Genomic DNA, 72,089 nt, shown 5'->3' with positions numbered 1-72,089 from the left:
ATAAACTCATTATACCTTAATCAAAAAGTTTCAGTTAAAGTGAGAGGAGAAAGTACAAACTGGATCAGACTAGGGAAAGGAGTAAGACAAGGATGCTGTTTATCACCTACTCTTTTCAACCTGTACTTGGAAAATATGATTGACCAATGCTCATTAGATGACAAAGGAGTAGAAATTGGAGGAAGAAGAGTAGGGTGCTTGAGATTTGCTGATGACATGGTCCTTCTAGCCACAGGGGAAAAATAATTACAGGATTTGGTAAAACAAAAGTATTGGCAATAGGAGGAAATAAGGAAATAAAAATTGTGCTGAATGGAGAAACACTAGAACAGGTGCAAAATTTTAAGTATCTTGGAAGCAGGATAGACACCGACTGGAAGTGCACCACAGAAATTAAAACAAGGATAGGAATGGCAAAAGAGGCGTTTTATAAGAAAAGGAGAATCTTCTGCAGTGGTCTGGACAGAGAACTCAGAAAGAGACTCATAAAATGTCTTGTATGGAGTGTTCTTCTATATGGCTATATGGAGTACGAGGAAAAAAGACAGAAAGGCTGGAGGCTTTCGAGATCTGGACATGGCGGAAGATGGAAAGAATAAGTTGGATGGACAGAGTAAGAAATGAGTGGGAGAGAAAAGACAGTTACTAGATGTAATAAAGAGAAGAAAAAGAAATTGGATTGGGCATATATTAAGAAAGAATGACGGACTGATAAAAACGGTTTTAGAAGGTTATGTAGAAGGGAAAAGGAAGCGAGGAAGGAAGAGATTCCAGATACTGGATGACATGATGGATGGTACAACATACAGCAGCCTTAAGAAGGAAGAAATGGATCGCAGAAAATGGAGAGGCAAAATACCTGCTAATATAGCAGATAACTGATGATGATGATACATTCAAGTAACTTGCAGACAGCAATGGATAAACTGATCGGAAAATAGCTGTCCATCTGAAGAGGCAGTTTACCTGATTTCAAAATTGGAATAATGACCCTTCCTCGTCAATGGTAAGAGAATTCCCTCTTGCTCCAGAGATGGTTGAAAATGGCAAGTATATGACTTGGTGAAAAATGGCAAGTATATGACTTGGCTAGCCAGCAATGAATGTTGAAGCATTTGGTTGTGCACTTGGTCCCATCTAGTAGCGCAAGGGCTCCAGCAAATTACCATTCACTAAAATGTGACCCAGGTGATGGGAAATGAAAGATAAAGGGAGTCATTCCAGACAGTGTTTCAGAAGACAGAGCATGGGTGGATAGTGGACTACTGTGTGTCTGGACGAAATACAGAGTTAAACGCTCAGTGATAAAGCCTGGGCTGGTGAGGATAACACATTCAGGGAAACTCCCAGGAGAACTGCATGAGGACAGCAGCCAAAAATGGGCCTGATTCTGGTCCATACTTGCTATGAGGGAGAATGCATCCCTATGACAGTGACATATCGTTCCCAACATATCCATTTCTGGCATCTGATTATATAACAGGCCCAGTCATGAAGCCATTTAAAGTCCACGAGGTCATTGCGAAATGGATGTCATTTGTAGCACTGGAGGGCATGATGGCGCTCTTTGATAATCACAGCAATTTCAAGGGCCCACCAGAGGTCAGTTTTCTGTCAGGGAGATCCCAAGGAAGAGGGAATCGTTGAAGCAGTTGCCAAAAGGATGGTGTCGGTCAAACTCTGTTCAGACTAATGGCAGCCAAGAAAAAAGCACCCCAATCTGCATTAGTAAATGCCCACCTGGAATGGCATCCAGGTGAGTGATGCTGAAGAAAAGATAAGACAATCGCAAAATGATCGCTGTCGCACAAATCATCTTGAGCTCTCCATTGAATGTAAGGGACGAATCCACAGATACAGATGGAAAGATCAATTGCCAAGAAAGTGTCGTGTGCCACACTGAAGTGTGGAGGGCGAGAGGGGGTGTGGTTGGGAAGAGGCCAAGTTGCAGTAATGTCAAGATCCGAAAGAAAACGAGTGGTCTTGAGGCCAACAGAGCGTGGGTCCTGCATCTGGGTCAGAGGATCGGGCTTCTTGTCCTGGAGACACTGGAGACCAGGGCTCCCGGAGAGAGGCCCATTCCCAGAAAGTGCCAGAGAAGAGGATGAAGGTAAGGAGGAAGAAGGAGGAGGAAAGGACGCAACAGAAGCAAAGGTACATGTTAAATATACTGGGTGGAGACAGTAAAATTTCCTCACAGGAGGATACACAGTTGAGAGTTCTTAAGTCCTGAAGCTCCTTTTCCTTTTATAGATTGGGCAAATGGTGATCGAGGATAATGTGGTCCACAATAGTTCACGCACTTAGGTGGTCGGGTGCAAGGATTCCCCTCATGGAGATAACGGCCGCTGTCGCCGCAAACAGGACTCACCTCACATTGCAAAGACACATGGCAGAAATGTAGACACCGGAAACAGCGCATGGGAGGTGGGATATGAGGCTTCACGCCACAACTGTAAACCATAAATTCAACTTTTTCCAGAAGGATATCATCCTCAGGAGCTAGGAAGAAATGACCAGTATAAATGCAATTATCGTTAGGACTCACCCGACAAAACGAACTCCATGCCATGCCAGATTAGTATTGAGTTCCTCATTAAACTGAAGGAGGCCCCTGTAGAAAGTAATGCCCTGAGTCATATTTAAGCACAGATGAGGAGTGATGTTCACCAGGATGTCTCCTAAGCGATTACAAGCAGAAAGGGAAGTCGACTGACTGGAAAAGAGGTTTTTATATGTAGGGAACCATATTGCACATTACTATGAGAGTCAACATCACCAAAATTATCTTCGAAGTTTTCTACAAAAAAGAATGGTTTGCTAGCAGTGAAAGTCTCCCCGTCTGTCCTGGAACAAACCAATTAACAGGAAAAGGGTTTCAACAAAGCCAGGAGAACAGGACCTCCTCCCAGGGAGTGAAGGCTGAGGAAGCAAAAGTTGGAGCAAAGAAAGAACTATTTGTACATGAAGAAATGGCCACAGAAGAGCACACAGAAGTGTGGAGCTTAGCACGCTTCATATGCAAAGCATCCACACTGGTATCATCCTTCTTATTAGGGGATCATCCCTTGTGCACCACCTAGCCACAGCAAGGGCCTTTTGGCACAGTGGTCGTCGATGGAGTTCTGATGCCTCAAAAAGATGAGCGACCATTCCCAGGCATACATGAGGGAGTGATAACTGAGGTACCAGAAGCGCAATCCATGTTGTCAGTGCCTCAGCCAGCTGGGTATATAACAGCCCCATCTCATTGACTGGCTACTGTGCTGGTAACCGACATAGTGGGTGGGGTGTGGCGGTGGCGTAGGCTATGGCGGGAAAGGAAGGAGGGAAGGAGGGGGGAGAGAGGAACACACTCCAGAGAGGCTAGGGAGAGAACTCACGCAAAAAAAAAGGGGAATGGAAATGCTAGATAAGACTATCATCATAAAGAGAAACACCAAGGGAGAAGGGGAGGCAGAAGCTAGGACGGGAAGGAGTGGATATGGTGAAGGGAACGTAGCCCATTTGCCCAGGAAAGAAGAAAGGCTGCAATAGCTCTGACACCTGTTGTGCGCACCACACACATATGCACAAATGAGCCAAATGAGCTGTGGGCCTCCTGCAGAGGGGGGGGGGGGGGGACGCACCACTGTCGGTAGATGTGATGTACATGTTCAGACAAATTACTATAATGTCAGAAATTGGCATTGATTGATATATTTGTTTGATGTCCTCCTGAGAGATATTGTGCCAAATTCTGTCAAATTGCCGCGTTAGATTGTTGAAGTCCCAAATTGGTTAGAGGATCGTTCCCTTAAAGCTCCAACTGCTCGCAAATGGGGAGAGATCAGGCGAGTTTTCTGGCCAAGGTAGAGTTTGGCAAGTACGAAGACAAGCAGCAGAAACTCTCGCCGTGTGCGGGCGGGCATTATGTTGCTGAAACGCAGGTCCATAATGGCTTGCATTAATGGCAACCAAACAGGACATGGAATGTCATCCACATACCGCTGTTCTGTAGGGGTGCCGTGGATGACAACAAAAGGGGTCCTGCTAAGAACAGGAATTGCATCCAAGACTATCATTCACGGCTGTCAGGCCATATGGCAGGCAACAGTCAGGTTGGTATTCCTCCTTTGTCCGAGGCGTTTCCAGACACATTTTCTGCCTGGCATCTCATTGACTGGAGTAGGAATGTCTTCAATGATGAGTACCACTTCGTACAGAGCCCGATACCCAGCGAAGACGTGTCTGAAGACGCCCGAGGAGGCGCTAGTATACCAACACGACTGTCGCCCACCATATGGCCCAACAACCAGAAGTTATGGTTTCATAACAGGACTCTTTGGTCGTCATCTGCGCCACCTTATAGTGCAGCAGTGCATCGACAATATTTTATGCCCCGTTTTGTTGCCTTTCACGGCAAGCCTTCCTGGATTTATGTTTCAGCAAGACAATGCCCGCTAGCACGTGGAGAGAGATTCTACTGCTTGTCTTTAGTGCTTGCTAAACCCTGCCATGCCAGCAAGGTCGCCCATTCCCTCAACAACAGAGAACGTTAGGAGTTTTATGGGCAGAGCCTTGTAACCAGCTTGGGATTCTGATGAACTAACGCAGCAGTTGGACAGAATCTGGAACGATATCCTTCAGGATATCTTCAGTCGATGCCAAGACGAATAACTGCTTCTCTGAAGACAGAGATGGACCAACACGTTGCTGAGTTTCGCAATTTGTGACGCTCTTTCACTTGAATAAATCGTACATTTTTTTTCTGAAATTGCAATCATTTGGGTGTTGTGTGATGTCCTTAGGTTAGTTAGGTTTAAGTAGTTCTAAGTTCTAGGGGACTGATGACCATAGATGTTAAGTCCCATAGTGCTCAGAGCCATTTGAGCCATTTTTTTGCAATCATTTGCTTGTCTGTATGTGTATATCACATGTACCGACTTCCGTCCCTTTCGGATAATTCCTCCGCAGTGTGTACTTTTTTTTCTTTTTAGACTGTATATAGGTGGCAGTGAATACAGATAAAGATCATGCACGAAAGTATTCAATCCGAAGCCATGTAACAGCAAATTCTGCAGTCTTCGAAACTATATTAAAAAATTTCATCCAATTCAGTGAAATAATGGGACAGGTATATGGCACGAACAGATATTGCGTAAGAAGCTACCAGTTTAGATCCTACACAAATTTGTGGCGGCGATGAGTACTGATGGCGAACTATTCTTAGGTACACTCTTTGACATAAAACTCGACCGGCGGCCGGCCGCTTCAGAGGCTAAGTCCGCGCCGATCGCGACATGGGACAAAAAAACTGGCCAACTCGCTAATTCTCTAAGTCCGGTTATCTGCCCAATCTGGCAACACTGTAGACTGCGGCACTTCCTGGAGGAAAACTTGTCCCATGATAGAGAAACTCTAGGCTGATTACGCCTGTGGTCTAGCGGTAGCGTGCGTTGTTTCTGTTCATAATGTCAGTGGATCGAGAGCAGCTGGCATAAAATATTTTTATAGCCTCTTCTGTCTGAATGCTGAAGACGTGAATGTAATGGTAGCGCAGATTCAATCTATTTCGCTTTGTGACACACCGATATCAAAATTTTATCCAGTAACGATTTTGCGGCAGATTTCCTGCAGACTGTCCTCCTCTGGACGCCGTATGCGGCAAAGCTCCGGGATCCATTTGCTGGCTACTGGCAGCGGCCGTGGCGACAGCAGCGGCGCTGCACTCCCCCGATCTTTATCGAAAGCGCCTGCTACCGCTCATCGCTTTTGATGATTTAAAACGCTTTATTATTAAATGTTGCTCCACAGAAAATTTCTACAATTTCCATTCACGCCCAAAAGCAACGGAGACAGACGCCCTGATTAGTAGGCGGGTATTATATTACATTAATCGGCAAGAGCTGAGTATGGCCCGAAATTAATTTTATAGACTGGGACGAAATTAAATCTCCTCACTACGTTCGATGAATTTATAAATGCTTCATACCTCTGTTCTTTTCCTTTCAAACTCAATTATTTGTGCAACTTTTGGTCAATGTTTGGATGTTTTCGTCAAGCCAGAGTGAGCGTCTGTGGTGTAAAGTGTATTACAGTTCTTGTTTCATTCCTTATGGTAAGTCTATGCGATAAACTGTGTGAATACCTTGCAGTGCATGCTCTGTAGCAGTGCAGGAACACTGCACATTTGGAGTTCCATGTATGGGTTCATGAAGTATTTATTGTTGACCGGAAGTGATAGTTAAGGTCATCAGATTTAAACCAGAAAAATTTGTCGTTTTGAAGGTTTCAGAGAACGGAAAGGAATTGCTAACGCCGGTGTTAGAAAACGTCTACAGTTAAATGCTATTGCAAAAATTTAGAAGAAGGGAACTATATTAATGAACATGTGCACTTCATAAACAACCTTCTGACATGTTAGACCTATATGACGAACAAAGCTCAAATTTATATCGTTGACAGTCGGTTTGAATCTTTTCAGGGCCTATTTTACAGTGAAGCACCTTGGAATTTGCAAAGCAGAAATCCATGATATTAACTTAATCTACTAAGTCGAAATCGGACGAAGATTGATGTTTAAAGGCATTCTTCAGATTTCGCATAAGAAATTTTTACTAGCAGTTTGCAACTCCATTAATTAAAATGGAAAATAAAAAGTTGTAGTCAGCGGCTTCTACCGTGATTCGAACTGCTATGTCTTATAGTACAAGCACTGCAACGCACAAGGGAACCTCTGAGCTAACGACACACTGGCGGCCAGAGGCGGACTATAGTCACTGCGATGTTGCCTGAGCCTCAAAACGCAACCTTAAACACACGAACAGAGGAGGTGGAGATTACTATTTTAACTTCCCGTCGACAACGATGTCATTAGAGACGGAGCACAAGCTCGGATTAGGGAAGGATGGGGAAGGAAATCGGCCGTGCCCTTCCTAAGGAACCATCCCGGCATTTGCCTGAAGCGATTTAGGGAAATCATTGAAAACCCAAATCAGGATGGCCGGGCGCGGGATTGCACCATCGTCCTCCCGAATGCACACACAAACAGGTGTTACTTATGTGAAGAACGCCGTTCTTGGAGTCCAGAAATTAAATATACTTTCTAATTGTGTCATCTTGCAGTGGATTATATCGTACGAGTCTTCGATGTGGAAAACGAATGTCAAGTGAATTTAGCGAGGTAACGCCGACCTACACCCGGAAGTAAATGCACTATCAGAGTGTTGACAGATACTTGCTACGACGCTGCCATTTCTCGGCTCTCTGACGAGGCAGCTCTTCAGCGAAATGCTTGCCGTGATTCTCCGATACGGTTCTTCAGAGTGGACACGCGCGCGCACGTTTGGTTTTTATGCCGCGTTCTCCCCTGATGGTTTCTGACGTCGCCTTGTGGGCTATGTATACATATGAGACATTCAATTATCATTAATCCAGAATGATACAAGTTTCAGCTTCCGGCGTGGAAGAAGGCTGTTGACGCCGACATTATATCATTTCAACGTAGGGAAAGCAAAACGGATCATTCAATGTTCCTCATTCAACTTAAAGCATGTGAGATAATTTTCCGTAACGTTCATAATCATCTAAAAATACAAACGAAGTAAAAATACACCGAAAGCTTATTCGAATTGAATATAATGTAAGATACCAAACGCTTTGCACCTCGATGTCGAGTTTGTCCACTTGCAATCTTTTGCAGCATACACACAGAATGTCATGATTACCACGAGAATGAAGAAATATGTTGGTAAGGATGGAAGCAAGAAGAGACACAGTCAACAAATATTCTATTCCTCATGGCATTCATTTCATTTGACACGTAAGAAGAGATAAAGCGGGAATTTACTTTCGTTAACACGAAAGATATGCCGCACATATTGATAACGAGGAAGTCTGCGTCTTCATACGTTTCCTCCTTGAAATCTGTATGCTCTATTATATACTAAGTAGCCTGATCATTGTTTCAGTAATGTTACCCTCTTGTTTGACCCCGTAACGATGAACAGATTCCAAATGCATGTCTCTGCGTGAAAGTAGCTGTTCGAACCCTTCCTGTGTTGTTTTTTGTGTTTTATTGCTTGGAATTCCTGAAGCAGACCACTGTGCCTTACCCCCTCGTGGGTTAGGTCTCAAAACTAAACTGCTTTGTATCCAATGGCATAATTTATTCAGACAGCATCAGCATAAGACTATCAAACAAAGCCTTCCATTTACAGTTGCAGCACTCTAACCAGCACTGACCAAAGTGTAATCCACGGTCATGGTCCTAAATTAGCAGCTGTCTGCTACTGTGGCAAAGTCAGTACTACACTTTCGATTCCGCAGCACCATTTTATCTGGTAACACTGTGTAGTTGCAGAGTTGTGCTAACAGGTCTGTCCTCACACTGTCAACTTTATGTATCTCACTTCTCCTGTAGCGTAGATCACGAGGAGCCGAAGTAAATGAGTGTATTCTGCATGACGTAACATTCAGAATTCCCTTCTTTCATAGCCACTCTTCATGCGCATCGATACCAAATAGGAATGCGAAAACTCTTGCGAGTGAGAGAATGACAATAACAATCGTAACAAGAACAAGCAAATAATGAATGATGTTTATTACAACGCAGAACGAGAATGGCTTTAAATATAAAAATCTGTATCTATATCCACACCTATTGATCTTTGAGTTGGCACAATGCAAATATATTCTTAGCATTTAGTTACTGAATTTAGTTCTGGATGTTTGCTGAGAAAAGGAAAAGTCGGTACTTCTCGCTAGTGTAATACACTCCTGGAAATTGAAATAAGAACACCGTGAATTCATTGTCCCAGGAAGGGGAAACTTTATTGACACATTCCTGGGGTCAGATACATCACATGATCACACTGACAGAACCACAGGCACATAGACACAGGCAACAGAGCATGCACAATGTCGGCACTAGTACAGTGTACATCCACCTTTCGCAGCAATGCAGGCTGCTATTCTCCCATGGAGACGATCGTAGAGATGCTGGATGTAGTCCTGTGGAACGGCTTGCCATGCCATTTCCACCTGGCGCCTCAGTTGGACCAGCGTTCGTGCTGGACGTGCAGACCGCGTGAGACGACGCTTCATCCAGTCCCAAACATGCTCAATGGGGGACAGATCCGGAGATCTTGCTGACCAGGGTAGTTGACTTACACCTTCTAGAGCACGTTGGGTGGCACGGGATACATGCGGACGTGCATTGTCCTGTTGGAACAGCAAGTTCCCTTGCCGGTCTAGGAATGGTAGAACGATGGGTTCGATGACGGTTTGGATGTACCGTGCACTATTCAGTGTCCCCTCGACGATCACCAGTGGTGTACGGCCAGTGTAGGAGATCGCTCCCCACACCATGATGCCGGGTGTTGGCCCTGTGTGCCTCGGTCGTATGCAGTCCTGATTGTGGCGCTCACCTGCACGGCGCCAAACACGCATACGACCATCATTGGCACCAAGGCAGAAGCGACTCTCATCGCTGAAGACGACACGTCTCCATTCGTCCCTCCATTCACGCCTGTCGCGACACCACTGGAGGCGGGCTGCACGATGTTGGGGCGTGAGCGGAAGACGGCCTAACGGTGTGCGGGACCGTAGCCCAGCTTCATGGAGACGGTTGCGAATGGTCCTCGCCGATACCCCAGGAGCAACAGTGTCCCTAATTTGCTGGGAAGTGGCGGTGCGGTCCGTGCGTCGCTGCGGTCCGGTCCCAGGTCGACGGGCACGTGCACCTTCCGCCGACCACTGGCGACAACATCGATGTACTGTGGAGACCTCACGCCCCACGTGTTGAGCAATTCGGCGGTACGTCCACCGGGCCTCCCGCATGCCCACTATACGCCCTCGCTCAAAGTCCGTCAACTGCACATACGGTTCACGTCCACGCTGTCGCGGCATGCTACCAGTGTTAAAGACTGCGATGGAGCTCCGTATGCCACGGCAAACTGGCTGACACTGACGGCGGCGGTGCACAAATGCTGCGCAGCTAGCGCCATTCGACGGCCAACACCGCGGTTCCTGGTGTGTCCGCTGTTCCGTGCGTATGATCATTGCTTGTACAGCCCTCTCGCAGTGTCCGGAGCAAGTATGGTGGGTCTGACACACCGGTGTCAATGTGTTTTTTTTCCATTTCCAGGAGTGTATAATGTGAACCAGCAACTACCCTTTCCTTAGAACACGACTCAAGCAGGTCCTCAAGTAGGTACCAAGGCACTGCTGCATTCTGTTCCCTGACATTGCTCTGATGACGGTTAATGCAGATAGTTCCGATTATGAAATACAAAACGTATTGCAGGTTAGTTCCTAGGATAGTAACATTAAATTTGCGTTGTAGACGGCACATGAACGTGACGACTATCCATATTACTCATCAATATAAAAAGACAATATTTTGGGAATTTAGCAGGATTACTCAAAATGAATTCTGAAATTGGGTGACTGACCGCACAGGTGCTAAACGTCGTCAAGAGTATCGCATTAGGAATATGAAGATCGTCTTCGACAGCTCGCAACTTTCACATTGCTATCTCCACCCTACTCCAGACAGCCCTCGGTGGAGTTGCACTACGTTGCCGATGTTATGGAAGGCCTTCAAACCGACAACAGACCACATATTGAAAAATACAAGCGAATTCTCTTGCAGCGTAAGCTTATTGTAACTAATCTAAAAATTATTGGAGAGGAACATTGTCCTATTCAAAAAAAGTAAAATGTTACACACTGTTGACGTCAAACGGACATTATCTATGTCCTGTCTTGTGTCCTACTCATCTATAATATCAAGAGTACTATGAAAATGATTACATATAATGGATGATAAGGTAATGCATTGATACCAGATGGTGGGGGCCGGCCGGCGTGGCCGTGCGGTTCTAGGCGCTTCAGTCTGGAACTGCGTGACCGCTACGGTCGCAGGTTCGAATCCTGCCTCGGGCATGGATGTGTGTGATGCCCTTAGGTTAGTTAGGTTTAAGTAGTTCTAAGTTCTAGGGGACTGATGACCTTAGAAGTTAAGTCCCATAGTGCTCAGAGCCATTTGAACCATTTGAACTATTTAACACAAAATGACATTAAAAATTAAAGTTATTCACGAGCAGCTAGTTGAGAATATGTATGAACATTAAATGACACGACGAACCGTCTTGTTCTGCATATGGATTCAAACCCAGCTCATGCAGACTAAGCAAAGATTTCGTGACTGACGGAAACTAACAGTCATTCCTGATTAGGCATACAGAGAGTGAAATACCTCGATTTTAGACAGTATCAGTTAGCAAATATCAACTTTAAATTGCATAACGCAAACATTTTTAACAGACGCGAATTCCTACCCAGCATCTATTGTCCCTGTTAACGAACTACGAGAGATGTTAAATATTGCTTCTTCACAAGTAACTTACTTGAAATGCCGTGAGGTAAAGCTGTGTGTTGGACACGGATTCGAACCCGGAACCTCATCGGATTGCTATCGAAGCACAGTCAAATGTGACATATCGGAATTTCGCGGCAGTAGCTAGATGTTTTAACTGAAATGACGAGACGAAACATTAATTTTTTCCTTCCCAGGACTCCAACCCGGCACCTATCGGTGTTATATTCTAGAGAAAACGAACGTTAAATATGGGTTTGTGGCACCAGCAGTGACATGTGAGCATGTTTGAACTGAAATAATATGACGAAGAGTTCAGCGCTCACTGGGAATAGAGCCCCACACATATCGTTGTTGACTACACACAAAGAGACGTCAGCTACCGAATTTTTCTCCACCAGCTGCTCAGAATAGCATCTTGAACTTACAATCATCTCACAAATAGTTCTGTGTCTCACTGGGAGTTAAAAACGTCAGATATCGTTAGTGTTGACAACGAATGAAAATACATTAAAAATAAAAATTATTATCCACCAGCAGATAGGTGTTCTCATGATAGAGCTTGATAATACATAATTAAATCTTTAGTGCCGGGCCAGTATTCGATCCCATTCACGCGTAATACGTGAAGGTGTTGAGGAATCTGCAGTTTTGAACAAACAACAAATTGTAGCCGAGCTGTATTGCCACGAAGGGATCAAATTCCGCGTTAAGGGCGGTCTGAGTTGCATTCCCAGTTTAGAACCAATTTTATCGACATACAGAAGCTCAAATAAGAGATGGAATAAGTGTCCTGTGACCATACATAGCGTTTGTGTCGTCACTTGAAATAAATAACTAGTATAAGAAAGGTTACTGGTGATACAGTTTCTACATGTCGCCACTCCAGACTTTATTGTGGCTCAACCTACCGTCTACTTGGTAAAGAAGGAATATCATCTTTAATGTGAATTTTCAGACCACGCAGCCATTATATCTCCTTCACTTGGTGTAGCCAGGACAGAATGGAATCTGTCTCTCCCTATCTAAAATCATTGACGGAAGTGGGAATCGAACCAAGACCACGAAATCCTCTTCTCTGCGAGTCATTTTTCTATCGTAACGCAGTTGCGCCACACTGGATGAGAATTCTGACACACAGGCTCCCTGTAGTAATTTGCAGCATGTTCAGTAAATTCATTTACTTGGTTGACCGAATCACCATGAACTAGCTGCCTCGGCTACCAGTGCATACATTCGACTATTTTGTAATCACAGAAATAAAATCACGTAACTGTCACCTACACACAACTGCCAACAGTGTATGATGCAGAAGTTTAAATAGGAAGTGTTCCTTTCCACTTGAGCTATTCTATTGCGCTATCTGTTACTAGAAAACGTCGTTCAGTCCAAAAGAAAAGCTGTAACTGTTTGTCTCTCAGAAGTCAAGACCTGGCCATATGCATAATCTCACAGTGCTGTGGAATCCGAAAGTTCTGGAGGAACAGTTGCCGAGCTCTGGAGCTGTTGTAGCTACGTGTCAGCTTGTAGCATAGATAAGATGTCGCGAGTTCGAATACATTCAGTGCTACATTTTTTAAAACGCAATTCTGCTCTCTGCTGAAGGTATCAATCTAATGGAACTTTGAACATAATTCCCTTCACTTCTCAACCCAAAGTAGTCGCATGTGGAAAAAGGGCTAACTACTGTGACATTTTGTTCTATTCAGGTTTAATAGACAGCAGGCAGCAGATGCATCTCGAAGATGTGCAGGGAGAGCGCATCGTGCCATAATATGTCAGAAAAGTATTTTCTACATTAGCCGTCGTGTGGTAGTGATATTTTATTCTTCTTCAAACTTTGTTTGACAGCTTTAACTCAGAACAAGTTTTCTACATGCATGTAATCAATAAACTGCATGTGCATTGTCAGACTGTCATAGGTAACATCAGAGAATTCGCATATATCGTTGATGATTAATTTCTGTCTCATGTTTACTATTGTTTTAACAACACTAAAGGAAACCTTACGAAAATTGTGCACTGTATTATAAGAAATGAAATAAAACCAACCATGATAACCTTACGACGAAAGTATCTGTACACAAGCATGCCTCTATCGACACGAATTAGTAAAATACTACTCACTTAGATTTTGATAGGGTCTGTGTTTAATTGGTATGCTGTGTCATACTCAAGAGGTATGCAAATGTGGCATTTCATAAATATAGTTACGTATTCCTAGAAACCCAAAATTCGCTTGTCAGCAGCGGAAAGAGGCCTTACCTGTTGTGCAGCATTGTAAGTTTTTCAACATTGCACTATGAGCTGAAAGCATTTTCTTGCGATTTCCTTATTGATGTTTGATCTGACTGCTTGTAGCTCTTTCACAGAAGGGATAAAAACATTACAGTCAGTGAGACTGGAACTGCGAACCGTAACAGACGCTTTTTCATAGGTCAGCACGTTACCACAGGGCTGGCGAGGAGGTATGGGTCTTAGTTTCCTATTACGAGGGCAATAGGAACTAGAACTCGTAAACCGCTATTTAAAAGTCGAGATTAGTTGAGGTTTCCACCTGCAACGACTTTCCTGGGCTGAAAACCGTAAATTTTCAATCTTTTGTTACCCTTCAAGCGATAGTAACTCAGATTATTCAATGGAAATGACAGGTAAAATCAAGTGAACTTTGAGGCTTAATTCCGTGCACACCAGGAAGTAACTCGTCGATCGCAGAGTTGCCAAACATACGTTGCCTTGTTGCCAAATCTCAGTTACAGTACCAGCAGGAAGAAGACGAACCGATGTGATCCTACAGCGGTCTGGGAAGTGACCATAGCTGGTGTCTCCAAGTCGCGGCTGCTACGGCCTGGAATACGTAATGCGTCTGATTAGCTTTCTGTAACTAGGTTTAGGGACTGGAGCGTAGTTACTAATAATACTCAGAACTGACTGCAAACTGAGCATCATAAATCAGTAACTCTCATTGTTGTTTTTATATTTCTTTCGCAAGTGTACTCAAAACTAAGAAAGTCATTCACAGGCGTTTTCGTGCCTCGCCGATAGTCGAGCACAACATACAAATAAAAAAAAAGAATGTGTGTGTGTGTGCGTGTGTGTGTGTGTGTGTGTGTGTGTGTGTGTGTGTGTGTGTGAGAGAGAGAGAGAGAGAGAGAGAGAGAGAGAGAGAGAGAGAGAGAGAGAGAGAGAGTGAGAGAGTGAGAGAGTGAGAGAAATAAAAAGCAATGAGAGAGAGTGTAAAAAATTGTTGTAAAGAAATTGAATCATGGTATTTAAAGAAATCTTTCATTAAAATGACACGTTCCACATCATTACGAAATGTTGTATTCATGATCTATGGAACAAGAGTTAATCTAATGTAATCTAATCTAATCACATCATATTGATGATTAGCCATGAAGAGTCATGAATTACCGAAATTTTGGCCAATACCAGTAACCAAATCTAAACTTGAAAATAAAAGACGACAATTTTTGTAATATACCGTGTCTCCTATCAAGACCCTTTCGTCCCTGTTATCTAACCACGAAAGATGTCTGATATACCTCCATTCTGAAGTAACAAAGTGTGCATGCATTTAAACATGAAGTGCATGATGTGAAGTTCTGTAACGGAGAGACGAACCCAACACGTAATCCGATTGTTAACTAAGAAAAATCAAATGTTACGTATCGGTTTTTCTTACGAGCCGCTAGGTGTCTGAATCTAAAATAAGGATACAAACTTTTGTGCCTAAGCGACAATCGAACTGCACACCTACCGTGCATCCACGAATATAGCTAAGTATCAGTTGCTTACTCATGAACAGTAAGATGTGTGCGTGTTTGACCAGAAATAACGACACCTGTTGCGATTGTTGGAAACACATGAACAGACATTGAAATTGCGCGTTAATTTTCACTAGCAGGTGGGTGTGCACTTGATAAAGCTAGAAATGAAATTATGAATATTTTTGTACTAGATCAGGTTTCAGACCCACATACTTACCTTTGGAGGAGACCTAGAGAAGATTGCAGTCTTGGGAAAAGGAACGAAATGACTGAACTATACTGTTCCGAGAGATTCAGATCCTCGAAAGAGGAGATACGAATTCGAATCACAGTCCAGCACCAAATTTTTAAACGTCTCTAGTTCAATCAAGTACAAGTAAAATAAGAGCCCTGTCCCTTTAAATAGCTATCGGTTCATCAAATAAAATAAAATTTTCTAATGTATGTAAGCTTACTGGCGACTGTATTTCTGTTTACCATGACTTCCGCTGTGTCATTTCCCAACGTAAATCGGCTCTGCCCAGTTGGTAATGAAGGAACGTGATGTTTAATGCGGATTCTGGATTATAACGTCTTTCTCTTGAGGTTACCAGAGGTAAAATAAATCTGTTTGTGCCTCTTAAAAGTAAATGCCTGAACCCAAGCATTGCACCTGTGATAGCTCGTTCCACCATACCATTGTGGCCACATTACCCAGCCCCAAGACTGCTGTAACGGATGATGTGCTTAGCTTACAAAATTAGTCACGGTGGAAAAAATGCGAGTCATTAAATGGTCAAGTAGAAGCAAGCTTCTGACGCAGAGATTATGCTATTCTCATGTCAGCAGGATGTAAAGACTCTTCTAGGCATCATAGGCTGGATGTGAAGCCATTTTGATTTTTCACAAATTCAGCAAATTTCTTAGTTCGAGAAAATCCACTGTGAAGTGTGAAGTTGCCGGATAATTCGATTATTACTGTTATTATTAATATTTTATTCATACCGCTGGTGTAACACAAGTGATTGAACATCATTTAATGCCTTTTGGTCACTATAGAAGTAGTTTCCCAAGAACAGGTTCTTTCCCTGTCTACGGAATCCTTTTCATGTTAATATCAAACACCAGCAATTACTCGTAGATTACATTAAAACTAAAGTAATTGACGAAGACGTTACTTGGTAACAAAAACGCACTGCCTTTCTTCATTTACTTTCGCCTAGAAATGGCTATCGAGTACTGACAAACCAAAAGGCAAGAGATCTTACTGCCTTCCGATATACGTTGCTGTTAGTTCTTCCTTATGATTTGGTCGACGTGACCTGTTTCAAGTTGTGTATGACAGAGAATGTTTTAGATAGTCAATTGTTTTCCTTTGCAATAAACAGGAAGATTTACATTCTAAGCTATGCAAGTTCAAACTTTTCGCAATATTAGTTCAAATTTAATATTTGCTTCTATAATGTAGGATAGTATTTCACAGTCGCAAAACTCGCATCCGAAACGTTGACCTTACACTTAGTCGCTGACCATAAATTCTAGCTCAGAGTGACACCAGTTTAAATAACCTAATGTAGCGAAGACTGTTTGCCAGTGCTCTTTCTCACCGGAAGATACGCAATTCACTCATTTGGCTCCATAAGTACACTGTAACAGTAATTTCTGTGTGAAATTTGTCAGTAAGCTTTTGCCTTCCAACCGGCAAAATACGGCAGAGTACGGCCGGTAAACAATTCACAAACCACGATTTAGTGCCGATAAGACGATTTCTTTAAACATTGTCGAAGCTGAGGGAATTTAGTTTCTGCTTAAATCGTCTTAAGCAGCAACGTTCACAGATATCTCAAATAGGAAAAAGCTGAATATCCAGGTACGAAGGTTGTAAAACAAACTTCCCACAGTTTGTGTCAGGTTGATCTTTTCGTCTGATGACACTGCTTAGGTATTTTGTCTAAGAGGTATCACAAGTAGTATCCCTGTAGCTGTGGGAATCATTGGTTGAAAACGAGTTTAACACCAATGGGTACAGTGCTGCTAAATTTTCAAAATTATTATCAACCTAAATCTGAGTTCATCCACAAACTGAGGCGTATTTATAATATTGAAGCTAGACTGTGTATCCTTGTGTTCCTTGAGTGGGCATTGGAAGGCGTTTACACACACGTATACAGTACTGTGAATACTTCGAACGCTATGGTTAACGTTGCTCTCATAAACTACTTTTGTTTTTTTAATTCTTCTGGGTCTTCAGCGTGCAATATGTGTTGTAGATACAGTCTCAGACCAAAAAATTGACCGCCGAGTCGTTCACGTAAGGTGGACAATACAGTCGTGCTCCTCTCAGAATTCTATGTCTGGCAATATGCTCGATCTAGCAACATGTAGACTGCGGCACTTCCCAGAGGAAGTCTTGACTCCAGTCTTAGTACATTACTCTTGACTAAGACCGTAGTCTTGAGGTAAAACGCGAGACCAGCTAATATGATATTGTAGATTCGCTTGAATTACACTCATAGCTTCAGCACCGAGAAGAAAGGGGCGATAAAAATTTTGTCGATATGTGCTTTCGGGCGCCAGACGTCATATTAGCTGGTCTCGCGTTTTACCTCAAGACTACGGTCGTGTTCCAGCAGCGGTATGAATAAAATGATATTAATAATAACAGTAATAATCGAATTATCCGGCAACTTCACACTTCACAGTGGATTTTCTCGAACTAAGAAATTTGCTGAATTTGTGAAAAATCAAAATGGCTTCACATCCAGCCTATGATGCCTAGAAGAGTCTTTACATCCTGCTGACATGAGAATAGCATAATCTCTGCGTCAGAAGCTTGCTTCTACTTGACCGTTTAATAGACTCGCATTTTTTCCACCGTGACTAATTTTGTAAGCTAAGCACATCATCCATTACAGCACACTCTTGGGGCTGGGTAATGTGGCCACAATGGTATGGTGGAACGAGCTATCACAGGTGCAATGCGTGGGTTCAGGCATTTACTTTTAAGAGGCACAAACAGATTTATTTTACCTCTGGTAACCTCAAGAGAAAGACGTTATAATCCAGAATCCGCATTAAACATCACGTTCCTTCATTACCAACTGGGCAGAGCCGGTTTACGTTGGGAAATGACACAGCGGAAGTCATGGTAAACAGAAATACAGTCGCCAGTAAGCTTACTTACATTAGAAAATTTTATTTTATTTGATGAACCGATAGCCATTTCAAGGGACATGGCTCTTATTTTACTTGTACTTGATTGAACTAGAGACGTTTAAAAATTTGGTGCTGGACTGTGATTCGAATTCGTATCTCCTCTTTCGAGGATCTGAATCTCTCGGAACAGTATAGTTCAGTCATTTCGTTCCTTTTCCCAAGACTGCAATCTTCTCTAGGTCTCCTCCAAAGGTAAGTATGTGGGTCTGAAACCTGATCTAGTACAAAAATATTCATAATTTCATTTCTAGCTTTATCAAGTGCACACCCACCTGCTAGTGAAAATTAACGCGCAATTTCAATGTCTGTTCATGTGTTTCCAACAATCGCAACAGGTGTCGTTATTTCTGGTCAAACACGCACACATCTTACTGTTCATGAGTAAGCAACTGATACTTAGCTATATTCGTGGATGCACGGTAGGTGTGCAGTTCGATTGTCGCTTAGGCACAAAAGTTTGTATCCTTATTTTAGATTCAGACACCTAGCGGCTCGTAAGAAAAACCGATACGTAACATTTGATTTTTCTTAGTTAACAATCGGATTACGTGTTGGGTTCGTCTCTCCGTTACAGAACTTCACATCATGCACTTCATGTTTAAATGCATGCACACTTTGTTACTTCAGAATGGAGGTATATCAGACATCTTTCGTGGTTAGATAACAGGGACGAAAGGGTCTTGATAGGAGACACGGTATATTACAAAAATTGTCGTCTTTTATTTTCAAGTTTAGATTTGGTTACTGGTATTGGCCAAAATTTCGGTAATTCATGACTCTTCATGGCTAATCATCAATATGATGTGATTAGATTAGATTACATTAGATTAACTCTTGTTCCATAGATCATGAATACAACATTTCGTAATGATGTGGAACGTGTCATTTTAATGAAAGATTTCTTTAAATACCATGATTCAATTTCTTTACAACAATTTTTTACACTCTCTCTCATTGCTTTTTATTTCTCTCACTCTCTCACTCTCTCACTCTCTCTCTCTCTCTCTCTCTCTCTCTCTCTCTCTCTCTCTCTCTCTCTCACACACACACACACACACGCACACACACACACATTCTTTTTTTTTATTTGTATGTTGTGCTCGACTATCGGCGAGGCACGAAAACGCCTGTGAATGACTTTCTTAGTTTTGAGTACACTTGCGAAAGAAATATAAAAACAACAATGAGAGTTACTGATTTATGATGCTCAGTTTGCAGTCAGTTCTGAGTATTATTAGTAACTACGCTCCAGTCCCTAAACCTAGTTACAGAAAGCTAATCAGACGCATTACGTATTCCAGGCCGTAGCAGCCGCGACTTGGAGACACCAGCTATGGTCACTTCCCAGACCGCTGTAGGATCACATCGGTTCGTCTTCTTCCTGCTGGTACTGTAACTGAGATTTGGCAACAAGGCAACGTATGTTTGGCAACTCTGCGATCGACGAGTTACTTCCTGGTGTGCACGGAATTAAGCCTCAAAGTTCACTTGATTTTACCTGTCATTTCCATTGAATAATCTGAGTTACTATCGCTTGAAGGGTAACAAAAGATTGAAAATTTACGGTTTTCAGCCCAGGAAAGTCGTTGCAGGTGGAAACCTCAACTAATCTCGACTTTTAAATAGCGGTTTACGAGTTCTAGTTCCTATTGCCCTCGTAATAGGAAACTAAGACCCATACCTCCTCGCCAGCCCTGTGGTAACGTGCTGACCTATGAAAAAGCGTCTGTTACGGTTCGCAGTTCCAGTCTCACTGACTGTAATGTTTTTATCCCTTCTGTGAAAGAGCTACAAGCAGTCAGATCAAACATCAATAAGGAAATCGCAAGAAAATGCTTTCAGCTCATAGTGCAATGTTGAAAAACTTACAATGCTGCACAACAGGTAAGGCCTCTTTCCGCTGCTGACAAGCGAATTTTGGGTTTCTAGGAATACGTAACTATATTTATGAAATGCCACATTTGCATACCTCTTGAGTATGACACAGCATACCAATTAAACACAGACCCTATCAAAATCTAAGTGAGTAGTATTTTACTAATTCGTGTCGATAGAGGCATGCTTGTGTACAGATACTTTCGTCGTAAGGTTATCATGGTTGGTTTTATTTCATTTCTTATAATACAGTGCACAATTTTCGTAAGGTTTCCTTTAGTGTTGTTAAAACAATAGTAAACATGAGACAGAAATTAATCATCAACGATATATGCGAATTCTCTGATGTTACCTATGACAGTCTGACAATGCACATGCAGTTTATTGATTACATGCATGTAGAAAACTTGTTCTGAGTTAAAGCTGTCAAACAAAGTTTGAAGAAGAATAAAATATCACTACCACACGACGGCTAATGTAGAAAATACTTTTCTGACATATTATGGCACGATGCGCTCTCCCTGCACATCTTCGAGATGCATCTGCTGCCTGCTGTCTATTAAACCTGAATAGAACAAAATGTCACAGTAGTTAGCCCTTTTTCCACATGCGACTACTTTGGGTTGAGAAGTGAAGGGAATTATGTTCAAAGTTCCATTAGATTGATACCTTCAGCAGAGAGCAGAATTGCGTTTTAAAAAATGTAGCACTGAATGTATTCGAACTCGCGACATCTTATCTATGCTACAAGCTGACACGTAGCTACAACAGCTCCAGAGCTCGGCAACTGTTCCTCCAGAACTTTCGGATTCCACAGCACTGTGAGATTATGCATATGGCCAGGTCTTGACTTCTGAGAGACAAACAGTTACAGCTTTTCTTTTGGACTGAACGACGTTTTCTAGTAACAGATAGCGCAATAGAATAGCTCAAGTGGAAAGGAACACTTCCTATTTAAACTTCTGCATCATACACTGTTGGCAGTTGTGTGTAGGTGACAGTTACGTGATTTTATTTCTGTGATTACAAAATAGTCGAATGTATGCACTGGTAGCCGAGGCAGCTAGTTCATGGTGATTCGGTCAACCAAGTAAATGAATTTACTGAACATGCTGCAAATTACTACAGGGAGCCTGTGTGTCAGAATTCTCATCCAGTGTGGCGCAACTGCGTTACGATAGAAAAATGACTCGCAGAGAAGAGGATTTCGTGGTCTTGGTTCGATTCCCACTTCCGTCAATGATTTTAGATAGGGAGAGACAGATTCCATTCTGTCCTGGCTACACCAAGTGAAGGAGATATAATGGCTGCGTGGTCTGAAAATTCACATTAAAGATGATATTCCTTCTTTACCAAGTAGACGGTAGGTTGAGCCACAATAAAGTCTGGAGTGGCGACATGTAGAAACTGTATCACCAGTAACCTTTCTTATACTAGTTATTTATTTCAAGTGACGACACAAACGCTATGTATGGTCACAGGACACTTATTCCATCTCTTATTTGAGCTTCTGTATGTCGATAAAATTGGTTCTAAACTGGGAATGCAACTCAGACCGCCCTTAACGCGGAATTTGATCCCTTCGTGGCAATACAGCTCGGCTACAATTTGTTGTTTGTTCAAAACTGCAGATTCCTCAACACCTTCACGTATTACGCGTGAATGGGATCGAATACTGGCCCGGCACTAAAGATTTAATTATGTATTATCAAGCTCTATCATGAGAACACCTATCTGCTGGTGGATAATAATTTTTATTTTTAATGTATTTTCATTCGTTGTCAACACTAACGATATCTGACGTTTTTAACTCCCAGTGAGACACAGAACTATTTGTGAGATGACTGTAAGTTCAAGATGCTATTCTGAGCAGCTGGTGGAGAAAAATTCGGTAGCTGACGTCTCTTTGTGTGTAGTCAACAACGATATGTGTGGGGCTCTATTCCCAGTGAGCGCTGAACTCTTCGTCATATTATTTCAGTTCAAACATGCTCACATGTCACTGCTGGTGCCACAAACCCATATTTAACGTTCGTTTTCTCTAGAATATAACACCGATAGGTGCCGGGTTGGAGTCCTGGGAAGGAAAAAATTAATGTTTCGTCTCGTCATTTCAGTTAAAACATCTAGCTACTGCCGCGAAATTCCGATATGTCACATTTGACTGTGCTTCGATAGCAATCCGATGAGGTTCCGGGTTCGAATCCGTGTCCAACACACAGCTTTACCTCACGGCATTTCAAGTAAGTTACTTGTGAAGAAGCAATATTTAACATCTCTCGTAGTTCGTTAACAGGGACAATAGATGCTGGGTAGGAATTCGCGTCTGTTAAAAATGTTTGCGTTATGCAATTTAAAGTTGATATTTGCTAACTGATACTGTCTAAAATCGAGGTATTTCACTCTCTGTATGCCTAATCAGGAATGACTGTTAGTTTCCGTAAGTCACGAAATCTTTGCTTAGTCTGCATGAGCTGGGTTTGAATCCATATGCAGAACAAGACGGTTCGTCGTGTCATTTAATGTTCATACATATTCTCAACTAGCTGCTCGTGAATAACTTTAATTTTTAATGTCATTTTGTGTTAAATAGTTCAAATGGTTCAAATGGCTCTGAGCACTATGGGACTTAACTTCTAAGGTCATCAGTCCCCTAGAACTTAGAACTACTTAAACCTAACTAACCTAAGGGCATCACACACATCCATGCCCGAGGCAGGATTCGAACCTGCGACCGTAGCGGTCACGCAGTTCCAGACTGAAGCGCCTAGAACCGCACGGCCACGCCGGCCGGCCCCCACCATCTGGTATCAATGCATTACCTTATCATCCATTATATGTAATCATTTTCATAGTACTCTTGATATTATAGATGAGTAGGACACAAGACAGGACATAGATAATGTCCGTTTGACGTCAACAGTGTGTAACATTTTACTTTTTTTGAATAGGACAATGTTCCTCTCCAATAATTTTTAGATTAGTTACAATAAGCTTACGCTGCAAGAGAATTCGCTTGTATTTTTCAATATGTGGTCTGTTGTCGGTTTGAAGGCCTTCCATAACATCGGCAACGTAGTGCAACTCCACCGAGGGCTGTCTGGAGTAGGGTGGAGATAGCAATGTGAAAGTTGCGAGCTGTCGAAGACGATCTTCATATTCCTAATGCGATACTCTTGACGACGTTTAGCACCTGTGCGGTCAGTCACCCAATTTCAGAATTCATTTTGAGTAATCCTGCTAAATTCCCAAAATATTGTCTTTTTATATTGATGAGTAATATGGATAGTCGTCACGTTCATGTGCCGTCTACAACGCAAATTTAATGTTACTATCCTAGGAACTAACCTGCAATACGTTTTGTATTTCATAATCGGAACTATCTGCATTAACCGTCATCAGAGCAATGTCAGGGAACAGAATGCAGCAGTGCCTTGGTACCTACTTGAGGACCTGCTTGAGTCGTGTTCTAAGGAAAGGGTAGTTGCTGGTTCACATTATACACTCCTGGAAATGGAAAAAAAACACATTGACACCGGTGTGTCAGACCCACCATACTTGCTCCGGACACTGCGAGAGGGCTGTACAAGCAATGATCATACGCACGGAACAGCGGACACACCAGGAACCGCGGTGTTGGCCGTCGAATGGCGCTAGCTGCGCAGCATTTGTGCACCGCCGCCGTCAGTGTCAGCCAGTTTGCCGTGGCATACGGAGCTCCATCGCAGTCTTTAACACTGGTAGCATGCCGCGACAGCGTGGACGTGAACCGTATGTGCAGTTGACGGACTTTGAGCGAGGGCGTATAGTGGGCATGCGGGAGGCCCGGTGGACGTACCGCCGAATTGCTCAACACGTGGGGCGTGAGGTCTCCACAGTACATCGATGTTGTCGCCAGTGGTCGGCGGAAGGTGCACGTGCCCGTCGACCTGGGACCGGACCGCAGCGACGCACGGACCGCACCGCCACTTCCCAGCAAATTAGGGACACTGTTGCTCCTGGGGTATCGGCGAGGACCATTCGCAACCGTCTCCATGAAGCTGGGCTACGGTCCCGCACACCGTTAGGCCGTCTTCCGCTCACGCCCCAACATCGTGCAGCCCGCCTCCAGTGGTGTCGCGACAGGCGTGAATGGAGGGACGAATGGAGACGTGTCGTCTTCAGCGATGAGAGTCGCTTCTGCCTTGGTGCCAATGATGGTCGTATGCGTGTTTGGCGCCGTGCAGGTGAGCGCCACAATCAGGACTGCATACGACCGAGGCACACAGGGCCAACACCCGGCATCATGGTGTGGGGAGCGATCTCCTACACTGGCCGCACACCACTGGTGATCGTCGAGGGGACACTGAATAGTGCACGGTACATCCAAACCGTCATCGAACACATCGTTCTACCATTCCTAGACCGGCAAGGGAACTTGCTGTTCCAACAGGACAATGCACGTCCGCATGTATCCCGTGCCACCCAACGTGCTCTAGAAGGTGTAAGTCAACTACCCTGGTCAGCAAGATCTCCGGATCTGTCCCCCATTGAGCATGTTTGGGACTGGATGAAGCGTCGTCTCACGCGGTCTGCACGTCCAGCACGAACGCTGGTCCAACTGAGGCGCCAGGTGGAAATGGCATGGCAAGCCGTTCCACAGGACTACATCCAGCATCTCTACGATCGTCTCCATGGGAGAATAGCAGCCTGCATTGCTGCGAAAGGTGGATATACACTGTACTAGTGCCGACATTGTGCATGCTCTGTTGCCTGTGTCTATGTGCCTGTGGTTCTGCCAGTGTGATCATGTGATGTATCTGACCCCAGGAATGTGTCAATAAAGTTTCCCCTCCCTGGGACAATGAATTCACGGTGTTCTTATTTCAATTTCCAGGAGTGTATTACACTAGCGAGAAGTACCGACTTTTCCTTTTCTCAGCAAACATCCAGAACTAAATTCAGTAACTAAATGCTAAGAATATATTTGCATTGTGCCAACTCAAAGATCAATAGGTGTGGATATAGATACAGATTTTTATATTTAAAGCCATTCTCGTTCTGCGTTGTAATAAACATCATTCATTATTTGCTTGTTCTTGTTACGATTGTTATTGTCATTCTCTCACTCGCAAGAGTTTTCGCATTCCTATTTGGTATCGATGCGCATGAAGAGTGGCTATGAAAGAAGGGAATTCTGAATGTTACGTCATGCAGAATACACTCATTTACTTCGGCTCCTCGTGATCTACGCTACAGGAGAAGTGAGATACATAAAGTTGACAGTGTGAGGACAGACCTGTTAGCACAACTCTGCAACTACACAGTGTTACCAGATAAAATGGTGCTGCGGAATCGAAAGTGTAGTACTGACTTTGCCACAGTAGCAGACAGCTGCTAATTTAGGACCATGACCGTGGATTACACTTTGGTCAGTGCTGGTTAGAGTGCTGCAACTGTAAATGGAAGGCTTTGTTTGATAGTCTTATGCTGATGCTGTCTGAATAAATTATGCCATTGGATACAAAGCAGTTTAGTTTTGAGACCTAACCCACGAGGGGGTAAGGCACAGTGGTCTGCTTCAGGAATTCCAAGCAATAAAACACAAAAAACAACACAGGAAGGGTTCGAACAGCTACTTTCACGCAGAGACATGCATTTGGAATCTGTTCATCGTTACGGGGTCAAACAAGAGGGTAACATTACTGAAACAATGATCAGGCTACTTAGTATATAATAGAGCATACAGATTTCAAGGAGGAAACGTATGAAGACGCAGACTTCCTCGTTATCAATATGTGCGGCATATCTTTCGTGTTAACGAAAGTAAATTCCCGCTTTATCTCTTCTTACGTGTCAAATGAAATGAATGCCATGAGGAATAGAATATTTGTTGACTGTGTCTCTTCTTGCTTCCATCCTTACCAACATATTTCTTCATTCTCGTGGTAATCATGACATTCTGTGTGTATGCTGCAAAAGATTGCAAGTGGACAAACTCGACATCGAGGTGCAAAGCGTTTGGTATCTTACATTATATTCAATTCGAATAAGCTTTCGGTGTATTTTTACTTCGTTTGTATTTTTAGCTGATTATGAACGTTACGGAAAATTATCTCACATGCTTTATGTTGAATGAGGAACATTGAATGATCCGTTTTGCTTTCCCTACGTTGAAATGATATAATGTCGGCGTCAACAGCCTTCTTCCACGCCGGAAGCTGAAACTTGTATCATTCTGGATTAATGATAATTGAATGTCTCATATGTATACATAGCCCACAAGGCGACGTCAGAATCCATCAGGGGAGAACGCGGCATAAAAACCAAACGTGCGCGCGCGTGTCCACTCAACCGTATCGGAGAATCACGGCAAGCATTTCGCTGAAGAGCTGCCTCGTCAGAGAGCCGAGAAATGGCAGCGTCGTAGCAAGTATCTGTCAACACTCTGATAGTGCATTTACTTCCGGGTGTAGGTCGGCGTTACCTCGCTAAATTCACTTGACATTCGTTTTCCACATCGAAGACTCGTACGATATAATCCACTGCAAGATGACACAATTAGAAAGTATATTTAATTTCTGGACTCCAAGAACGGCGTTCTTCACATAAGTAACACCTGTTTGTGTGTGCATTCGGGAGGACGACGGTGCAATCCCGCGCCCGGCCATCCTGATTTAGATTTTCAATGATTTCCCTAAATCGCTTCAGGCAAATGCCGGGATGGTTCCTTAGGAAGGGCACGGCCGATTTCCTTCCCCATCCTTCCCTAATCCGAGCTTGTGCTCCGTCTCTAATGACATCGTTGTCGACGGGACGTTAAAACAGTAATCTCCACCTCCTCTGTTTGTGTGTTTAAGGTTGCGTTTTGAGGCTCAGGCAACATCGCAGTGACTATAGTCCGCCTCTGGCCGCCAGTGTGTCGTTAGCTCAGAGGTTGCAGTGCTTGTACTATAAGACATAGCAGTTCGAATCACAGTAGAAGCCGCTGACTACAGCTTTTTATTTTCCATTTTAATTAATGGAGTTGCAAACTGCTAGTAAAAATTTCTTATGCGAAATCTGAAGAATGCCTTTAAACATCAATCTTCGTCCGAATTCGACTTAGTAGATTAAGTTAATATCATGGATTTCTGCTTTGCAAATTCCAAGGTGCTTCACTGTAAAATAGGCCCTGAAAAGATTCAAACCGACTGTCAACGATATAAATTTGAGCTTTGTTCGTCATATAGGTCTAACATGTCAGAAGGCTGTTTATGAAGTGCACATGTTCATTAATATAGTTCCCTTCTTCTAAATTTTTGCAATAGCATTTAACTGTAGACGTTTTCTAACACCGGCGTTAGCAATTCCTTTCCGTTCTCTGAAACCTTCAAAACGACAAATTTTTCTGGTTTAAATCTGATGACCTTTACTATCACTTCCGATCAACAATAAATACTTCATGAACCCATACATGGAACTCCAAATGTGCAGTGTTCCTGCACTGCTACAGAGCATGCACTGCAAGGTATTCACACAGTTTATCGCATAGACTTACCATAAGGAATGAAACAAGAACTGTAATACACTTTACACCACAGACGCTCACTCTGGCTTGACGAAAACATCCAAACATTGACCAAAAGTTGCACAAATAATTGAGTTTGAAAGGAAAAGAAACGAGGTATGAAGCATTTATAAATTCATCGAATGTAGTGAGGTGATTTAATTTCGTCCCAGTCTATAAAATTAATTTCGGGCCATACTCAGCTCTTGCCGATTAATGTAATATAATACCCGCCTACTAATCAGGGCGTCTGTCTCCGTTGCTTTTGGGCGTGAATGGAAATTGTAGAAATTTTCTGTGGAGCAACATTTAATAATAAAGCGTTTTAAATCATCAAAAGCGATGAGCGGTAGCAGGCGCTTTCGATAAAGATCGGGGGAGTGCAGCGCCGCTGCTGTCGCCACGGCCGCTGCCAGTGGCCAGCAAATGGATCCCGGAGCTTCGCCGCATACGGCGTCCAGAGGAGGACAGTCTGCAGGAAATCTGCCGCAAAATCGTTACTGGATAAAATTTTGATATCGGTGTGTCACAAAGCGAAATAGATTGAATCTGCGCTACCATTACATTCACGTCTTCAGCATTCAGACAGAAGAGGCTATAAAATATTTTATGCCAGCTGCTCTCGATCCACTGACATTATGAACAGAAACAACGCACGCTACCGCTAGACCACAGGCGTAATCAGCCTAGAGTTTCTCTATCATGGGACAAGTTTTCCTCCAGGAAGTGCCGCAGTCTACAGTGTTGCCAGATTGGGCAGATAACCGGACTTAGAGAATTAGCGAGTTGGCCAGTTTTTTTGTCCCATGTCGCGATCGGCGCGGACTTAGCCTCTGAAGCGGCCGGCCGCCGGTCGAGTTTTATGTCAAAGAGTGTACATAAGATGGAGTCATCCGCGAACACAGTGTACCAGAAAACGGACATAGAACACTATACAGTCTTAAGACAGCCACAGACATTAAAAATTCAATCGAGAAAAAAGATTTAGATTTGGACAGGAAGGTTTATCTAACTTAGGAACCAACTGAAGAATATGTGATACTGAAACCCGATGAACTCAGCAGTCGAATGCAAGTGCAGGGCAGAATAGCGAAAAAAACACATTCAGGTGATACAGACGCTATTAGTGAGAGACTCATACGACTGATCAGCGAAAATGATAGGGGTATTGTTCCCAAAATTAGCCGTTTATACTGAAGTGGACTCTCACTGCCTACAAGGACACACTGCCGCAGTGAGATTAGTTTTAGCCAGTCAAACATGCCAGTGAACCATAGAGAACACACAGTTAAGTCGGGTGTAAAGCAGAATTACTGAAATTTCGGTATATATAAGGGTCCGGTTAATAACTTAATGATGTTAGTTTGCTTTCCACTGGCTACTGATGAATCAACTAACATCAACTCCAGAGCCTTGTCGCTAGTACTTGCACGTGAGAAGCTGGTGGGAATGAGTTTGTCAAAGAATACTGGGGTTAGGATTCGTTCATTGGACTCTTGGAATTGCTTTTCAAAACTGGTTTAGATATTAACAAGTTAGGAAGTTATAGCTGTACGCCAGATTTTAAATGAGTGTATTTCACAATTGGAGGAAATGGGAGAAGTAAGTTTAAACTGGGACCTTAGCTGCCGAAGGAACGTGTGTAGTAAAAATTTAAAAGTTTGTGTATGGCCTGGACACGCGACTAAAGTTTCAGGCTGGAGGTTTTTCTGTGTTAAGAGTAGCTGGTTACTCCTGTTTAGTCCAGTTATTACATTTTTTCATTGAAATTCTTAGAACTTTCCATGAATTTCTCCTTGAGTGGCTCCTGGAGACGATCGTATTTCAGTAGCATTGGTTAAGGCTGAAGCCAAAGTAATGCTTATGGAACTCAGAGGAAGACAATGTCGCAAACGTGGAACGACGTCGTAATTGTGCTATTTTGCAGGTGAGGAGGTAGACAGGCTACAGACCTATCGGCGTCGGGTATGTAATTTACAATAGATTTATTACAATTACCACCAAAGCACATACGAGAATATGACGTTTTAATCAAATAAAGGAACAAGATGGAGTGTTTACTAAATTTGTGTTTGTAAGACTGTCAATATAATCTACGCTAACCCAAAAAAAAAAAAAAATAATAATAATACGGCAGCTTCCATTAGCTCTCATCAATACTGTGGTAAACCCATAATGAAAAGAGTCAGACGAGGGCATTCTGTAGAGCCACGCATCTCCTCAGCAGTAATAGGCGGCGTTTTCAGAACTTACAAATGGAGAACTGAAGATGGAAGATGTGTTAACTGAACATATGAACCACTGTAATTTTATTGCTCGCCCTCAGTACAACAATGAATCGAAGTACTTAATCGAGCTAGACAGAAATTAAACACGAAAATCATTCAAAATAAGACAGAAATAATGTGCAAACCAGATATCCAAAACAAATAGTGAAAATTAACAGTGATATCATGAAACCAGACGAATGCTTTTCATATTTAAACCAGAAGCAACGATTTACCATACAACACATTTATAATATTTCCTTCAAAAATAAAAGAAAGAAAAGTTAGAACTTATGAGAGTATGTAGTTTGCAGTTGTCTAATTTCCATTCTTTACGGTTTGTAATAGGTTCACAAAGTCAATTTACTATATCATTGTAATTTTCTTTATATATTACCTCCATTAAAAGCATTAGCAAAAAAACAATACTAAACCAACTACAGGTATTTCACCTAACTTCATTATTTGATTGTGTTTTTCTATGCTTTCCTTACTATGATGCTGAAACTTTAACAAATCCTAATTTCCTAAGTTCATATAAATTAACAAATAGTGGTAATAAAAACTGCTTAAAGTTGGCCAACAAGAATCCACAAAAAATTCTAGCATGTCATTCACAGGAGCTTACTGATATATGTTCTGTTTGGTACTGAGTCATAAAAATTAATCATCGAATTAAGAAAATCTGTTTGGGGGTATTTCAAGTTCAGTGTAAGGAAAACATTACTGCTACACAGAACTTCACTAACCCGTGGAGGTGGTTTAACTTCTGGTCGTCTTCTCTCTACTGGTGGCTCTCTTCTCACAACAGTTTCTGTCGGAAGCGGTAGCATACTGCCAAGGTCTTCCTGTAAAGATTTATTTTTTTAAATATGTTGATCAAGTTAATCGTCATCTACATTACAGTTACAGAACAAATTTCCATGAAGAGTTGTAAAATTGGTTTGATTAAACTAATAATTCTTTTCTCTTTTTTTTATAAAGCCACACTTGTTATCGCGTAAATACCGCATAAATATTTATTAGGTAAAATGGTCCAATACGAAATTGCTATTGGAAACAGTACATATACATAAATACAAAAGACACATATTTTCACATAGTATTTCGCCATGTCTTATGGTCGTTTTCTCAAAGCATAACAACGGATCTGAGCTCATTTGCTCACTATTTTCCGCAGTCTCTGAAAGCGTCGTACTAGGTCTGAGGTCCAATCATGAATCGATTTTTCAAAATAATTGTATCAAGCAAATTCATTAAAGTAGCACAAATGAAATTACATCATAACTGCAGAAATAGCTTTCCAAGTCTGTAATGTAACTACAGTAATGTTAAGCAAAATATAGTAAAAAGATGCAGCGCTAAAAGGTTTCTGCGAAAAATTACTACACCGAATTTTTTTCTGGGACTGGAGGAATCTGTGGAAGTTTGTTGAATTCGTGACGGTAGGCATTGTCTTTCTTCGTTTCGAGCCTTAGTTATTGTGGTCCGCAGCAATAAAGCATTTTATTATTGATTTGGAATGTAATGTTGATCAGAGAGTGCGGTGTTGTGCGTGGTCGATACAATTACACGAAAGAATGAACGAAGAATGCTGTGCCTGGTTCATCTCAACAGCTCGCCGTCAACTCCGACGATTCGTATTCGTAAGAGGAGCTTGTTACTCGTAGCTGTACAAAAAGTTGTTAAAATGTAGTGGAGTCCTGTGATAGAAGAGAAACAGAAAGCATTTGCTAAAGCCTCCGTAGTCATTCGTGTAAAACAGCGGTCACAAGTACGAGAAACTATGAGAGCAACGTCACTAGGAGAAGACATTTTGCCAGGACTCAGGCTAGTGAATCCTGGCAACAGGACGTCAGGGTGTTGCATATATATTGCATGTTTTACTATGTAGTTCAAGTACAGCTTATTCGGTATGTTTCGCTACGAATATTTTACTATTCTGAATACTCATATTACTATTATGTGCTGTTAATTAAAAGCAAACATTTCTTTCTCCTTCCTTTTCATAGGCTAATTTCTACTTGCACTTACTGAGTCTAACGGAAATAATTACATGAACGCTTCAATGTATTAAAAAATGTACGACGCTGTACAGGCTTTTTGTTTCAATTGTTGTCCTAGATAGCGTGGTACGATCAGAAACTAGTCTGTTCTTTAAATAATTAATTCTAATTCTTATTTGTTTGCCAGTATATATTATATTTTCCCTTACGTTCCATTTAGGCTGTACATCGCACATTTTACCAGAAGGTTTGCAATAAGAATGTTATGGGTGATATTGTAAATTGCGAGTGTATTTATATTACTACAAGTGATAATGTTAACTGCCTGTAAATTTTTAAAAGTAAGCCAACGGCAATTTTTATGTAATTTTGTCACTTAAGGCAATATTTATTAGATGGTAGTTTAAGCTATCGAAACTGGTCATCGCTCTGCAAAAAAAAGAAAATAAATAAAAAATTTTGTTAAATGCAACTGAGACAATATGTAGCAAATTCTGAAAGTTGTAAAACGTTTTATAGAAAGCTTTTATAATTTTAATAAAGAGGTCAGTATTAAAAATATTGATTACATCCGACAGTCCATGGAAATACTTTAGGGCTGTCCAACTTCATTATGAACTTGGGACTAAGGTGGTGCGGGCGTCGCCGCCGTAATAATTACTATTTTAGTGCAACTATCACTACAAATGTGTAGTGCTGCAGAAGTATTTCAAAGAATAATAAATGAAATTGCTTAAATCACAATTTACACAAGTAATGTGAAGTTTTGCACTGCATGTTCGCTGGTTGAGAAAAATCTGGTGTGTAGCTGACACAAGCTGTTCTTATTGCGTCATCTGTATGTGAGTGGGTCAGGATGTATCAGTATTTTTCTTGATGATCTCATAGACGAAAAGTAACCTCGCAAAGCTATGCCGAGCGAAAACAAGAAAAAATTTTCAAAGCAACACTAACGATCATGGGATATTTACACCTGTCAAACAGAGTCCAGAAATCGCTTGAAGTTTCAAAACATGATTTCAGAGATGTATCTACTTGAAGATTTAAAATATCCATTTCAAATTCTTCAAGATTACAGTTTTCGAACATCTCTCATATCCTGCCTCCAAGTTCAGTAATGTCAACTGAAACGAATGGATCACTGATAAACATAGCCACTAGTTCAGGTGTTGAAAACTGGCTAAATCTGTTACTAAATTTTGCAAGTGGGATTTCACGATGTTTAGCAAAACTCAATCACGTTGACCGACATTTAGAAATTCCGTAACTGAGTTATACGCTGTAAAGTATGATACGGAATTTCCTTTTAAATGTGCAATTCATAATTTGTTTCCTGTGAGAAGCATTTGTTGTACTTATCACGGCTGAATTGCTGGTGATTTAGAGCTGATATAATTTTTAGGTGATATCTGCTAATGAATTAGGAGCATTACTGACAGTAATGTCCAGATCATTTAAAAATATCTCTTATCTCATCCTGAACACTGCAGAATCGTTCCAGAGTTTTCCCCCTACTAAGCGACCTTACGTATGCATGAAGAATTACGTCACCATGCTCAGAATCTGATACATTCAAAAAATTTGTGGATAGTCCCTGACTTGTAGAAGATTACAACTTTCATGGCAAGGCCACACTTCCAAACCTTTGTACTTATAGCTTCCTAGTGGACAACACAGTGATAAGAAAGGAAGAACAAGAAACCCATTACCCTCGCCAGTCATCTAAGTTGTTGATAAAGTAACACGTTTAGAGAGTGGGAAGTTCCCACAATTCGCAAATTTCAGAAACGCATTAAATACCTGTACGTCTTCTTCCCTAGGAAGTTCATGAAGTGGCAGCACTTTTACAGACTTTTCCTTAATTGTAAAATCACGAAAGAGTATTCTAATAAATAAACGCTACTCTCCAACATCGGAAGCATCAGTGCTTTCATCAAACTGAAGTGAAAAATATTCACACAATACTAATTTTTTAGAAATCTGTTCAACACGTCTGCAACAATTTGGTTAGACAACATAAGTACTTTCACAGAAGAAGTGCAGATACATATTTATGACCATTAAACACAGATTCCACGGCACTGATCATTGCTTCTTGAACTACTTCCCCATCGCAGAAACGTTGTTTCTTTCAGTTTCCCTAAAACGTACACAGTCTTTGTAAGAGGCCATTGTTACGTTACTGTTTGCTGAGCTGGTTTTGTAAACACACTTAGCTGTAATTTTAATTTAGGTTTTAAGACTAACTATGTTATCGTAATTAGAATTAACGGGGCCGCGCGGGATTAGCCGAGCGGTCTGGGCGCTGCAGTCATGGACTGTGCGGCTGGTCCCGGCGGAGGTTCGAGTCGTCCCTCGCGCATGGGTGTGTGTGTTTGTCCTTATGGTAATTTAGGTTAAGTAGTGTGTAAGCTTAGGGACTTATGACCTTAGCAGTTAAGTCCCATAAGATTTCACACACATAATTAACCGGAAAGTCATTATTAGAGTTTGTGAGATTCTTGGTAACACACACTACTGTTACACAAGAAATACAGAAGGTTTCTTCTGAGTTCGACAGAAACTACTGCTCCTCCCTATCATTGCCACAGCTTCAGTTCTTCGCAATTTAGCCGTATTTTGTTAAAAATAATCGGTCACACACAAGACACGTAACTGAGTGTACACTCACAAGTCCCAATTTGTGCTGGATAGCGCGAGGAACGTCGCACAGGAAGAAGCTATCGGTACAAACAGCAATGTTCAATAAGAGCGAACTTGTTTGTGGCACAGCTTTGTTAGGTTCGACGCTCACGAGCAAGAGCCGCGCATGCTCCATGCGCGACAGCGGCACCAGAATTCGTTTCGGTCCACACACGGCAGCGTCGCACCGATGATTGGTAGCCAACCAGTGAGCACAGAAGCAGAAGAAAACAGGCAGTGTCTGCGTATTTCGGTTGTGAATACATTAAGAAACAACAGCACGGTTTTGACTCACCGAATGGCGAATTCAGGGCTACTGAAAGCAATTTCCGTGATACTGTTTACAGATTTGAGAGAAGATGGAAGTAAATACTCTATTTTCGAATGAATGTACAGTGTTGTGATGAAGTAACAGTAAAACAACTGTAACGTCAACTGTTCATCTTTCCCAGTTATCTACGAAGTAGCTGCACTCCAAGCTGCGTTATCGGCACAGAATCGGCCACACGGCACTGTGTAAAATAGTAACGGTTCAAATGGCTCGAAGCACTATGGGACTTAACATCTGAGGTCATCAGTCCCCTAGACTTAGAACCAATTAAACCTAACTAACCTAAGGACATCACCCACATCCATGCCCGAAGCAGGATTCGAACCTGCGACCGTAGCCGTCGCTCGGTTCCAGACTGTAGCGCCCAGAACCGCACGGCCACTCCGGCCGGCTGTAAAATAGTAAGGAAAGTTTGTTAAACTGTGAGGAAAGTACTGCACACAGTGCGCACCGAAATTCACAGAAAGAAAGTGCGTGAAAAAATGCGAGGAGATTTGAAAAGCATGTTGTGTGATCTGGAAAATGAAATACCGTCACCCCAAGGAAGAAGTTCACGTAACAGTAGAAGAAATGTTTTCGCTGATTACTTTATCGACAATGCTGGAAAAGTATATGGCAAGACAAAGTCTCTAAATCTGGTCGGTAACATACGTGTGTGTGTGTGTGTGTGTGTGTGTGTGTGTGTGTGTGTGTGTGTGTGTGTGTGGTTTGGGATCTTATGGGCGCCCAACGGCAAGGTTATCAGCGCCCTGACATCGATTAGAACAAACGAAAGTGGATAAGAACGACAACTGCCGGCCTTGGTGGCCGTGCGGTTCTAGGCACTCCAGTCCGGAGCCGCGCTGCTGCTACGGTCGCAGGTTCGAATCCTGCCTCGGGCATGGGTGTGTGTGATGTCCTTAGGTTAGTTAGGTTTAAGTAGTTCTAAGTTCTAGGGGACTGATGACCTCAGATGTTAAGTCCCACAGTGCTCAGAGCCATACTAATTGTGATAGTATAACGAAAATATTAATTTGTATACCTCTACTAGTATAATTCAAACTAGATTAGAAAATCTGAAAGACTGCAAATTTTCTGAAACCTTGAAGTATGAACGTAGGGTATATTGGAAACTGCGATGCTACAGCTGCAGTGGGCTGTCCTCGACAGATTCGCGGGCTTCCTTCAAGCAGTCAGCTTTCATCAGTGACGTGGTGAACATGTGCCAGACGACGTAAACAACATGGAGACTGAAATGTCTTGTCCATGTCCATATTTGGAAACGCAAATAAAACAGTTTTGATTATGAGAATTTACTGTGCCCAGGTAAGACATCCCCAGAGTGAAAACCACGAAGTTCAAATACAGATTATTAAGAGAAGCATTTATTCGGAATAATACAAATCGAGTACCGGTATAATATTATCACGTGATACCTTCTTTCACGGTTGAGTTATTAAACCATCGCTTTAAGCATTTTATTTATTCATAAATGGAACACAAGGAGCTTTCGAATTTAATGCCTGAAAAGAGTGGCAGTGCTGATAATATACGAAGCGTGTTTTTTAAGTAAAGTCCGTTTTGTTGAAGACACTAGTAGTTCGCGTGCATACCGAACGAGCGCCTGCGTCGTGTACCGGCATGCCTCGGGAACAACTGTGCTCAGTTTCAGCTCTATAGCTAACCTGTACGGTATTGTTCTGTGCTTTCGAAATGTTTAAGACTATCAGCTCGCCTGCCGTGTGTGAGGTTCGCTCAGTGATCCGGTTTTTGTCATCAAGGAACCTATTTGCTGAAGAAATTCATCGATAGATTTGCGAAGTGTACGGTAACACTCTTATGAGTGAAAGCAAAGTGCCTAAGTGGGTACGAGAATTCAAAGATGGCCGTGACAACGTCCATGATGAGGACCGCTCCAGTCGCCCTTCTTTGATTAGAGACGATTTGGTGGCTTCAGTTGAAGCGAGGATTCGTGAGAACAGGCGCTTCACAATAACAGGTCTCACAAACGAATTTCCTGACGTGTCAAGATCAGTGCTTTACAACATTGTTTCTGAACACCTAAAGTTTAGGAAACTGTGCACCCATTGCGTCCGGAAACTCCTAACAGAGGACCACAAAAACCAAAGATTTGAGTGTGCAATGAAGTTCTTGACTCGTTATCACGAAGAAGGTGACGGCTTCTTGGTTCAAATGGTTCAAATGGCTCTGAGCACTATGGGACTCAACTGCTGAGGTCATTAGTCCCCTAGAACTTAGAACTAGTTAAACCTAACTAACCTAAGGACATCACAAACATCCATGCCCGAGGCAGGATTCGAACCTGCGACCGTAGCGGTCTTGCGGTTCCAGGCTGCAGCGCCTTTAACCGCACGGCCACTTAGGCCGGCGACGGCTTCTTGAGTCAGATCGTAACTGGAGACGAAACATCGGTTTCGCACATCACGCTCGAATCGAAGCAAAAGAGCATGGAATGGAGACACACACACTCGCCTGTAAAGGTGAAGGCCAAACAGATTCTATCCCAGCGCAAAATCATGGCGTTGGTATTTTGGGATAGGCATGGTGTTTTGTTGGTGGACTTCATGCAACGAGGACCACTATCAATGCAGAAGCATACTGCCAAACTTTGAGAAAGCTACGCAGAGCGATTCAAAACAAAAGACGCGGCATGCTGACAGAGGGAATTGTCCTTCTCCATGGCAATGCAAGACCTCACACTGCAGGTCAGACCTGCGATTTATTGGACAGCTTTAGCCGGGAAGTTTTAGACTACCCACCCTACAATCCTGATCTTGCGCCGAGCGATTACCATCTGTTCCTCCACCTCAAACAACACCTAAGTGGCAACCGTGACAATGATGACGATGACGTGCAAACGGCAGTTTTTATAAAGAGGGTATTTTAAAATTGGTTGACAGGTATGATACGTGTTTCTACAAACTTGGCAACATGTCGAAAAATAGAGTGAAGTAGGTACTGTCTGAAAAATAAATGTACTTTTTTGAAATAACCTTTCGTTGTGTACTTATGTTCAAATGGACCTTACTTAAAAAAACACGCCTCGTAGCATATAAAATTCACATGATTGGGGCGTCCAAGTACTCTACACGAGCAACAGTGCAATGCAACCGAAAGTAGCGTTAGACTGCAGCGTCACAGTCCAAACATACGTTGCAACACCCTTTTCTTGTTACTGTTATACACTGTGACAGCAGCGGACCAAGCAGACTCCACTGTTGAGTACAATATCCCATGAATGCGAATAGTACCTTTTATACACTGATCAACCAGAACATTATGATTACAGACCTACTATCGATATAAGCAAATCCAGGCTATAGCAGCGTCACCTGATGAGGAACGACTGCTAGTCAGACACATGACTGGTGCTTGCAGTATCAGTGAAAATGCTATGTGTATGTAGATTGGTGAAGGCGCACGATGTAAGGGCAGATTGTGATGAGTCGAAGGCTCAGCACGAACATTTCAGAAACTGCACGACTTTTCGGGTGTTTCAGGAGTGTTGTGGTGTCTTCAACACGTGGTGAAACCACGTCCAGACGTCATGTGGTTGGGCGGTCACCGCTCTTACAGAAGTCGGACGTCGTAGGCTGGGCAGACCGGTAAACAGGAGAGGCGGCGAACGGTGGCGGAACTGACATCTGACGTTAATGTTGGGCAGAGTACAAGTGTGTCTGCACACACAATACACTGAGCATTCCTAACGATGGGCGTCTGCAGCCAATGACCCATGCAAGTGCCAATTTTAATACCACGACATCGGTAACTACGACTGAAATTGGCACGTGACCATCGGCACTGGACGCAGTGGCAGAGCGTTGCATGGTCTGATGGATCACGATACCTTCTTCATAAAGCCGATGGGATGGCGAGAATCTGTCATCTTTCAGGGGAACAGTTCCTTGGCATCCGTACAGCGGGATGGAGACAAGCTGGCGGCGGCTGCAATATGCTCTTGGGAACATTCACGTGGGCATCCGTGGGTCCAGTGGAGCTCGTGTAAGGCACCATGAGAACCAAGGACGATTGTACACTTGTTGCAGACCATGTACACTCCTTCCTGACGATCATGTTTCCCGACGGCAGTGGCATTTTTCAACAAGATAATGCACCATGTCACAAGGGCAGGAATATGATGGGAGTGGTTAGAGGAACACAGTGGCGAGTGCTGGCCCCCAAACTCGCCACAACTGAATCCAGTCGAACACATCTGGGATATGATTGAATGTGGCGTCAGAGCTCATCGCCACCCTCCCTAGAATCTACAGAAATTAAGTGATTCGTGTGCGCATCTGTGGTACTAAAGGCCTGGCCAGACAGAATCCGGCCTGCCGCTGCGACGGACGGCGCACCGGGAGGCCGGACCCGTCAGCGGCCAGGGACGCCACACAGGCAACGGCCGGCAGGCCGACCGGCCCCAGCGACTGTTCCTGAGTCAGCTGTTACACTGTGGAAGGGGCGAAACGCCATTATTAAGCTTGCATGCGTAGCGCGATTGTCTTGTCGTTAGAAGATTTGGAATCTTCACGCGGACACGTTATCCCTTTTTTAAAAAAAAATTGCAGAAATTAGTAGTTCGCACTAGCGATACGAAATGGCACCAAGAAGAGAAGATGTTGGGTGCTCGACATTAATAGCAAGAGAGAAAGCTTAGGAGAGTACCATCGTCTGTGTATTGATCTAGAGTCTGACGAAGATAGGTTCTTCAAATATATTCGTATGTCGCGAGAATGTTTCGAGGAAACGCATCGCCTGATAAAAAGGTAGCACCGAGAAGTGCACAACGAACTGGAGAAAGCCAATTGATACAAGGCACAGACTAGCCATTTGTTTGAGGTAAGTTTTACCGTTTGTGGCCTCTTTGTGCTTCAAATAGAAGTCATATAAATTATTCCATTTCAATTTTGCTGTATCATATGAAAGGTTCGGCGGAAGAAAGTGCTATCCCACAACGTAGTTACGAGTGGAGTGAGAAATATACGAGGGCCGTTCAGAAAGTAACCTCCGGTTGATTTAAAAAAATACACCAAGTTAAATAAAAATATTTTAATATATACATCTTACAACTACATCTTTGCACTATTTTTCTACATAGTCTCCATAGCGATTGAGGCACTTATCGTATCTCTTCACAAGCTTTGAAATTCCTTCTGCATAAAAATCACCCGCTTGTGCCTGGAGCCAGCCTGTGACCGCATCTTGCTGTCACTATCTCGTACAAGAGAGTCTTAGAAATCTGTGGAAAACCAGTAGACAACTCCGACATTGAGAAATGTCGATTTTCACGAACTTTTGCATCAACTGTCTGAACGACTTCGTCAGTCACCAATGATGGTCTACCACTCCTCTCTTCATCATGAACGTTTTCTCGTCCACTTTTAAATAAACGTACCCATTCACGGACAACTCCTTCACTCATAACTCTTGGTCCGTACACGGCACAAAGCTCACGATGAATAGCTGCTGCAGAATATCCTTTGGCTGTAAAAAACCTTATGACAGCACGCACTTCACATTTGGCGGGGTTTTCTATTACAGCACACATTTCAAACTGCCACAAAAACTAAACTAGCACAGGTACGACGTTCACTCGACCACAGCTTGATGCCGACTGACCTGTTGAGTGCGTGAACGCACAGATGGCGTCGCTACTCCCCCCACAACCCGCACTGTGACCAATCGGAGGTTACTTTCTGAACCGCCCTCGTATCTGCAGTGTTTACGAATACAGCAAACTATAGTAACATCTAGTTGCGTATGTCCCGCTAGAGAGAACTTTCTACTTAATAGATTGTTTTGTTTCATTGTATTCATAACATTGTCATTGAATTTAAACAAACATATCTTTGGTCGTTAACTTATCTATTCGTTCTATTGGCATAACTGATTTTAATTTTTCCCAGATACTTGACTACAGGCGACAGTCAGCAGACCATAACTTTTTCTTTTCGGTTAGGACGTTCAACAGTCTCAGAAATTGTGAAACAAGTGTGCCAGGCAATATGGACTGTTCTACAGCCCAAGTATTTACCTACTCCTACAATAGAGATGTGGAAGAAATCTGAAGAAGGATTTGTACAACTTTGGGGGTTTCCGAACTGCCTTGGAAGCATAGACGGAAAGCGTATCAGGCTAAAATGCCCGAAGGATAGTGGATCCCAGTTCTTCTGTTACAAACAATTCTTTTCGCTGGTTCTCCTGGCGATCGTTGATCCATACTACGAGTTTACAGTAGTTGATATTGGAAATTATGGACGTCACAGTGGCAACACTATTTCTGAGAATTCAGCTTTCTATCAAGAGTATATTGAGGGCAAAAGTATTCTACCTCCAAATCAGGTTCGCGTGTATCATACAAAAAGTTGTATTGTGTCACCTCCTCTATAAGTCTTTCTGTGTCCATGATGCATGCACTACGAGCTGCAAGAGGAAAACCGCCTCACGCCGCTGCTTCCAGTGTGACGACACAACAGTTGAGTGCGCCAATAGAGGCAAGCAGCCGCTCCGGCTTGCGGCGAATCTGTACTGTGACACCCGGCGGCGGCCGGTACGGCAGGCCGCATGCCGGTGCGTCAGAGCCGAACTGTGTGTGACCACCGCCATACAATAACGTGCGATTCAACAGTGCGGCCTGCCTGCTGCGGTTCAAGGCCACAGGCCGGACGGCCAGGCCGCATTCTGTCTGTTTTCAGACCTTAAGTCCCTGCAGCGACCTACCAAGGTCTCATTGCTTCCGTGCCACGGTGCGTTGCCGTTGCCGCTGTTATCCGTGCCGAAGGTAGAATACCGGCTATTAGGTAGGTGGTCATAGTGTTCTGGCTGATCCGTATATTTCGACAAAAGAGAGTGTACGTAACGCAATAAACTGTAGAGATAACGCAAATAAAACCCACAATCTGCCATTCTGTAGGTTTACTATGAACCACAAGGGGTATGAAACAGCATTACGGGACTGTTTGTTCACTATTTTCTCTTAACCTCCACATATTTACTGAACAATAAGGTTTCTTTTTAAGAACAAGAAATAGTAAACAGCAGGAAACATGATGGCCTGCAGAAAGACTTAGACCTATATCTAGATAATTACGTGAAGTTTTGTTCAGTACACTTCCAAAGAAATAAGTTTAAGAATTCAACACACAAAATAGTAAACTGGTACGGAATGCAGTACCTACATTATTTAACGTACCACATAATCGACCACAACTGTAGTTAAAGAGGAAGCTACGACACCTGCATAATAATAAAATGATAAAAACAATAAAACTGTTTCCCGACTCAAAAGAAACCAGATCCGCAAATGTTGATACATCAGATCCACAAAGGTCAGAATTTTTCTTTACTACAGTCTTTGGAAAAAAAGTAATTATATTAAACAAATATTCCTGAAATTGAACGTCGAGCGAAGAGCAACAATGAACAAATATTTATGTTTCGTTTCGTATCAAGAAAGTGCCGGTAAAATTTTAGTTATAGCAGCGGCGGCGTTGTGGACCGATTTTGGCAACGGTCGTTGAATACTGCTAATTCACGACGACCAATCGCTATACAGATGTAGGCAGTCAGTCCAATCAGATTTTACCCGGTAATAGCTAATTTATCTCCTTAATAAACACAATTATTTTGATAACGTCGTTCAGGACTTCCAGTTCCACGACGATGGACAAACACTGATAGGTGATTTAAATTCAGAACTTGCCTAGTGCACAAATTCTAATATGTATGTCGATCATGCAAGTAGATGGAGCTCCTGATATTGTGCCATCAACGGGCAAAACTCTCGTTAAGTTCTTGACTGAAATGATCGTTAATGTCATGTACGTATAACGAAGCGTCACATGCATTAACTCAGTCTGCGCAGCAGAATGCTCACAGTGTTTTAGTGTAAGACACGGTAAATTTGCTATGAAAAATTATGTCCTTAATGTAGTATGGCCAAACAGTCAGCCCGTACGGAAATCGCCTCTGGAAACCGAACTGCACAAGATGACGAGAATAGTTGTGTGTTTTGAATCAGCAAAAGAAGCAATACTATTCCCGTTATATAGTTGCATGTAGTTTTGTCACGATACTGAAGTAATTATTTTGTCGTAATCGGGGACACATCGGAAACAAAGACAGTGAAACGTTTGCGACAGGCAACATTAAAATCAACAAGACCCTATAAATTCATTGTCAAGATATCAATACTGTTCGAAAACCCACACATACAGAATGAGGGGAATGGTCTTTGGCGTTGATCTTGAAATAAATAATTAATGCTGTTCTTTTTCAATGATTTACAGGTTCTTGTACACACCCTTGTCTACTCAGTAAATTAATTATCCTCGTAAAGCGAACATTTCAGTACAAAACTTTTTTGTTAATATGAGGAGATTGATATGAAAAAGGTGCAAATTCCCCTGAAAAATTAATTACAAGAAACAAAATACAAAGAAACATCAAACTTTATTCAAGACTATCTTCCGTACGGCAAGTATAAATTCACTAAATAAATTTTTGGAATCTGAGTGACTTATCATGCCGAGCTCCATATTGATAAACAATGTAATGCATTCGTATGTAGACCATGGGTAACATAGACTGAATGTGACATCATTGCACTGAAACCAACATCTAAGTCACATGATCTCGGGGCAGGACGTCGAGTTTCTGTTATTACGCACTGTCTGGAGTTGACAGTTTCTCTCATTTATAGCTGAAGTCAAATATTGATTTTAACAAGAAAATTTGCCTTATTTCTATCACACATGTAATAGTGCAGTTAACCTGATTTCTCCGAAGTTCCCAATATTAATGCAGCGATTATTGTTTTTGAGAGTTTGTAGGTTAAACACACTGACAGTTCTGTTTACAAGCAACAAAATTACAGTTCTTCAGTGGAAATCTGGAAATTTCTGGTAAGGTCATATGGGACCAAACTGCTAAGGTCATCGGTCTCTAAGCTTACACACTAACTTACTTAATCTAAAACTAACTTAAGCTAAGGACGACACACACACCCATACCCGAGGGAGGACTCGAACCTCCGACGGGGACAACCGCGCGGACCGCTACAAGACGCCCCAGACCGCGCGGCTAACCCGCGCGGCAGTTCTTCAGTGAATACTTTTTTTTGGTTGCACTGTCAAACTTTTAGTCCAACATTTCCACAGGAGTGGAACACAAAATATCAGATTGGCAGGCAACTATTTTTCTGACGATTCCTCAACAAAATATGTGAAATGTTTTGTTATGCTGTTGTTGTTGTTGTTGTCTTCAGTCCTGAGACTGGTTTGATGCAGCTCTCCATGCTACTCTATCCTGTGCAAGCTTCTTCATCTCCCATATGCTGTTGTAAGAAATGAAATCCATTAATAACTATAAGGTCCGGTTTTTATTCAAAATAAGGATATGTATTTTACGAATTTTGCTACTTAGTGATGCCGGTATGTTAAAACAAGTACGAATTCCCACCTTACGTTAAACGAATCTCCTGAGGGAACTGAACTGGTTCACTCAACAGGAAGAGATTTTATATGTATAATTAACAGTCTACATTCATCTTTAATAATGTATGACTGTCAGATGCAGATCTGCACCACGAAGGACTTTCGTACTGGCATAAAGTCGCTCAAGACCTGCTGGAAGTGTTTTTAATGCTGTGATAAGTGAAAAAGATAACCATTGCTTTATTATCAGGATTTTCAGAGCAACTACGTTAACTGCACTACTACATGTCTAATTGTAGTACCACAGTTCGTTGAATTGTCGAAATCAATGCTTGAGTTTAGCGATAAATGAGAAAAACGGAAATACAGAAGCGTCCGATCTTACCCGTCGGCTTTGACCCATGACGTCACAAATACCGCGGAAACGACTATAAACAATTCCAATATGGCGGATATAAAAACATCGCATACGTATTGTAAACACTGAAATACACAAGTTTCACAAAAAGCCTAATGACTGTAACGGGACATGCGTGGGAAATTAGGGGTTTTTGGGTGGGGAGAAACTAAATATACAGAAATGTAGCCACCGACCGCCATTCAAAACCACGCAAAACAACGAAATAAATCAACATCACAAAACTGACCAAATACCAAAAAACACATTGCTATCCATAATCGGACACTTCCCTTAACCTATATAGCTCAACAGAACCTACCGATCACATCCCCCAATAGAAAACTAAGAAACGAAAGCTTCCCTTACACCTACATACATCGGCAGTTATGCAGTTTAGCAGGTACGGAAAAAATTTTTCATTTTTTTTCAAAATTTGATCATCATGTGTCGTTATGCGGTGGGGGGAGTCTGCAGTGCCCCCCCATCCCCCCACAGGCTTCATTAGTGTCAAATCAATATTTTCGAATCATAGGCGGCCGCTGCCGCGGCCGCATTCCAAAAAAAAACTCCCAACCTAACCTCAAGTGGGCTACGCTACAGATCAATATGTTCATGAAATTGCTTCATATTACGTATACATGTTCATTAGTGTCAAATCAATATTTTCGAATCATAGGCGGCCGCTGCCGCGGCCGCATTCCAAAAAAAAACTCCCAACCTAACCTCGTATTCAGGGCTACGCTACAGATCAATGTGTAGGTCCCTTACGTCACGGGTCAAAGCCGACGCGTGAGATCGGATGTTTCCAACCTATACCCAATACACAAAACATACATAAATAACCAGAAAAAAAAACGGAACTTACCTCAAAAAAGTTCCAGCTCCACAAACTAGATTGGCCACCACAATCACACACAAATGCACACACGCACGCACGCGCACACACACACACACACACATACAAAAACACACACACACACACCAACGAAAAAATACTGAACTAAAATAAAAACCCAACCCACCCAAACGTCAACCCAACCATGAACACACCACCAAAGAGCACCACAAATAAAAACAAGACATCTACAAACACGCCACAATCGCAAACCAAACTCCGCGCCGTAATGACGTCACACACCACAACACGCTTACGTCACGGGTCAAAGCCGACGAGTAAGATCGGACGTTTCTGTTGACCCAGAAAAACTGTAACTGTCAGTTCCATTTTACACAGCACGTAATGGCAAGACCTCGGCTTTCTGCCCCGAGTCACGTGACTTAGATGGTGGTTTCAAGCCTTAACGCAGCAGAGATAAGGACATGCGCGGTGTATGTTTATATGGCCTATGCCTTCGTATATTTCGACAAAACAAAACAGCGAATGTCACTAGATACCGTGTACCATCACCCGATTGGCTAACATCAACGTCACGTAATTCCCATCATTAAACGGTCGTCGTCAACATCAGCACACTACGCCGCCGCTGCTGTAAGTAAAACTTAACCGAAAATGCTCATCATAAGAAAAGTCAGCAACAAAAGTCTATGCTTCTTATGGATGAAACACTTCGTTTATATTCTCTTGGTCTGAATGCGGTAAGTCACAATTATATGCAACTTCGATAGCATTTCTTCATGCAAACATTGCGTCATTTCATATACCGAGTTTCGGCTCTGCATTTGTTTTATGATTATTCAGGTCTCTCGATATTTTACTAACTCTTGCGACCCAAAAATACAATAATTATTTCGTAAAGTACGCAGAGAAAGCATTGAAAATAAACAGTCTTATGGCAAATAACGAATAGCTTTCTTGCCCATACAGGCTTCAGCGTTCCGACGGTAACACTTTTTTTTACAGCATTGAATGCCGCAACTGTCTATGTTGCACTGTGACAGTGTCCCATCGATGTCTAAACCATTATTTCCTTCCCTTTCGTTGGCCATTCCGAGCAGGTTCTCCATCTCCAGTGACGTCGTTGTCGACAGTACGTTAGAGCCTAATCGTCTTTCCTTCTAACAGGGTGACAATTTCTAAAGAAATTCTGCCTTAGTAATCATCTGCACATTAACCCCAGTTCATTTCTGAAACACTCAAATTTTAAATCAAATTAGCTTGGCGAGCATTGGAATCCCACTACTAATATGAATATTGGACCTGGAACTAAATTTCTCACGGAAGGCAAAACGCTGTAGATCGCTAACCTCTTCAACTATTTCCTTAATTACACGACAGAGACGTGAATACAGGGGATAGAAAATATGTTCAGGTCAGACTCACATCTCGAGAACAAACCGTGCAGCTTCCAACATCAGTATATATGTTGCTAAGGCTACGTGATTAGGCGTTATGTTAGACGACTTACCGGGCCGCGGCGCATGATGTCAATAAGATGCTGGCGCCTGTCAGCTGCGCTGAGACACCATGCCCTCGGGTCTGTGCACGCATCGTAGGTCATCAGCTGCCCGGCCATCCGGCCTCGCCATGCCGTCGGGTCCGGATCGCCCGTGCGCAGGAACGAGCGCCAACCTCTCTCCACAAACGCCATATCGTTCCATACACACACCCAATAATTTGCAACTTACTCCAGCGAAAGTCAGCACGACAATGACGCCAAACAAGCGAAGTGTTAATACAAATGTTGGCAAGGGAACACCAAACCAAAGACATTATTTCAGTTATGGTAGCTTCGGCATGTATTCACTGAGACACAAACAAAAAACAAGCGTACGAAGCATTCGCTAGCTGGTGCACCACTTTATTTTATTCATTTCTTATTTTATAGGAAAGCTGAAAGCCGAATTAGGAATGAAACTTTCGTTTTCTGGTAAAACTTAAGCAGGCTATCTGAAAACGATTACACGACATGGAAATATGTTACAGAGGTGTATGCGATACTGAAACGCAGACAAGCAGTATCGGTTTATCAAATACAACACGTAATAAAAATAGTCATGCCCTAAGCCAAAATAATTTTTTTAAGAAAAATATGTTCGAATGGGTATAGCAGTAGGCAACTTGTTTTGTTGATTGATTACATAATATGGTGGAATCAGTGACAGAACGCTACTATGCCGTTGCTTGTATGGATATAATGTGCACGGGAGTTAATGAAAATCTGTGAGACATAATTTGACAGCGCGAAAGAAGCGCCAAAATTGTGTGACAATGATTGGAGATGTCTTTGCTGCGAGTGAACACCACTTCCGAAATCGCCACTTAAAAACTTATAAGTCCTTCATTTTATCACGTCTCACTGCAAATCATAGTTATTACAGTCCGTCTGAAACAATATCTTTAAAAATGACAATTAGTTGATATTTTCTGCAACAAGCGCCACATCGGCGACGATATGAATATAGTTCGTAAATTATCCGGAAGAGGCGCCACCACAGCCCAGTCTACCGCTGCCCAGTTTCCTTCGTTTCCGAGTAACACCACAGTGTAGCCTCGTTTGTATTTTTCTGGAACACAGCCACGTGAATTAATAGGAATATATGTCAGTTAAATTAGATGATTCTGTTTTGCAGACATATTGGCTAAATTTTCTCTCCGTTATTTATGGCAACACTTCTCTTTCTTTACGGTAGGTACCTGACATGTTTAACAGATTACTTCTGTATCGTCTTCCATGGGAGGGTTCTGTTCCTTCAGAACAGATTCAGCCCCTATCCCGTGTGGGGATGTTTAATATTTCGCTCGTGAGAAACGTTGAATAGTTAACCACATCCGAGAAGACACGTCTGCCTTTAGAACGCATTTTGTTAATTTCAGATTCTGTAACTGGTTACTGTGTTTTAATTATTTTTTATAATTTAGTTGCTGCTATAATTAAAATTTAAGTTTTTAGCATAAAAATTATATTTACAATTTTGAAACAATAAATACATACAGTTTTTATTTTTATTTCATGAATTAAATTCCAGCTTTCGCTTCATTGTTACCTTCGTTGTCGTATTCATTAACAACCGCTAATTACGTATGATGTCGTGCAGTGGTTTATGCTTTCTTATATTGAAGTGCTTGGTATATGCGCTACCTAACTTTGCATTCTTCGCGTGGTAGTTAGCTGCTTTTCACTTGTATCCGCTAGCTACCAACGTGATAGCAAACAATACCGGTCAAGGCAGTGTTGCACAGTAGTATTTTGTAATTTATAGCAACAGTCTCACAGTTGTTAATAGTGTTCTTTGCTCCTAGTGGATAACAGAGTGAATTCAACTTCGATAACGCACTGCAGTACAAATGGCTAATTGCTGAGATATGAATACAGCGCGCATTGAGTGCGATTCCCGCTCCGTCGGTCGTACTCGAAATTCTGTTGACTTGGAAGACCTGTTATCACCTTCACGAAACAAACATTAAACACTGTAAAAGCACTCTTAATTATTGTGTTTTTCATAACAAAGTTTATAGGAATGATAGAATAAAGAGAACTTTAACACTGCAATTTGATAGTAGAGCGAATTTTCAACTACTGGAATACAGATGAACCTTCCAACCTCTACCATCAGATCAGAAAAGAGAAAAATACTTCCTTCATTATATACAGAGATACCACTCATTATCCTACACTAGCCGGGCGGAATAACACGATCACTGTTTTCCAAGGTCAAAAATAGCCTAGTTTAAGCTGAAGGTAAGTCATAAGTTTATAAATATTTGTAGCATATACCTGGGGTTCAAGAACATCATTATCTCGAGTCTGTGTACAGAAAATATGGGGACCTGTTAAATGAAGTCGGTTTGGCAGTGAGATTCTGGTGACTCGCGTCGTTGAAGCAATGACTCTTTGAATGGTCTTGTGCTACCGTCAACACATACAGTCCGGTAGAAACAGTAGCAGACGATGATGAGTGTCCGCAGAAACTTACCCCACGGGATGGGAGGAGACTCATAAAACAGAGTTTATACAACTGTTTGGTTTATACAAAAGACTAACAGTGTGAAACAGGAGAAAGCCAGAAAAACTGAGAAAATCTTACTGAATATCAACAAAAATAACAAGTCTAAGGGGCCTTTAATTAATATTTCTCAAATGTGAGAAGAAACAAACGAACTTTAAAAAAATCTTATTCAGTTTCATTGTGATCTATAACATAGTTAAAAAAATTTCACTTCTTCTACTTTCGAGCTGTATATTGGATTGTTTTCATGTCTTCTATTTTTATGCATCGAATAGCATAATCGAAGTTTTAACAGACGATTGTTAGAAATACTATGGAAACGGAGAAAAATCGTTTGTTTGCGAAATGACACGTACACCGTGAATAAATGAATGGTGAGAGGAATAGGTTAATACTTACATATCCCTTTCTTCTTATTCTGGCTGGGGGTGATGGTGGTTGATCACTGTTGCTCCACTTCGTGGTGATCCTTTCAGTAGAATGTACACTCCACCACCATAGCTCAGTGGTCACCACAAGTGAATGTCATGCAGAGGGCTCAGGTTCGATTCTTGACCGGGTTGGAGTTTTATCCACTGGGGAATTTTCATCATCACCAACACGAAAGTCGCTGAAGTGGCGTCAAATAAAAAAGGCTCATGAGGTGGCCGAACTACCCCAGACAGGGTCTCCTGGCCAATAATACCATACAATCGTTTCACTTATACTACAGTGTACGGAACTGAGTAACGAATCCAACTGACCATTAGCAAGCCTCGAGATGTGGGGGACGGGGGAGAAGAGCAGTAACCAATACAACAATGCCTGTTTGATTTCCCTGTCATTTATAAGTCACCCAATTATCCTTGAACAAGTGATGGATGGGTCTGACAACAATGTAGAGTAGGGTGTTATGCAGTAGAGATCTGATGATAATGCAGAATGATATAATAAGCAGCACAGATCTTGTAACAATGCAGAGTGGGGTAGTACGCTGTAGATATTTGGCAACAATGTGGTGTGTGAACCAGCCCAGCCACAGTAGTCTGAACAACTTGAATGTCTTCTAAAAACTGTAATTTAGTAATATTCCTTTCCTCACAAATTTGACTTCAGCTGGGTTGGGATCTTACGTCTCCAAGTCAATGAAGGGTCTTATTGGTTTACAGTTGAATATCAGAGCAGAGATCAGGTCATGTTTTTAATGAACTCTTTATTGATGACAGTCACAATGGATTGAATTTATTTCGTATATTGCGCATTACACTAATCATAATATTGTAGATTTCTATAGTTACAGTGGATGCTCATGCTACAACAGGTGCGGTCTGAGTATTTTTGCAAAAGGCACGTCCAAACAATGAGCCACGTCTTCTACAGCTTATCCATGTCAAGGCTGCCGTCCACATACTTCTTGATGAAGTTGGCGTGTGCTTCTGTAGACATAGCTGACACCTTCACCGCCGGATCCTGCATCATTGCTGCTCCTCACGCCACCTACAGAGAAAATTTGCAATGTGAATATCCGATGTGTCTGGTCGCAAAGGTTTAGTTATGATCGAGAAATACCATTAAGGAGTAAAAGGCAACGTATGAAAACATACAAAATATATATCTATACCTACATATATATGCAGTTTTGCGTAATTCCGAACTGAGAGCACGTTAACAAGTTCTGCTCAGTGCTCAGTTAAATAAATCAGTATTGTACCATAGGCCAGTATTCGAAATAATGCAACCGCTACGGTCGCAGGTTCGAATCCTGCTTCGGTCATGGATGTGTGTGATGTCCTTAGGTTAGTTAGGTTTAAGTAGTTCTTAGTTCTATGGGACTGATGACCACAGCAGTTAAGTCCCATAGTGCTCAGAGCCATTTGAACCATTTTTTTCGAAATACTAGAAGGAATGAAATAGATCTGCAGTATAGATGGATTTCTTACCTCCAATTTTAGAGACAGGTGTTACCACAGCATATTTAAGACTGTCGGGAAACATGCCACGGGACAATAATTGACGAAAAAGATACCTTAAAAGTAATCCAGTCAAGCCAGCACAAGACTTGAATATTCTGCTACAATCATCATTATAGGCAGAGAGATTACTATTTTTAGTGAGCTGATGGATTTCGTAATCTTCATACAGGTTGCGTTTCCAGATCATCATTCAGTTTGGTTGCCAATGATTTTAAACTGTCTCCATTATTTTCTGGAGGCTCAGTTTCATTTGGATCGCTGTTTGATTATTCAAATGGCTCTGAGCACAATGGGACTCAACTGCTGAGGTCATTAGTCCCCTAGAACTTAGAACTAGTTAAACCTAACTAACCTAAGGACATCACAAACATCCATGCCCGAGGCAGGATTCGAACCTGCGACCGTAGCGGTCTTGCGGTTCCAGACTGCAGCGCCTTTAACCGCACGGCCACTTCGGCCGGCTGTTTGATTATTGCTTATTTAAAAATGTTCCCAGTCGTTTTTGGCTTATTCTTCGAATGTTTTAATTTCCTTTAGCTGCGTTTCGCAACACTTTTTTTTTCTCTGCCAGTTTCGGGTGAAAAATTTCGGAATTAGTTGTGAGACATCGTGGAATGTTCCCGCTTAGGCCCTTATATGTTCACGATGTTCCGGTAGGTGCGGGGCTATACGTAGCCTTCAAAATGGCATCTGTAACGTAGGTGCGTTCAAAGCAGAGAGCCATCGCTGAGTTTTTTTTGGCGGAAAACCAGAGATCGCAGATATTCATAGGCGCCTGCAGAATATCTAAGGAAACCTGGCAGTGAACAAAAGCACAGTGACTCGTTAGGGGATTCGTCTGTCATCATCGCAACAATGTCGAGCGGACCAGTCCGATCTACCGCGTGCAGGGCGGCCGCACACAGCTGTGACACGTGCAGTGTTGCACTTCAGCGTGTTCGTCGCCACAAGAATGCAAGCTACACTACTGGCCATTAAAATTGCTACACCAAGAAGAAATGCAGATGATAAACGGGTATTCCTTGGACAAATATATTATACTAGAACTGACATGTGATTACATTTTCACGCAATTTGGGTGCATAGATCCTGAGACTATCCCCATGAACCATGCATGGACCTTGCCGTTGGTGAGGAGGCTTGCGTGCCTCAGCGATACAGATGGCCGTACCGTAAGTGCAACCACAACGGAGTGGTATCTGTTGAGAGGCCAGACAAACGTGTGGTTCCTGAAGAAAAAAAAAATGGTTCAAATGGCTCTGAGCACTATGGGACTCAACTGCTGTGGTCATCAGTCCCCTAGAACTTAGAACTACTTAAACCTAACTAACCTAAGGACATCACACACAGCCATGCCCGAGGCAGGATTTGAACCTGCGACCGTAGCAGTCGCACGGTTCCGGACTGCGCGCCTAGAACCGCGAGACCACCGCGGGTTCCTTACGAGGGGCAGCAGCCTTTACAGTAGTTGCAGAGGCAACAGTCTGGATGATTGACTCATCTGGCCTTGCAACACTAACCAAAACAGCCTTGCTGTGCTGGTACTACGAACGGCTGAAAGCAAGGGGAAACTACAGCCGTAATTTTTCCCGAGCGCATGCAGCTTTACTGTATGGTTAAATGATGATGGCGTCCTCTTGGGTAAAATATTCCGGAGGTAAAATAGTCCCCCATTCGGATCTCCGGGCAGGGACTACTCAGGAGGACGTCGTCATCAGGAGAAAGAAAACTGGCGTTCTACGGATTGGAGCGTGGAATGTCAGATCCCTTAATCGGGCAGGTTGGTTAGAAAATTTGAAAAGGGAAATGGATAGGTTGAAGTTAGATATAGTGGGAATTAGTGACGTTCGGTGGCAGGAGGAACAACTTTATGGGAGATGCCAAGCACTCTCCAAATGCAGAACAATACTAGAGTGCAACATTTGTCCACCATTGCCTTAGCTGAAAGGAGTAGGGCATGTGCAAGATGCCATGGCCCGTATCAAGCAAGTGTATTGTACCATTCCTGATAGCACATTGATAGAGCCTAAATCACAGTGTGTCATCTGATAGACTGGAGTGCATTTTCTCAACCAGGAGAAACCATGTAGGAAGACTGTACTGACCTGTGGTAGGTGTCATCATGGCAGCTCCTGTGCAGTGGCATCTTTTGGCCACAGAGAAGGGTAGTGGCCAGATGTAAGGGGCGTGGTAGCTTTGTCCAAGGTAGTCACTTGTCAGAAAGGTGTAGAGTTGCTCAAACTTGTGCGCAAGTGTGAAAGACTTTCTTGTACCTGTTGATGTAAGTCATCGCTGGTGCTGCGTAAGAGTCGTGAGTCATCGCAGATCATGAGGAGACTACACAGAACTGTGGTAACCACTTCCAACAACACAATGCACTTATGAAAAATGGAAGAATGGTCAGTGTTGCCAGTGATGTAGGTCATGGGCAGCATGAGCATTGGTTCATGGCCAAAGGCAAAGCCAGGGCAAAAAGCCCTGGGACAGACTGATGTGTTTCTTGGTGGTATAAGGCAGCCTGGTCAAGATTGGGGAATAGACAAAATCTGTGGTGAAAATTGATCCCCAGCACAGGCCCTTCAACATCAGCAATGTAGAAAGTCCAAGGGCAGCATAACTCATCCATGAGTTGTGTGACATGATGTGCAGAGCCATACACACAGGTTCCTGCCTCATAAGCTACATGGAGCTGCAATCCAACACTTTGAGTATCTGCTGGGGCAATATGCATAGTTCTGAATCTTTGTAAATAGGTAGGTACATGTTTGAAGATTGGCCATGAATATACAGATGTCCTTCAGTGGATGCCATTGTTGTGGGAAAGAGATGACTTGATGTTGTTGTGTGAGCCAGCACACCTACTGAATTTTTTGTTTGGGATAAATTAGGGATGATCACAGTTACAAGTGGTGGTGTCACACTGCAAGTGGTAGTATAGCCGTGTGGCCATGAGGTGGCTGTTTCAACTGATGTGGCATTATCTGGTAGCAGTGTGGTACCATGTGCATTCTGCTGTCTGGTGTTCAGGAGGGGCTTCAGGATGTCAGCTTCATGTGCAGTCAGACAGCATCACATCTGTTTGGGGAGCATGACAGTTGACAGGATGGTGGGAGTGGATTCACTTACAATAATGTGCTGCCTGTGGTGCATGACTGTAAACAATCTGTCCACTAAGGAGAAATTCTTGTACAATGGTTCTGTCTCATGAGCAGTCATTGCTAGCTGTAGTTGAGGTGGGAGTTTCATGATCCACAGTGTCCAGAGTGTCACCTCCAGTATCAAAGCATGGTCTACCAGGTAGTGTAGTAGGTGCCACAATTGAGGAGACTACCCTTCAAGTTGATTATCAGTGACCACTCTGCACAGTTATTACTCTGTGGATGAGTGAACAGTTGTAGCAAGCCTTCCTTCAGAGCACCGTACTTTGTTGTAGGTACAAGGGGTGACTATGTCAGTAACTGGCTCAGCATAGTCAGCAAGATGGCAGATCAGGATGAAAAACTTTTAATTGCCATCCTCTATGCCTGAAGTAAAAAATATGGTCTCTGCCATTGCAAACCACAATGTCACTTGATTCTCAGTTAGAGCAGGCTAGGGAAGATCTGAACAGGTTAAGGAGGCAGAAGGGTAATGAGAGGTGGGAAGTAGGAACAGGTAACAGGAGTACCAGACCTAGAAATTTCTCAGACAGCTTTGTGGTGAATGTGAAGAATAAGTTTGACCTGTTGCTCCAGTTAGAAGCTGAAGGCCTCAGACAGAGGTTGGTGTAGAGAGGGCACAACAAACTTTCAGTAGAAAATTGAATAAGAATGTAGGGAAGTCAGCAAAGAGAGAGAAAGTTTTGTTGATAGGTAGTTCACATGCCAGAGGTGCAGGCCAACTTTTGCAGGACCAGTTAAGATCAGAATACCAGCACACAATTTTTTTTAAACCAAGTATTGGTCTGGGTCAGGTGATAGAGGATTTAGGTTCACTCTGTAAAGATTTTACCAAGGAAGACACTGTGGTTATTCTGGGCAGGCCGGGCAATAGTATGGACAGAGATCCTGGGTACAATACAGATTGTGACCTGGCAAAGATTGCATCAGCAATGAGACATACCAGTGTTGAGTTTGTGTCTGTTTGAGACACCATGACCGACCTCATTTAAACTCTTCTGTCAGGAGAGTTAATTTGGAGTTGGAACGGCTGCTTGGGTCGGGTCACATATTGGTTTGGTTCCTGTTGATTCTCTCAGTAGGTGGGATTATACTAGACATGGCCTACACCTCAACAGTTTACTGTTGAAGACAATGAGAACACAGAACAGTGACATGTTTTGACAAAAACAGAGCAGTAGAGATGTGATGGAGGGCTGATAAAACAAGTTTCTTGTGCAATGGCTGCATTGTCAATATGCAGTAAGGTGACTTGGGATGAAATTTAGCATTTATTGCACTGTTAGTGCTAATTGGGGCTACCATTGTAGGTAGTTTCCCTCATACAGCATAGGGTAACATACCAGTAATACACCAGACACAGTATATGGGTATAATGCTGTTGATATAACTTGACATAATATTTGAGTGAACTGCCTGTCCCTGTCACAGATATTCCACACAGAAATGCTGGTCAGTGACCTAATTTGCTGTGATGTACCTGCAAATGAAATTCAGGTAAAGTTTGTATCCAAATGTTCTTTGTGAATAATGGTATCATGTAGTCCTGCATACTGGTAAAAAGTTTTCCTTGATAACTTACACCACATTGATTTCTTATAGTGTTGTCAAGATAATTTTGTACCTGGTATTTCAGATATTTTAATGACTATGTCAAAAATTTTTTGAGGCATTATCATTGGTCAACCAATATTTTGATTGTTGAAAAACCTATAGTAATTTTAAGAAAATGTTTGTTCAGAGTCTGAGCAAGCTCGACTTAGGTGTGAATTTTAGGAAGAAAAGATGCACTCAAAAGAATGTTGTTTGAATGATTATAGTGGGATCTAGTTCATGGACCAGATGAGTGACTTGCTCAGTTTCTTAATTATGTGGACAAATTACATAGGGATGTGTTGAGAAACCATTCACAAAACTTCAGTCATGAGAATTATCACCATGGGAATTGAAATTCTGATTTCAGTGGTGAGAATCATAGAAGAAGAGATCATAGTAACTTCACACATGAAAATCAGGATGATAGGGCAAGAGATTACAATGGAAATGGAGGAGATAGAGGTTGGGAAAGGATGTTAAAAAAGGAAACAAAAGATAAAATGTAGGAAATAGAATGTAGTCAATCTGGAGACAGGAGAAATGGGGAAACCATCTGGAAAACAACAGATCACTTTAAAGAGGATCTGCAGTTTTGGGCAAACAGATCAAATTACAACAGGATCTCTGACTTTTGCAGAAATTCAAATGGACATAATAATTTTTATGAACAAAATCAAGACACAGCAGGAGAGCATCAGATGAATCATTTAAGGGGGGTAGGACGTCAAACTTATAGCAGGAGAGGCACCACAGGACATTTTAATTTCCACTGTCTATACTTTTATAAATAAATTCATAAAAATTTGTCAGCATGACCAAGAAGTATTCTGGATTCACACTGATAGCAGTGGATGTTGAAAAACATAACAAAAGCAATTTGTTTTATATGTGAAATTCGACCATTTTTTTCCTTACCATTGGCTGCATTAATTGCTTTAGGTACACTTTTCGTCATAAGTAAGAGAGATTCTTCAATGAATTTCCACAGCATACAAATCATACTTAAAGGAGTATGAAACTCTAGAATTTATTTAATTTATGAAAAAAATGGCTGAGTTATTACATTTTAAACTTTGTGTTTAGAAAAAACACAAATTTTATAGTTAATTATTCCAATTTTTATCACAATTTTTAATGGATTTGGAAAATTCTAGAGTTTTGCCTTAAGGAGTTCGTGTTTAATAAGTATACCAAGTTTTATAATAATAGGATATTTCTTTTGGATGCTACATGTACCTAAGTACAGAAAATTGTGTTTTGCGGAAAATGGCTGTTAAAGTTTCTGCTTGTATTTTGCATACTTTTAGAACTGTCCAGTACCATAAGCAGGATCTTTTTCATTTTTAATATCAGTTTCCTTCCTCTTCACATTCCTATGATGCACTCCTCTTGATATTATGACCTCCAAAAATGATTTATCTGCTTTCACTACATGCTCTCTGTCTATCGCATACAAAGCTTTGATACAATTCACTCCGGGCTTAATTCCCATTTTCTCTAATACATATTTCCTGCTATGCACACTGTCATTAAAACGTGAAACTGCATCATAAACACCAATAGCAAATGCCATTTCTTCCCCAAAAAATGGTTTTTGGCAATATTTCCCATACACATTGGTTAAAACTTTCATTTGGGTTTTGGGTACCACCATGAAGGCATTTCTTCAGTAAGTTTTCATTTGCAAGGTCCCTGAATACAGGTTTGATGGCTTCCATTACAGCAGTTGGTAGAGAATTCATATGATGATATTCTTCACCACCAGCAATTGACCTTTGGTAACCACACCATGATTCACTTCCTTTTGGGCATAAGTTGTGGAGAAGGTTATTGTCTGTGGACATTTTGTGGAAGTATAAGGCCCAAACTGCTTGCTTCATATTTTTCAAGTCCCCTGTGTTCCTTCTTATTGTCAAACCATAATATGTCTGTAGTTTGTCAATTTCTGCATCCGTCAGTCGCCCTTTCCCTTTTATTCCCGTCCCATCAGATAATTTTTTTCCTGACAAATCTTGTCTCAGCCTTCTAAGTCTAGTTCCATGTCTTTTCTGTACATGTCCCACACATTCTAACTTCTTCACAATAGTCTCAGCTCCATATGGTGCACACTTTTGAACCTCAAGGAAAGCTTTACGACACCATCACCAAGGTACTTCACATAACGCAGACCACGGGAGGCAACAGATCTGGTAAACAAGCTTACAACTCCCTGCATTTCCATAACTCCACTTGAGCCTTTATAATTCATATTACATACTTGATCTGCAATCCCTTTCACACAACTATGACAAAATTTACTCAGCACTTCAACATCTAGTACCTTACCAGTGTCAACAGATGCTGCTGTTACAACACCATTCAATAAAGTATGCCATCTTTTTTTCCAGGTACCATCACAAGCAGCCACTATGTCCCTGTCACCATCATTTTCGACAATAGATTCTTCTGCAGCACTTTTCATTGAAGACTCTGCAACTTCTTTTACAGCCTCAATCAGTAAGCCATAATACCTCTCAAACTTTGCTGAAGGAGGAGGAAGATTCATCACTGCACAAAGTGTTCTTGCTGTCTTCTGTCCTCTACCAATAGAGCACATGCCATATGCTACCCTCAAATTCACATCATAACCTTTGTTTGCGATTTTAGATGTCATGTAAGATGCACCAACGTTGCATTTGCTGCATATCACAGATAAGTTCGTAGCAAGGCCTTTCCTGGCACTCTTATCTTCCACCAAAGAAACACACTGAACACCAAAACAATGCTTGCACATAACATTGTCCAATATTAATTGTGACAGTATGTTAACATCAACGATAATATTACATGAACCTTCGGATTCACAGCCTCCATTTTCATTGGCACCAAAAAGAAGTTTCTTTCTAGAAGCACTCTGAGAGGCTGCAGTCTTGAGCCACTGGTGTAACATTTGTTGTAATACCTTTTACTGTGTATCTGTTGCCATGGTAACAGTGTTTACGGTTGCAGCAATGAATTCTAGGCATCCTGTGCGATAATATGCCATGAACAAACACAAAACAACAGAGCAAAATGAAAATTGTGTCGAAGATCACAGCACCACACTGTACGCCTTTCAAAACATAGAACAAACAAAGCCTGCGATCAAAACAATGCATGTTGATAGCAGCAGAGGAAGTATCGATATTGATAGTCCTTTGTTTCACGTATGACTATCCTTGGCACAAATATTACATTCCAATTCTACAGAGCGAAATACACTTAAGTATGACAGAAGAATGCTGTGCAGAGGGGCATGGCGCTGCACCTTCTTACACTTAAGACCAAATTACGTACCTTATAACTCCTCAAATATATATGTTTTATACATCAAATTATTCAGGAAGATGTGCATTGCAAAATAAGCATATTTTTGAAAAATCGATTTTTTTTTATTTTTGACATCCTACCCCCCTTAAGTTTTGATAAAAAAATTGGAATATTATGTGGGACAATGATACATTATGGAGTAAGTGTGTCCAAAAATGAGTTGAGAGTTCAAATTTTGGTATGTACGCTATAAGTGATTTTTGCAGCACAGCAGAGGGCAAAGTTAGAAATATTAATGATGGAAGTGTAGTATACGTTGGTTCTGAACTGGTGGGTTGTTTGAAGAAAAGTATGATGACTTAATAAATGACAGTACTGGGCAGCATGAAGCTCTATGGGTGATGCAAGGGTGAGAATAAGGTGGTGATAATGATGTTAAGAGTACTACTATTATGAAAAGAGATATTGAGGATTCTGAAAGTGAGTATAAAGCATATATTGAAGTAAATGAAAGTGGAATGTTGAAGCAAAGTATTGATGTTTTTATTGACGGAGTAGCTGAAGTATGGTCGTCAGTACAATTGTGAAGAGTTACAAATTGTAAGGAAAATGAAATGGTAAATTTATACGATAACCAGGAACTTCTGGAAATATTATATTTTTAAGATTTGTTTTGTGAGAAAGCTAACAGAGTTAAAAATTAACAGTTTCCACTTCATTTGTAAGCACTTCACTGATTCGTTTTGAAATCTTATGGCATTCCTATCACAAAGAGTCAAGGAGTGGACAGAAAAAAATAGAAAATGGAGACAAGTGAGCTAATAGTGAGAAGTAGAAGTGAATACAACAAACCATTAGATGTTGTTTCAAAAAGATATGGAAGTGTTAGGCTGATGCTTGATTCAACACAGCTTAATAAATATTTCCAAAGAGAAAATGATTGAACGGAAAATATGGACAAGTTTCTGCATAAATCAGATTGTGTAATGTTTTATGAGTAGACTAGAGTTAATTTTGAGCTTTCATCCAATTCCTCTTGAACCTGATTCCAGAATTATTCTGCATTTTTATATGGGTGTAAAAGTTATCCATATTGTGTGGTCCCTTTTGGGTTGAATATGTAAATGGCTGAATTTAACAGAGCATTGGACCTTACATTGGCTGCTGAAGCTTCTTTTAAGTTAAGCAAATATGTCAGTACTATTGTTATTTCTGGTTAAACATGGGAAGAAGATTTGGATCGATTGAGGGGAATTGGTTTAAAATTAAGAGAGGGTTGTAATGACTTTGAATATAGAAAAGTGTAATTTTATGTTAAATGAACTGAAGTTTCAGGACATACTCTTTCTCAAAAGGGGATCTTACCAGATAGTGACAAAACTGATGCCACCACAAATTTTCCTGCTTCACAAATCAAAAAATAGTTAAAATAATTTTTGGCCTCACAGGATTTTATAGAAAATTCATTTGTAGTCAAGATTTAGATGCCAAATGTTTATGTAACTTGTTAAAGAAAAATTCAGTTTGGGATTGGACTCATGAGTGTTGAGGTGTATTTAACAAAATAAACCAGTAACTTTGCTGGAGAAAACTTTTATAACAACCGGAAATTTCTCAAGTAATTTGTATAATAACAGAGAATAGCTATACAGATTTGTGAGCACATGTATTTGAAGCAAAGGAAATAGGGATAAAGACAGAGCACCATTCAACAACATTTGTAAGTCATATATTACAGAAACATGAGAAATCTTACACCATGGCCAAAAAGGAACTGTCAGTGATTAACTGAGCATTTAATAAATACAGAAACTATTTTCTGGGCCACAAAGTAATTCTTTATTTGGTACACAAAATTCTGACTTACATTCAAGAATGCAGACAATATCATAACAGAATATATAGATGGGTCTTATTTACACAGCAATTTAATCATGAAATTAATTACATTCAAGGAAAAGACAATGTTGTGGGAGCACAAAGATAAACAAAACAAAGAAACAGTTATGCACAGTGCAGCAGTCAACAGCAAAGACATTAATTACTTGAGTATTATTCATTCGTTGACTTTGTTATTCACTTTTATGTTTTATGCAAAAGACAAAGTTGTATGTTCTTGCATCTACATATAAGAAGTTTTTTATTTAATATCATGTTACATAGCGTTCATAAACTGGTGACCACAAACTCAGAAAAAATTGCTCAGCAACAAACAAACATGTGTGGCATGCAAATTTGCCAACACATATGATACATGACGGGCAGTCCTATGACATGTTTAGTACAGAAACAGAGTACTCTGTGCAGTCATATATAAGAATTACAGAGTTAAGTAGTGTAGCATCAAACTTTTCACTGGAACAAATTGATGAATTTCAGGCAAAAGGCTCCACAGTCGACAAAACTATGAGAAACTATGATTCATCTTGAGGCCATCCGTTGGTGTGCTTGTCTCTGTTCCTGCCTGATAAACTGGAATTCTGATTTTTTATGGTGGTCACTTGTAGTAAAGTAACAAACAATCAAGAAAAGTTCACAGTAGCAGTCAACAGTCTGGATGTCAGACAAGCAGCATTACTAGAAGAAAACTTAAAGAGTCCACCAACAACACAGCAATATGGTAGTCTAAGAAGATTTTGATTAACCATCAATGGATACACCAACTGTTATGCAGCAAGTGATGAGGAGACAAACCCCTCAGAATTTTGGAGGCAGTTACAGCAGACAATGAGAGGGGCAGAATTTTCAGATGCTACGCTCTGGTACATTGGACAACACAGCTTTCCACGGCAGTAAGAGTGGCAGTGAACACATAGGACAGGTGGAAACATGACTACTGATCTCCAGCTTGCTGACAGAGTTTAAGCAACAGTGGAAACAGTAAGTACACTGAGCATTGCAAAGCAATAGCAAATATGGGAAAGTATCAGGCAGTGGCAATTCACAAGGGTCAACAGGTGGACACAATCACACAATTTCAGAAACTAAGGGAACACCTAGATGCTCTACAGAAGCAGATTGAGGTTTGGAAGACCACTGGTTCAGAGGGTCCTGCAACTCACTCAGGAAACAATGGACACATGAAACCACAACAAATTTTTGTTGGTATCATAAATGATTTGGTGAGCGACCCGCCAAGTGTCTTCTGCCATGCAGTTATGCACACCATGTCAATAACAAGACCGTAAATACAGACACTTCCTTTTGGCCTTTACCATGACAAATCTTTGTATGAGATATGAAGGCTTCATGTTATTATCTGGTAGACACTGTGTCTGACATAAGCATGTTGGCAGTAAAGTGAGAAATGTCAGTTGAGAACAGTTCATTGGTTCACTTAAGCAGCAAATAAACAGCTGATAACAATGTATGACAGCTGCAGCAAGGATGTAAATGTAGGACTTTGTAATACTTGTTATTGGATTTTTAATAGAGGATGTAACAGAACCAATATTAAGGGCAGAGTTTCTGTATGCATATAGTGTCACCATTGACATTAATTTGGCCCAACTTGAGAAAGGAGAAGGAATAGTAACTGAGCTTCTAGGAAAATTCAGAGAAAGAGGAGGTGGTTCAGTACTAGTGACAAGAGGTAGACCAGTATATGAACCTATCAGCAAAAATAATGGCCACAGTGGCATGTAATATGGTTCCCCAAATAAACAAAGTGCCAGGCTCTTCAGTCTCTTTTAGACCAAGAAGATTGGCAGCAGACAGGTTGTGGATGCACAGACCAGTTCAAAAAAAGTGTTAGAAAAAGGAGTGATATAAAGATCAGATAGCACATGGTCTTCACCTTTGCATATATTTAAAAAGAAAGACTGCAGTTGGAGGCCTTGTGGTGATACAGGGAACTGAATGCTCGCATGATACCCAGTTTATATCCAGGGCCCAGTATTTCTTATTTTATGACTGTACTAATGGGAGGAAAATATTTCAGCACCATAGATTGTGAAAAGGCATACCACCATATATTGGCTACAGACCTTGACATACCGAAGATAACTGTCTTTACACCTTTTGGACTCCTTGAATTTTTACATATGCCATTTGGCCTAAAAAACATGGCTCAAACATGACAATGTTTAATTGATGAGGTGTTACTACAGTTAAATTTCACCTTTGGTTATCTCACGGATATACTGGTGTTTTCGGTGACACAAAATCTCAATGAGACACACCTTAATGCAATTTTTGGTAGACTATGTAGGTATGGGATAATAATTAATGAAAATAAGTGCAACCTGGAAAAAAATGATGTATCTGGAGCAGACAGTTTCTGCAGATGGCATCTGCCAGTTTGAAGAGAAAGTGGAATTTATACTTCAGGTGTTGGATTTGCAACAATTATGTAAGCTTTCAGATGCTGTAAATCTTTGCTGGGAGCAGCTGCTTTGCAAGCACTGCTCACAGCAGTACTGACAGGCCCTAATACCAACAAACATCAGAAGATATATTTGACATGTTGCATGCAGCAAGCCTTTGACTGCATCAAGACAAGTCTTAAGTAAGTGGTTTTCGAAACTAGATATAGCAGTTGATGCAAGTCAGATAGCCACTGGAGCAGCATTACATAAATGTCTGCTGGACATTAGTAGCTGTCAGAGTTTTTCTCACAAAAACATGTGGAAGCATGAAGGAGCTGCAGTGCATGTGACAGAGAACTTTTAGCAGTATATAAGGCAATAAGGCATTTTAGTCCTTATGTGGACTGTAGACCATTTACAGTGATCACAAATGACAAACCACTCACCTTTGTGTTCAGCAAGCACATGGATGCTCTGTCACCTACACAGTTCAGACAGTCAGAATACATAAGCCAGTTCACCACTGACTTGCATCATGTGAAAGGAGTGCAGAATGTCACAGTAGATTATTCCTTAAGCATCGTGATGGTAATCAGTTCTGTGGATTATACGAGATTGACAAGAAAGCAAAGCGAAGATGCACAACTTCAGATCTTTTAGCAGAGCACTCCACAAGGTTGAGACTGCAGGAAATACACCCAGAAGGTAAAATACAGTCTGATTCCTCACAAGGAAGGCTTAGACCATTTGTGATTGAAAGATTACCATGAAAGAAATTCAAAAGTATGCATCATTTGGCTCATCCAGATACATGAGCAAGTATCAAGTTTCTGACAGAATGCTTTGCTTGCCTGGAGTTAGGAATGATTGTCAAAGATGAACACAGGCATGCCCTGCCAGTCAGAGTTGTAAGGTGGGATGCACAGAATTTGAATTGGAATATGGTGCCACAACAGGAGCAAGCATCTTCCAGAACAGCAAATAAAATGAATTTGGCGGAAGATTTTGTAATGGAAGAACAAGACAAAAAACTGATGATTTACACAAGGGCAGATTGAAAGGTGCAATACAAGTTTCCACACATACCTGGAGCTCCACTCTACTGTGAGGGACTTTGTGGACATGGGAAGATACACACAATATATAAAGAGATGTGCAGTGCCATAGTTGTCAGGAAAAATTTTAATCATTTGAGTACTGTTTATTCTTTGTCTTTGTTCTGTAAAGTTGGAATGTCCTGTTGTTAAATATTTGCATTTATATTTTATGAGAAAGAGAATTAAAGTTGTATGTTGTCACTTGTACATATAATAAATTATTATTTAATATGATGTTATGTGGTGGTCATAATGTCATAGCTGGTGCACTATTTAGATTATCTGTTGCGGCAAATTCTGAAAACACTAGTGGGGATGGGGAAAAGAACTTAGAATTACTTATTTAAAGTGGTAAAAGATGAGGAAGAGATTCTAAAAATTTGTAATGATACAAGGAGAAATCAAAATTATGATGACATAATGGAAATTAGCTAAAAGTTTTTTAAGTAAATGGAGAAAGGAAAAAGTTGACAAATACTTTAAGTTCATAAAGGGATTTAATTTAGAACACCAAGGCCAGCTATTTATGATTGGAAGTTATATTGGCCTGAACAATAGATTAACAATGAACACATGATAGTGTGGAAAAGTGAAGTATTTGAATAATGCATCTACATTCAGTGTTATGTGTTGTAATAGCTGAATTTTGAGTGTCAAGGTGATTCCATGCTTGCTGCCAGAGGTGCTGTGATTCGTGTGTACTGAGCGAATCACAGCTCTCATAGAGTTCAGCAGCTGGCTCCCAGGGAGCTGATTTATTATTTTTTGCATGTTCTTGTGCATTCTCCACATGCAATATTTATTGCTGTGCTTTTTTTACTCCATATTTTTTGACATCTTATGTTCTCTACTGTCAATCTGCTTTACAATTCAATTAGATTCCTGGTTTCATTTAATAAAGAGTTTACTGTCAAGTGTAATCCTTTAGTGTCAGATTAATCAATATTATTAAGGATTTTACTCTGATCTAGACAAGTGGTGACCCCAACATGATCCTTCATGCTTGCTGCCAGAGGTGCTGTGATTCATGTGTACTGAGCGAATCACAGCTCTCATAGAGTTTAGCAGCTGGCTCCCAGGGAGCTGATTTATTATTTTTTGCATGTTCTTGTGCATTTTCCATGTGCAATATTTATTTCTGTGCTTTTTACTACTTATTTTTTTAACATTTTATGTTTTCTACTGACAATTTGTGTTACAATTCAATTACCTTCCTGCTCTCACTGAATCAAGAGTTTCCTGTCGAGTGTAATCCTTTAGTGTTAGATTAATCAGTATTATTAAGTTGGCTGGTTCTAATTACTCTCATCTCGACTAGTGGTGACCCCAACATGATCCTCCAGGTGAAACACACACCTGTATTTTTGTTTTTCTCTCTCTCTCTCTCTCTCTCTCTCTCCCTTATGAGTTCAGGAAACATCTAAAGAATACACCATATACATACTAGTGGTCCATTTGCTACCATTTAGGCCCAGTAACCCTGTCTTATTGCTCACAAAAGTGGAAGCAAGTTTTTGAAGTGTTAGAATTATGGTTGATGCCACAAAGATCGCACTCATAGTAAACTAAGTGGACCACCGTTTTGCAACTGAGGTGCAAGACATCGTCACTGAACCCCTGGTAGCAGATTACTATGAGAAACTCAAGCAAGAACTAATACAGAGTGTCACTGGTTTGCAAGAAGATCAAATTTGCCAAGTTTTTATGCAAGACAACATAGGTAAGCCTAAGTTGTCACAATATCTGAGGCATCTGCACATTAAAGTGGACATTGTCACCATTCTAGACAACTTGTTTTGCACACTGTGAAACATTAGATTACCAATGCATAATAAGGCAATAGTGGCATTGCAAACTAAAATACCATTGATCACTGTGTTGGAGTTGGCAGATTTGATATGGGAAGCTATCACACTTGCCTAGATTAGTGCAGTGATGGCACAAAGCAGCAATACAACAGCCTCAGCTACAGTTGTGTGTGCCACTTACAAACTGGTCACAGCAAATGTAGACATGTTATGTGCACAGGTCAGTGCATTGTTGTCACAATGTGGCTCCCAAAACAAGAGAATAGAAGGCATTACAACAGATGTTTCACTGAGTTGGTTTTCAAGAAGCCTGCCTGTTGGTACCACCTCAGATCCAGTGAGAATACGAAAAAATACATATGTCGCCGTTCTTCCACACAAATGACAGTAGTGCCTAGTCATAGGTGCATCATACTGCCTGTCAATATCCAGGTGCCTGTTCATCAGTGACAGAGGTTCTGCCCTGGAATTTCTCATAGACACTGGTTCAGAACTCAGTGTCCTTCCAAGGTCTTCATTGCATCAGTGTAGCCACCAGAAGCCAATAATTTGACTAATACAACCTCTAGAACACAGTTAATGGAGCTGAACTTTGGCCTACATCATCTGTTCACATAGAATTTCACTCTTTCAGACATCACAGAATCAATCACTGGTGCAGATCTCTTAGTGCATCAGAATCTCTTGTCAGATACAGCAAATAATCAATTGGTGCACAGCATTACTGGTTTAACTATCACCAGTTTTCATCACAGTGCAATTATGCACAGTGCAAAGCTCACCGGAGGGTGAATATGCTTTACTGTCAAAGCTGCTTATGAATCTGAGCACACCACCTGGTGCACCTAAACAGATTCTGCACAAAACAGTGGATCCCATCAAGGCAACAGATGGACCACCAATGTCATGCCAGCCTAGATGTTTAGCACCAGACCATCTTGTAATCACAAAATCAGAATTCGACACCATGCTGTGAGAGGGCATTATTAGACCATTGAACAGTCTGTGGTCCTCTGCCTCACATCTAGTGCTGAGAAAAGATGGGGACTGGCACCCATGCAGAGATTATCATGCACTGTACACAAGAACAGTGCTAGAGTAATATATTGTGCCATTTTGAAGAGACTATAACAATTCATTGCATGGTGCTATGATACATGGAGTCTCAGAGTGTGCTGAAAGCTATACACAGATACCCGTGGCTAACGAGGACATTCTGAAAAACACAATTATCACACTGCTTATCCTGTTTGAGATAATGTATATGACACTCTGATTACAAAACACAGTGAAGATTTGCCAAAGATTCATTGATACTGTTCTCCAAGGCCTCCCGTTCTGGTTTGCATATCTGGATGACATGCTTGTGTTCTTAGACATTGGGGTACAACTCTGACAACATCTACAATAGGTGTTCAAGCGTTTGGAGCATTATGGTGTCATATTAAATGTTGACAAGCTTGTTTACAGACAATCTAAAGTGACTTTCTTGAGACACAGAATCTCTGCTGCGGGCTCCCTACCTTTCACAGAGAAGGTTGACATGATTTTGCAGTTACCTAGGCCAACCACAATCTAGGGACTGTGTCAATTCCTTGGTATCCCAAATTTTTATTATTGTCACCTGCCTGATGAAGCAGTATTGCAGGTATCACTGACTGCACTGCTGTCTAGATAGAAGGCAATTACTCGGTGCAATGGACTGAGACTATGCGTTCCACATTTGAGGCCATGAAACAGAGTATGGTCTCATAAAACAGAGCATGGCTGCATGAAATAGAGTATGACCAATGCTGCCCTTCTAGCTTATCCAAAGCTTGACCCACATCTGTCATAGGTGCATGCAGTTCACTATATTCATGGACCATAAACTGTTGACTTTTACATTGAAATGAAAAAGTGCTAATTGCTCTCCTTGCCACTTCAACCATCTAGAGCTTATAGCTCAGTATTTTATTGACATTGACCAAATTTTGCAAATTGATGACATTGTGGCCAACTGCCTATCACGTGTCAGCAGTATGACAAGTCCTATGACTTAACTATCCCAAGTGCAACAAAAAGAAGAGGAGCCCAGAACGATAGTCAGTGACAATGCATCAGAATTATAATTGCTGTTCATTGATGTTTTGGGAAAAGATGTGAAGCTCTACTGCAAGATCTCTTGTGGACAACCTCTCCCATTTCTTCCACCAGCATTCAGAAGACAAGCTTTCAACAGCATCCATAACTTGTGACTTCCAAGAGTATGTCCCACTTTTTGACTCATCTCACAATGTTTTGTGTAGCCAGGCATGGAAAAGTACTAACAATAATGAACAAGGATATGTTTGCAGTGCCAAAGGTGCAAAGTTCCTCGCCATGCACATTCCCCAGTCAGTGACTTTCAAGTACAACCCTAAGTTTTCCCATGTACATTTGGATGTTGTGGGACTGCTTCATCAATCAAATGGTCAATGCTGCATTTTCACAATGGTTGATCATTTTACTTGCTTGCTAGAGGCTGTGTCAGTTGATAATATTACTGCCAAAACCTTCTACCTTCTCATCAGCATGGTTACCATTTGCCTACCCACAGCATATCACTACCGACCGTACATGCCAGTTTGATTTGGACCTGTTCACCCAGCTTGCTAGTGGGTATGTCCACCACATGACCATCAATTACCATCATGTTAATAATGCCATGGTCAAACATTGGCATTGTTCCTTGAATATGGCACTCATGTGCTGTGAAAACACATGGACTTTGTCTCTTTTAACAATTGTACTTGGGCTATAAACAACTTACAAAACGAATATTGATTCTTCAGCCGCGGAGTTGGTCTATGGGGTGGCACTGCATCTGCTTGGTGAATTCATCAGTGCTGATACAGTGTCAACTTCAATGCAAGACCAGCTTAATTTCTTACGCCCCTTGCAAAAGCAGCCGAATTCCTTACACCCTTTGCAGAACTGTTACACATAACCGTCTCCCAAGGCTTCATGTTGTGATAGCCACTTTGTTACATACATCAGAGCCTTGATCATGGCTCACATGTTGTGGTCCACACAGGCAGCATAAAGTCTCCCTTACATCCTCTGGGCACTGACCCATAGCGTGTGTTACTGAGAAGAGTGCAGACGATGGACATATTGGTGTACAGCAAGACAACGACTATTTCTTGGAACAGAGTCAAATCTGTGTATATTTTTCAAGAGACAAACCCATCTGACATACAGCACAGGTATCAGAACCTTCCATACCTGGACAACTGGCTGATAGAACCACCACCACCACAGCCACCCAGAGAACATCCACCAATGCAGACAACCCACTCCAGACATGTTCACGTCCCTGCCCATTTCCTCAGTACTGATGGTCCACATCCTCTGAGAAGGGTGATATAGCATTCATCACAACAAATGTTATGTACTAGTGTGGAAAAGTGAAGTTTTCAAATAGTGTGTCTATGCGCAGTATCACATGGTGTAACAACTGAATCATAGCTGTCAAGGTAGTTCCACACTGGCCACCAGGAGCATTGTATTTCATGTAGTGTTCTGCAGCCAGTAAGAAAGAACTAACAGTAAATTTGAACACACTTTATTATAGTTAAAGTAAAAACGCCTTCTTGGCATACATTAAGCATTAAACGCAAGAACAACAAGAAAACTCCAACGTTTGTGGCAAACTAGATAAGGAAACAAGGCTTCTGCACTGCAGACGCTACACCAGCTGGTCAGCCAACCCACAGATATTTAGCAGCGGAGAGCTTGCAGTGTCTGATCCTGAATGGTGGCCTGCTGGGCCGCCTTGGCATCTAACTGAAGCGTGTCCAGAACAGCGTCCACATCCAGTTCCAAGTGGAAACAAACCAAGGGTGAGTTGTCAAACTCACAGTCCAACCCGGCAGGCAGCTAGGACAAAAATCGGCATTATCATGTCATTCAAAGATGTGGTAGACCATATCAAAGTCGAACGTCACCAGGAAGAGCGCCCAAAGCTGGAGGTGGCATGCCATCAGGGTGGACACTGCAGCACCCAGATGGAACAAAGAAACCAAAGGTTTGTGGTCATTCTGCAGAGTGAAATGATGGCCATACACAAAATCGTAGAATTTTGTCAGGGCAAAAACCAGCGCCAAAGCTTCTAGATAAGGAGGGAGGGAGAGAGCTGACTTGAGACTTGTGAACCTGCTCACATGCCGTGTCCCACACCCAACGTGCACCATTGTGCAATAATCCTGTCAGGGGTGGTGAAATCTCAGCGGCATGGAGTATAATACACTGATAATAGTTGATTTGACCGAGGGCAGTTAGCAGTTGCTGCACTTTTGTGGAAGGAGGCAGATTTTGAATCACCTCAACATACTCCTTAGAGTTGTGTAGGCCACAGGCATCAATTGTGAACCCGAGATAACTGACCTCTCATGCAAGAAAGTCACACTTTTCCTTCTGGCAGCGTAGGTTAGTTTCAGATAAAACCTGAAACAGCCAATCCAGCTTGTCCGCAAGGTCCACTGCAGATGAGCCAATGACAATGAAATCTTCCAGATAATTGGCCACACTGGACACCTGGCTTGTGAGGCGTTCCAAATAATGTTGGAAAATGGCAAGGGCACTGGCAATGCCAAATGGTAGATGGTTGTACTGCAAAAGGCCACATGGGCTATTGATGCCTAGGATCTGCTGCAATTCCTCATCCAATGGTAGCTGCAAATAAGCATTGCGCAAATCAATTTTGGCGAAAATGGTCAAGCCTGCAAGACGTGCGAGTATGTCATCCACTGACGGTACAGGATATGGATTGATAATGGACTGAGAACTGACCATGACCTTAACATTGCCACAGATGCGTAAAGCACCATTCAGCTTCTAGAGTATCACGATAGGCATCATCCAGGGACTGTGCATGATGGGAGAAAGGATGCCTTCATCTTGTAAGTGGCAAAGTGCCATCTGGAGCTGGTTTCAGAGAGCAAAGGAGACTGGGTGAGCCTTAAGAAAATGAGGAATAGCACAGGAAAGAAGCTGAACATGTGCAGTGAAACCCTTCACCCCTGGTATGGAGGACCAGAGCAACGTTTTGTATTTGCTAAGTGACAGGGCGAGGAAGGTATCCAATGAGGGAATCGACATCACT

This window comes from Schistocerca nitens, chromosome 1, assembly GCF_023898315.1.
Source record: "Schistocerca nitens isolate TAMUIC-IGC-003100 chromosome 1, iqSchNite1.1, whole genome shotgun sequence".
Classification (NCBI taxonomy): domain Eukaryota; kingdom Metazoa; phylum Arthropoda; class Insecta; order Orthoptera; family Acrididae; genus Schistocerca; species Schistocerca nitens.
This window is presented reverse-complemented; position numbering follows the sequence as displayed.